Raw genomic sequence first — 71290 nt, forward strand, 5'->3', positions numbered from 1 at the left:
ACACAATCATGTCTGCACAATGACAAAATCACTAACAATGCATTCCTCAGAAATGCATTACTGCCACTGAGCCATGCAAGATTATAAACCCAGAAGTGGAATAGCTAGATCCTAAGGTAGTTGTATGTTTAATTTTTGCGTGTTTTTGCAGTACGGGGGGTTGAATCCAGGGTCTCATGCTTGCAAGGCAAATGCTGTGCCACTGGGCTATATCCCCGGCCCCTTATTTTGAGACAGGGTCACATTAAGTTGACCTGTGATCCTCTTTCCTCAGCCTTCCAAGTAGCCGAGATTGCAGGTGTGCACTACTGTGCCTGGATTTATTTTTAGCTTTCTAAGTAGCTGCAGGACTGTTTTCCACAGCAGCCGCGCAATAGCATATTGTCATGATGGTGCATGAAGGTAGCCATGTCCCACGCCCTGGTCAACGCGTGTGATTTCTTCTTGGCAGTAGCCATCCGCATAAGTGTGAGGTAGCCCCTCACGCGGCTTTGCTTTGCATTTGCTGAACATCTTCACGTGTGCCCATGGGCCACTTGTCTACCTTCTTTGGAAAAGTCACCTTTTCTGGTCTTTTGACCACTTTAAAATCAAGTTGTTTGCTTGATTTTGTTGTTTTGTTGGCTTTTTGCATTTTTAAGTGGTTAAAAAACAGTATCTCATGACTTATGAGAATTCTATGCTATTCAAATTCTAATGCCCACACGGCTGCACTCATTCGCTTGTTACCTTTGTGCCACACCAGCGCTGAGCAGATGATCTGCAGAGCCGAAAGGTTTCGCTACCCCTGGGTCTGGAGAAAACCTGTAAGGCGCCAGGAAGAGTGTGGCTGCCTCCAGAGGCGGCGGGGGGCAGCAGAGAGCTAATTTGCTGGAGATTCCATGCTGGTCCTTCAGTCCAGAATCCCGGGGCCCCAGGGCTCATTGGCCCAGAAGTGGAAACCTCCCCTTCGCAGTGTGTGAGGTGGAGCAGGAGGGAGCAGCGTCCCCCCAGGCCTCCACACCCTCCTGGGCCGTCCATTCTCTCCCTCATGTGGGTGCCACTCTGATCTTGCTGAAGCAGGTCTGTCCTCACCCGTTCCTGCTTGCCACTCTTCCCAGGCTCTCTGCTCTCTCAGAGATCAAGTGCAAGCTACTCCAGTCTGGTTCCCAAGGCCTGTCTCTCTCCACCATCCTTTGCTGGTCTTCTCTTGGTTGGCTCCATCAGAGCCACGCCCACCCCCCACCAGTTCCCAGGGATCTTTGGGCCACAGGTCTTTGTTCAGGGCCTCTGATGGCATGCTGTCACTCATACCCCTCTCCCGACCTCTTTTCACAGGGCTCCACCTCCTGCAGTAGCCATCCGCATAAGTGACCTCAGACTTCCACCCCAGACACAGCCAGGTCCCTTTCCTGGTGCCTTAATGCTCAGTGTTTACCCACTCCTAGGACCTCAAATGGTGCCCTGGGGACAGGCCTAGGGTCCAGTTATCCCTGTGTCACCAATACTCATGAGAGGCCCCAGCGCATGGCAGGAACTCAGCACACCTTGGGTGTGAATGAGGGAATGAATGAACTCACAGTCCCAGCAAAGGAATTAGGTTCAACTGCTGCCAGTAACATCCACATGACATTTTCCAGGTGTGTTTGTGAGGCACGATTGAGGACACAGGATAGGTAGAGAGGGGACATGTGGACGAGACGAGAGCCACCCTAATTAGAGTACAAACCTAAAGTCTACTTCCATGGGGCTTAAAGTCCAGATTGAGGGGGCAGTCAGCACAGCAACTTGGGGGCGCTGAGGCAGGAGAATCACAAGTCGGAGGCCAGTCTCAGCAGCTTAGAGAGACCCTCCCTCAACATAAAAAATAAAAAGGACTGGGGTTTAGCTCAGTCGTAGAGTGCCCCTGGGTTCAATCCTCAGTACCTTAAAAAACAAAAAAGTCAATTACACAAATGGTACGCCTCTACTTCATGTACAGAGAAACAAGATGTATCCCATTTGTTTACAATAAAAATAAATTAAGAAAAAAAGTCCAGATTGAAAACACTTTAACCACCAACAGCACTATTAAATCAACTTAGACTTCATCTGCAGGTCCATAAACAGCTTCTTTCCTGACCTGGGCCTAAAAGAAAAGTAGGTCTGAGAATGCTTTGGCATAGCAAGTAGGTATTCGTGTGTGTGTGCGTGTGTGTGTGTGTTTGTGTGTGTGTGTGTGTGGCTGGGGGTTGATCTGGGAGCCCGTGCATGCCAGTGCGATTTATATTTTTAGGACCCTATTATTTCATTTATATGTCATTGTATTAGGGTTCTCTAGAGGAAGATAACCAGCAGGATATATATATATATATATATACCCATATATATGTATGATTTATTAGTCTGGCTTACATGACCAAAAACTGTCCTCAGGCTGCAGAGCTGGAGGAACTGGTAGCTGCTCAGTCCAAGAATTAGAGCCTCAGAACAAGAGGGACCAGTGATTCAGCCCCAGTCTGGGACCAATAACCTGGAAACTCCCAGGAGGGTCACCGGTCAGAGTCCACCATGGAAGAGTGAAGGAGCTGGGGTCTGGTGACCTCAGAAGATGGCAGCAGCAATCCAAGACCCGCTCAGGAACCGAGGCCGGCTGCTTCCTCATTCTTCCACCTGGGCCCTTGGCCTCCTGGACTGTGCTGCCCGAATTTAGGTGGGTCTCAGTTTGCTGTCCCACATGCCAATCATTCCTGGACACACCCTCCCTGACACGCCCGGGAGCTCTTCATCTTAGGCATCTCTCCATCCAGTCAAGTGGACGATTCAGATGAGCCACCAGTCCTGCTCGGGATCCAACCCATGTTACACCACGGCTGACTGTTGAAATTCACAGAGCAAACCAGGAAGCCCTCTGATGGGAAATCAGTGAGGATCTCTCAGAAAAACAAAGAAGAAAAGAAAATGGAGCCCTAGCAGCTAATGATTAACACATCCGGTCTCTAACACAAAGGAGCCTGGGCCCCCTCGACCCCTCTGCACTGGAGAGCCGACTGTGCCCGCACGCCCGCCTGGCTGAGGGCAGCCCCCACCGTGGCCCTCTGAGTGTGGACTTCTTTCTCTTGATAAATCCGTTCCGTGCCTCACTTCACATTTCTTTTGGCGATGATGTCAAGGACCTCATGGCCTGAGTTGAGGTCCACCTTCCTTTCTGAAGCCCTCCTCAGCACCTGGTGACATCTTAACCTGGGGAAGAACAGATGCTGGACAGTTTCGTCTGCCTTGCTGTGTGGCTTCTGCAGATTCCGGGAGCTGAACTGCTAAAAAGATGTGGTTACCAAAAGCTCTGTCCTTGTCCCCAATGCCAATCCAATAACGAGGACTTGGTTTTAAGAAAAAGGAAAAAGAAGGTTTATTGCTTTGCTAGCAAAGGAGAAACGCAGGGGACTCCTATCCCAGAGGCTGCGATTCTGCCCATCGTGGGGAACAAGGTTTTTTAAAGAGGTGATTCAGAGGCTGCATCCCCGGTGTGCCCTGAGGCGGGTCACAATTCACTCATTAGTTAGGGGGTCTCTTCCATCTTCCCAGCAGCCCCCAAGTCTGAGTCACTGCAAGCCGCAGTGGGTGTGTGCTCAAGGACGTAACTCCGCCTAGGCTGGGTAAGGGTCACTCTGTTTCCCCTGAGATTAGGGAGGGGACGTTAGGGAGAAGGAGGGGCAGCGGCAGAGAAAGGAACGTTACTGTTTTACAAGTAAGTCACGCGGGCAGGGCAGCAAGGCTACGTTCAAAGCATGAAGCGGACCTCTTTACGGAGCCTGCCGCAGTGGGGAAAGCCACCCGGTGAGGCAGGCAGCTCACAACCCTCCCTGCCTCTGTCTGCGCATTTGGCACCTGAGATGGACTGCCCCAGGGGGACTCTGGTGGACACACTGCCTCTGCCTCTGAACAAGATGCTGATGCTCTGTAACAGTCTGGGAAAGCCCACTCCCCTTCCTCAGAGACATATGGAACCAGCGGGTCCTCCTTTCCAACTTGTCCCCTCCTTGGGTTGGAGTCCATCAACCTGGGGGTGGGTCAAGACTGGAGTGGTGTCAGATCACCTGAGCCTGAGGCCAAGTCCAGATGGGCAGTAGCTGTGTGACTTTGGGGGACTCACTTGCCCTCTCTGAGCCTCGGATGCTTCATCTATGGAGTGAGGCTGAGACAACACTCTGACATCCAGGCTTGCTGCACTGGACAACCACAGGAAGAGTGGCCTGCAAGTCTTCCCACAGTGTCAGTGTAACAGGGCTTCACGTGATGCTTTGACTGTATCCCTTGTCACTTTGAAACTTTCGTGGTTTTTCTTTTCCCCAACGTTTCCCCTGATCTTCTTTCCCCTAAACTCCTCCTCCCTGGCCTTCTTTTCCCTGATCTCTCCTCTCTGATCTCATTCTCTCTGAATCACCTTTATAAAAGCCCCTGTTCCCCACGATGGGCGGAATCACAGCCCCAGGACAGAGCCCCCTGCGTTTCCCCTTTGCTAGCACAGCAATAAACCTTTTTCCCTTTCCTCAAAACCGTGTCCTCGTTATTGGATTGGCACCGGGGAAAAGGCCCCAGCTTTCGGCAACGTCGACAGTTCCACAGTCACTCAGGTGGCCACCGGGAGACCTCACGGGACACAGCCCCCCATGGACAAAGCCTCTGTCTGCCGCGGCCAGTCCGCGAAAGGAGAGGAGCACTCACGCCCGGCCGGCCTCTCAGGCCGCGCCCCGGGCTCGGGTCCTCCAGATGCCACCCCGCAGCGCGCCCAGACCCTGCACACTCATTTCAGAATTAGCTGAAGGAATTAATCGCTGTACAAACAGATTTCTCTTGTCAGATGCAATTTATAAATATCAGTTACACAAGGAAGTCGATTAACTGAAACCTCCCGGTTGACTCGCTCGCTCCCTCCTCCACCCCACGACCGCTGGATGTCACTCTTCATAAGAGGCCTGTGGCTGAGGACCTGCGAGAGTTCCCCTTGCCTTTATTAAGGAGATATGATCTGGGTTTGGCAAAACCTTATCAGCGTCAGGCTCCGGCCGTGGACTCATTTTCCTTGAGAAAGAAATGAAACGTTTTTCGGGTTTGTTCATCCACAGCTGCAGCCCCGCTTCTCTCCTGGGTTCCTGCTTAACTCCCGCCTTCTCCTGAGGTCCCCCCCCCCCCCCCGCCGCCCTCTTTGCTGCCACAGCTTGGTCTCCCCAAACGTTCTCATCCTGTTTTCTCATTTCTCCCTCGTGGCTCCTCTTGGGTAGGAATTTAGAGGTGCAGAGAGACTGAAATGCCCACAAACCATTGGAATGCAGAACAAACAACTTCTGCGTGACTCAGCCTGAGTCCCTGCGTCCACGTCCTGCCCGAAGCTTGCCAAATGAGAACGAAACCTCAGGACAACGAGAGGTCAGGAGGAACCTCTCCTTAAGGGGTACACACATGAAGGATTTGAGTGACAGAGAAAGGACCCTAGCCTCATGACAACAGTAAGCGCACACCCCTGGGTGGACATTCAAGATGCCAATGAGACATGCCACCGGGGAGCCAGCAGGATCAGAACATAGAGGGAGGGCATCGCCCACAAGAACAAGGAAGACTGGTGTGAAATTGTGTGGCCCTGCCCTGACTCCATTCTGGGTCGGCTGCTGGCTGCTGTCCCTCTGGGAAAGTTAAGATCCCAGATCAAGATGGCGCAGCTCACTCGCTCGTCCTGAGATTACCTTTCATAGTAAAGCTTCTTCTCTGCTACTCAGACCTGATGCATCCTTAAATTCTTCTCTGTGCTGTGATCAAGAATCTGGAAGGTCTGAGTAGAGGCCTCTGCTCTTGGAGACCTCCTCTGACCCCCGCGTGGTGACATTATTGGTAGGTAACAGACAGGCGTGCGTGGTGGGAACATGCGGGTAAGGGGACAGTTCTATAAACGGGGCCCACTGTGCTGACGCCCACGTGCTTTCTCTACAAAGCAAGTAACGCGGGTCCTGCCTGGCCTAAGCCGCACTATGTGTACACTCCTCAGCACATCACCTGTTACCTGCAGGAGAAATGCAGGCACCCCAGGCTGTTCCCTGCTGAAAAGAACACAAGTAACGTGAAGCAGGAGACTTTCATGAACTTTACAGATTCCAGAACTCAGGGAAACAAGAAATTTAGAAGCAACCCCCAACCATAAAATCCGTAAGGACAAGTTCCAGTCAGAACTGGTCAGCGTGGGTCTAGGTGACCCAGAGTCGCCTTGGATGTTTAGCACGTCACTATAATAGCAAATCTTCCCTCCACGGGGTAAGGTCATGCTAGGGGGGGCTTGGAAGTCTGATGCAATCCTGCTGTCACTCAAGAGCACAGAGATGAACCTGGGCAGGACTCTCTGGAAACTTCCCTGGAACCCCTGGTAACACAGGAGGGCAGGAGGGGCACACCACCCTTCTCCTCTCTGAGAGGGCCCACTCTGTTCCTTGAGAGTGTCCTCTTTTTCCTTTTCTCATCCCTTTTAATAAACTTTTAGTACCTACTCCTTTGAGTGACTTTTGTGAATTCTTTCCAGTGTTATCACAAGAACCAATGATCATGGACATCTGTGGTTGCTCCAGCTCTGCCCTGCTCTGTGGCAATATCCCCTTCTGGGGTACAGGATCATGTACTCATTTGTCATGCCTGGGCTTATTTTCTGTCATACAGTCAGCCCAGGAGAACAGGGGTCCTTGACAGCTTTATTCAGATGAGTCCCTAAGTGCCTTGGACGATGACTGGCCCTCTAGGTGATCAATGAACATTCTTTCATATAAAGACAAGCTACAGGCGTGTTAGAAAAGCCCTGAGCGCTCCGTCTACGACAGCGGGCATTGAACTACTGCTGGAATGGAAGGTTTTGTTGCTTTCCCTGCAACCAAAACTCGGGAGGCAGAAGCCAGAGTGGGAAAACAGGTCGGCCTGAGGAAGACAGGAGATGTTCTGTCTCAGATGTCCGTCTTCAGGGGCAGGAACGGCTTTTATGAAAGGAAGACGGGTACGTGGGAAAAAAGGCAGGAATATTCACGTGTCACTTTAGCTTGGCTGCAATAGCCAGAGAATTATGTGGAGATTGTTGTGATGCTGCTGCTGATATTTGGTATTGGAGGGGTGCTCTACCACTGAGCTACATCCAAGACCTTTTGTTTTGTTTTATTTTTTCCAGACAGAGTCTCCCTAAGTTGTCTACGCTGACCATGAACTTGAGACTCTCCAGCCTCAACCTCCCGAGTCTCTGGGATGACAGGTGGGCCCAGTGAAAATGTTACGATTCTGGTTTTTCAACCCTTGCTGGTGTGAGCCCAGGTTTTGGGGGAGTTTTTCTCAGTTTCCATGCTAAGAATGGAAAAACAGTCTTCCAGGAAATTGGGAAGCAAAAATAATTCTCTAAAAAAAAAGTCTCCTTTATCCTCCTAAGGGATGGATTTTGGTGTTTTCTCCTACCAACTTCTGAGTTCTGGTTGAGCAGAGGGAAGCAGAACCTTGGGTTCAGGTTCTAATACCAGCCAGTGGGAGGCAAAGAGAGGAAGTCTTGTTTATTGAGAGTTCTCTGTGGGCAGCTCTCTGCACAAGGGATCTTTGTCATTTAATTTTCACAATGGTCCCTACAAATTAAGTGACCATTCTATTTTCACAGAAGGAAATGGCTGCCCAGAGAGGTCAAGCCCTTTGCCTAAGGTCACAGAACTGATGAAAAGTGAGTCCAGGTTCCAAAACCAGGGCTGACTCTAAAGCTCCAGGTGTTGCCACATATGTGAAAAAGTGTGCAGGGACTTCAAAGAAAGCTTCCTGGAGGAGGCGACATTCACTCCAACTTGAAAACAGGGCACTCACCTGCCCAAACACAGAGAATGGGCTCAGAGACAAGAGGTACGGGAAAAAAAAAAGTGAGGCTTTAGTGACAGTCGGGTCCTGCAAGGCTGAGCGTCTGGGCAGCAGGCACACCCAGGGCAGTTACAATCAACACGCGGTCCTCCAGAGCACGGGTCCGTCCCTGGCTCCTCGCTGGCTGGCACTGGGGGTGCACCGTCTTCCCCAGCGTCACCTAGGTTTTACTGACTCCTTTCGGGTTATTTAAAGAAATACACCTTTAGTTGTTCCCACCTCCCCCTGTTCTCTGGTGGCAGGAAAGCCTTGGCCTGGGTGCCTCTCAGCACCTAGGCGGGGTCAGGTGGGCCTCCTGCTGGTCAAGGGGCGGCACAGTCTCCACGCTCTGGTGCTGCTTGTGACCTTCCATTCTGCTCCCCCTGCAGGGGGAGCCCCGGTCGGCTCAAGGCTAAACACTGTGTTCTGAGAAGCAACCCCTGGGCTTCCTGTTCTCCCGCGGGATCAAGCACAGGAATGCTGATGATGTCCCTGCCAGGAGGAAGGGGGCGCTCCACTCCAGGGAGGGGGCTGTTCCGGGAGGGGCGGCAGCCAGGACGAGAAGGTTGGAAGGCTGGGACTCAGGTTCAAGGCTGGCCCCGTCTGGAACAGTGCGGGTTTGCAAAGCTATCACATGCGCTGGTGGAAGAGGTGTCGCGCTCCGGAAAGTCCTGAAAATAGCCAGAACTCAGCATTTCCCTGCTTCACATCCCCTCCAATGAGGCAGATCCAAGATGTCCTGAAACAAAATGGAATTACCTTTGAGGCTTAAGGGCCGAAGAGGATTAAAAATCCCATTCAGGCAGAAGTCAGTCTGCTGCCAAAACATTAGAAAAAGAAGAGGACCCTGGATTCTACTTGGGACTAGACGGCCCCGATGATCACGTATGCCTAGTTTTAAGAACTCCAAGGCAGGTGGCATGAAGATTTTAGAGGAAACCGAGGCTCCAAATGTTTAAGTTTTCTTCCCAAAGTCACAGGCTTTGGGAGGTGGACAGGGCATTGCTACCAAGAGCTCATTTTAGATCACGGTAGCCTGCCCTTTCAGGAAGGCACTGAAATGGTCCCCAGGAGCTCAATTTGTCAGCTGGAAGCCTCCTGTGGTGCTGAGCAGGCGCTGGGGCTGGGGCTCTGTGCTTTCCTGGTTCTTGGTCTGTCAGGGAAAGCAGAGGCCGGGAAGCAGCATTTGCAAAGCTGGAAATGTACACTCAAGTCACCCTGCGGGAGTCAGTCAGCCTCGGTGACCCTCTGACCCTGCTCCCAGCAAGGGGCTAGGCTGGCTCTAGGAACAGGAAGGAGAGTAAGACAGCCCTGCCCTCAGCAGTTCCGGCGTAGAAGGAATATCAGACCCTCAGAAAGGTGACGGAGCAGAGCCAGCTTCAAACCCACCTGCCGACAGGCAGGCAGCGCTTAGTGGTGTTTATGGGATAGAAAAGCCAGGAAGGTGGAGGCTGGAGGCTGGGGCGAGGGCGCTGGAGGCCAACAGCGGTAAGCGCAGGGCTGCGCGCATGCCTAGTCAGCCACACTCGTAGGAGGCCGTGTCAGGGTGCCCTGGGGGCTGGGTGTAGACCCTAGGACTGCACCCATCAGACCCCTGCACAGCCCAAAGTGAAAGACCGGTGGTTTCAACTGGCTTAAATAAAAGTGGCCTCCAAGTTCCTAGACACTGACCTCGGCAGCCACTGCCTTCCCGAGCCGTGTTGTCTACAGCAAACCTCATGGGAGCATCGTGCTGGGCCACCGCGAGCATCGCTAGGCCACTGGACCTCTAACGCTGGCGGTGAAAGCAAGTGAAGCCAGAGGGTTTACTCAGGGTTCCCCTCAAGGTCACGTCCAGGCAGGGGCGTGGCGTCCACATCCTCTGAGGTGAGGGGTAAGGCTTCTAGGACATCAGAGGCTTTGAAGGTGCTCTCCAGCACCCTGGTTTTTGCTGATATTTCAAAGGACCCATCAAGGCAGCAGGTTGGTTTCTTTCTGTCTGGTGCACGGGGCTGTCCAGTACAGATGACTGTCCCCGGGATGTGTGCAGAAGGCTGGAGGATGAGCTCATGCAGAGACTCCCCAGCTCGCAACTGCCCTCCCCCACTTCTCAGGGACCATGACAGGTAGAAAGCGTTTTCCTTACTCCTTGGTGAGCATCTACCAGGGAAGCTCTCCTTCAAGCGGCAGATGGCGCTCGGCTCTGTCCATGTCTCCCCCTGGACAGTGGGAGGAGAGGTGGCACTGGTGGAAGAAGTGCATGGGGCAGGCAGAACAGTGGGTGCCTATTAGGGTCTCAGTCTGCAGCTGGGACTTTCACCCCCATTCCATTGATCCACATGAATCACATCACCAAAGTCACGGGCATCAGAGTGGGGGGGTCACCCAGGATGAGCCATTCCAAGGACAGGGAGGGAGGAAAAGTCAGGAAGTGCACTCTACCGTGGAATATGGAAAGAAAGCAGCGTGGAACCCTTTGTCAGGAAGTCCCACCCACCATTCATGAGCACAGCTGGACCGCTGCTGGCTTCCCCTCAAGGGAGCCTGCCCCTGTCAAGAGCCAAGGAAGGGCAGCTCCAAGTGCAAGCTTATATAGGAACCTGGGTCTCTAAGGAGAGAAGAAGGAGGGCTGAACTGGGCACACCCACCTCCCCCTCCCCACAGGAGAGTTCAGAGTGAACCAAGGATTGGCAGAAGGTGGTGAGTGCAACCCTCATTGTGGTCCCTTCAAATGGAAACATGGAGAGCAGAAAGAAGGTTCTCCCCAGACACCACACGTGCCATTTACCTAGGCACCCAGTTCCCCACAGCCTACCGGGGTGGATGTGCTCTGTCCTTGGAAGGACGGTACCCTGGAGGCTGCTCTCTGTGTTGAAGGAAATGAGGATCGTGTTCATTTATCCACCCAACATTCGTCTATTGAACATTTGTTACTTTCCAGACTATCAAAACTGTTGGAGATCTTGGTGGGCGACAGGTCACTTGCCTGGGAACACCCCACCTTGCCCATGTCAGTACCCTGAAGTGTACCACCATCCCTCAGCTGAAATTTCTCTTGTCTTAGGCATTTTGAAAGCCTCTAAGATGGTTTCACTTTTAGGTATTTATTTATATTTTTATTTTCAATTGACAAATAAAGATTGAATATATTCATGGTATACAACCTGATGTTTTGAAATATGTATGCATTGTGGAATGGCTGAATCCAGCTAATTAACATCATCATTGCTTTACATACTTAGCTTTATTTTTTAATGATGAGAACATTTAAAATCTACTCTCAGTAATTTTTCAAGTACCTGTTATCTTGTCATTAGCTGTAGTTAATGTCTGACACTTGAAGAGATAACTTGAACTTTATTCTTGCTGTCTAAATGAAATTTTGAATCCATTGACCAATGTCTCCTTTGTCACTTCTTAAATTATTTGTGTATAAGTACTTTACTATGATTATCTATGCTTTTTAATCACTATGCATATGAAGGATTCTTGCAAAGAGATAAAACCATAAAAACTTTTCAGTTGTAATGACATTTTTCTGAACCCTAAATTGAATGATTAATAAAATCGATTTACTGTTGTGGTTAATTAATAACTATTAATTCACTTTAATTTTGGATTCTTCCAAAATTGGAGCTATCTTTTTTGTTTCTTTAAGGTCTCGAACATTTAATTTTGGACCCTTGAAGATTTAGCTGGCCTCGGACACTAGTCTTATTTAGCCCTACATGGTGAGATAGCACTGAGCCCATTCAAGATGCTGCAGATAGGAGGACAGAAAAGGGCAGGCTTTTGGCTTCTGGAAACTCTCAGTTTATAGGGCAAAACAGGGATGTAAAAATAGAAATCACAGCAGTGTGAGAGATGCACTCATTGGAATGCGTCCAGGGCTTACTGGCACAAGAAAAGGAAGGGGCAGCCATGGCCAGGGCTCTGTGGAGGCCAGGGTGGTTGATGAGGACCTGGATGGGACGCGTCTGCTCTGAGGATGGCCAGGGGCGAGCAGGGGTGAGGGGAGGACAGAAGGGAGACCAGCAAGAGAATTCCAAGTTTAGGAAAGAATTTGAGGGTAGGTGAAAAGCTTGAAGGGACCCATTTGGAAATCGTGGAGTCATTCCTTGTGGCTGGGGCATAGAACGGGAGGTGCGAGACGCGGGCATGAGGCAGAGCGGCCGTGAGGGGTGCCATCTTTGTACCTGGGTGCCCAGGCGCCCTCCTCGGGCACCTTGGTAGAAACTCTAGAATGCTTTCTCTATTGAAACGGGGATTATTGCTCCTGTACCACTGATTCTGGCTTCTTTGTAAAAGTTTTACTAATAGGTTAACATCTTGCTCCTTCATTTCTTTTAAACTTTATATGTTGTAAACATCCCTCAGTGTGTAAGACACAAAAGGTCAGATGGAGGACTTGTTTTTAGCTCCTTCCCGTGTCTCTGGGTAAATGCAGTGGGGACCTGTCTACTTTCACAGACAGAGCAATGGCTGCGATCTTGCCTCTTTCTCCTTCATAGCCAGGGATTTCTTAACATTTTCTTCCCTTTGTCTTTTCAACTGGAAGTGACCTAGGAATTACAACAGAAATTAACTCTTTCACAACTCCAGTGGCCAGAAGTCTGAGATCAGTGTGTGGTAGGGCCACGTCTGCTCTGAAGTTTCTAGGTGAGGATTTTCCTTGCCCCTTCCAGCTTTGGTGGCTCTTGGCAATCCTTGATGTCCCTGGGGTGGTAGCTGCCTGACTCTAATCTCTGCCTCCATGGTCACATGGCTTTCTTCTCTGTATCCCCTCTAATCTCTGCCTCCATGGTCACATGGCTTTCTTCTCTGTATCCCCTCTTCCTATAACCCATCGGCCCTAGGAATAGGGCCCAACTCGATGCATTATGACCTCATCTTAACTAATTATATCTAGAAGATCCTATTTCCAAATACGGTCATATCCCAAGGTTCCAAGAGACATAAATTTTGGAGGCCACTGTTCAACCCATGGCAATCTCCTTTCTTTGATTTTCTGCTCGGCCAGTTCTGTCTTTAGTGCCCTGGGTATGGATTTCATTTTGGGGATCACATTCAAGTTTTCTCACCAGCTTTCATTACCTCGGCCACCCTTTCCTCTCAGCCTGCTCTCCTGGAGGCTAGGATTGTCACCTGAAGCACCTTGATCCTATTGCACCAAGCTCACATCTTCTGAGACACCTTACAAGGGATTCCTAGCAGAGTCCTTCTATCTAATGGAGAGAACAATTTTTAGTGTAGCTCCTTTCTCCTGAAGATTCCCTGCATGGTCACATGTCTCTGTGGTGGATTTTCCATGGGTCCTAGGGTGTTCTTCTGCCTCTGTTGACTCATTCCTTAAGAGACAGGTTCCTCTTGTCCTGGCCCTACATTTGCCTAAAGGGCCCCATATGGATCACTGTAGGTTGAATGCTAGGGCAGCTGAAGTTGAAAGGCTGGCAACACACCTGACCTCACTCAGTTCCCAACATCCCACCAGCATCCACTGCTGTGACTCTGCTGTGCTGAGCAAGAGCCTCTCCTGTCCTCTCACTTCTTCAGGTAGACTGATTGCATGGGTAGTGGCCTCCATCCAGACCAGCCTAATCAGTACTCCCCAGGGAGATTTGCATGAGAATAAATGCCTATAGATGCCTGGGTCTCATCTCTGTAGGTCTGAATTAGGAAGTCTGGGAGGGACCCAAAGATCTGCTTGTAACAACTCTGCCAAGGATTCCAGTGCATGGCCGGGTTTGGAATCACTGTACCTTAATGTCTGTTTTCCCCATAGGACTGTGAGCTCCTGAAGGGAATCAAGTGCTTAGAACTTTCCTCTCTACCAGGCTGGCATAAGTACTTCATGTGTATTTACTGCTCACACCAAGCCTGCGAAAGTACTATAGTTAGTAGAATTATCCCCATTTTACAGTGGGGGAAATGAATGCACGTAGCTGGTAAGATTCAGAGCCAGGATCTGAATAGGTAGCCTTAAATAATATGCGTCCTCTCTGTGACAGCAGAGGCTGCGTTGGAATTGCTAATTATGGAAGTGTCTGTCTCTAGCAACTCACTGAATTATGAAGAAATGATCCCGGCTTCCGGATGCCTGGCTAACCTACATCAGCCCTGTGGACATAGGGTTGATGGTCAGAACGTCTGCACTTCAAAATGCTGCTGACTTGGGCCGCGGAGCGGGGCTCAAAGGAAATCTTGACTGGAAGATGGGCCAGTGTGCCATATCCCAGGAGGACATGACGAGGCTCCTGACAGCACACATTTATGGAACTGGGGGACACAAGAGCAAAAGGCCATGAATGGGTCAGCAGAGATGGCATGTGAGCTGGCTGGCCAGTCTGGAGACCAGAACAGCCTATGATTGAGTTGTGCATGCTTCCCTGGGCAGTGTGTGTGGCCAGGGCTAGACAGAACAGGCCTTGTGACTGGGCAAGTATCAGAGATTTTCCAAGTTCTAGTCTCCTCACCTGAAAAGTCAAAGAATATCTGTTGGTTCTTCTCTTATCCCATTTGTCAAACACTTTGATTGATTCCTTTATTTATTTATTTTTTTAGCAATATTGAGAAATTTTATTTTCACATAGGTTCATATGAGGGTTCATTGTAGGAGAGACCTACAATGCTTAGATAAGGCACTGTGGCATGCACAGATTTGGGAAGGCAGGGTTGTGGGTGGGCAGGGGAGGAGGGGAAGTGTTTCTTTGTAGCACAGGAAGTGAGTGGGAGGAAGAGAGGAAAGGGGAGGAGCCTGTGAGAAGAAGACAGCCAATACTCTTGTGACCCTCTGTGGTCCTGCTTCCCATCAACAGCATCACACTTCAATAACATCTGGAAATGTTTGAGATGGTGGGAACTTTATGGAAACTGAACCTGAGGCTGGGCTGCAAGGAAGGAAGCAGGAAGTAAAGTAGGCAGGGAGAGGATGAGGAGGAAGTCAGAGTCACCAGTCAACTGAACCCTCTGAAATCATGGGGCAGGCTGGACCTTCACAGTATTGGGGAAGTGGGTGTTGGGTCAGATTCACTGGAATTTTGAGGGACAGGAGGTCCCATTGATGACAGTTAAGCTCAAGTGTTATATAAAGTCTTCCTTATGTGCAAACTAAATTTCTGTAATTACTACAAGGGGATTCAAACCCCTCACAGTTTAAGGCAGTAACTCTTGAGCTTTTAGGAATTCCAATGCTCAGGCTGCAACTTATATCAGTTTCATCAGAGTCATGGGGTCGGGTGGGGCACACATAGGTGACTTTTAAAATTGCTTAGGTAAGTCCAATGTGCAGTTACTCCTGTGAACCAGTAACACAATTTAGGCTTTGCAGGACAGCCAGACCCTGTCACAGCTACTTAAGCCCATTGTTGCAGCATGAAAGCAGACATGGACAACATGTAAAAGCATGTGTGTGACTCTGTTCTGATAAAACTTTATTGACAGAATCAGACAAAGGGTCAACTTTGGCCTACAGTTGTGGTTTGCCAGCCCTTGGTCTAAAATATGGTGTAAAAATGAAGCATTTAAAATAAGGGGAATAGAGCTCCTTCCAAAGGGCAAATGGCATAATGGTGCTAGTAGATGCTGCCCACTGGGAGTCCCCGCTTAGCCACAAAGAGCCTGTGTGACTTGGGCAAGTTTTTTGTATCTCCATTTCTTATCAGGACAATGGAGATAACAGAGGTAACTCTACAGGGTTTTTGAGGATTGAGAGCAATGGATTTAAGAAGCTAGGTGGTATAAAATGGGCACATAGTAAAATCCTCAAAAGGTTTGGTAATTTCCAATATTTTGGGGGGGTTGTTATTTTTGCAAAGGAAGAGGACCAGCTCACTGTTAACAGGCCTCTCCAGTATATGCTCTTCGACGAGATGCTGATTTGGTTTTAAGTGTCCCATCTATAGCAACAAGGAAAATGGCTTCTGTGGAGATAACTTTTACTTCTGACCAAGTTATTTAATTATCAAGGAGTAATTAGCAAGTTAATTAAGGTCTCACACTCTCCTCATTTTGAGCATCCCCACAAAGAATGAACCTTAACAAGAAAAACTCAGAAACAATACAAATCTCCAGCCAATAAAATTTTTTTATTTTTTTGCCGACATTATGATATGAACAATGATCATTCATTTCCTGAAAGGTCCTTCCTGCGGCCAGTGAACCCCTCAGGTATGTAAGAATGGACCTAAGACTTGATAGGTTCTGTGACTTGGAGATTTATCTTGGTATCTCTCTACCCTCAAGAGTGTAGATTAAGCCAAGCAACCTCTCCAGTGGACCATCAGCAACATCGTACCTTCCAGATGGTTCCAAGAAAATCAACATCATTCCTGGTGCTGTTTTTAATCACTGATCAATATTTATGATTCCTCTCTGGTCTTCAGGGGTGGGTATCAGTTCCTAGTGATGGGCTGGCCTCTCAGAGTTAGGGAAAGAGGCACGTTCTTGTAGCTCACCCATCCCGCCTTGTCTCTCCTGCACTTGGACTTTCTCCCCTGCGGCCCAAGTCCTATCTAGTCCATTCCCTTCTTATTTTGCAATGCTGTGAACCCAAGACTTCACAGATGCTAGGTGAGACTCCTCCACTGAGCCACTCCCAGCTTCTCTGTTCTTGGAGAGAGAAGCCAAGCAGGAAGCAAATGTTCCCCACGTCTTGTCTGAGCTGCTTGGCAGGCAGGAGCAGTGTCCCTCATGTCATGCTGACGGTTCTTCAAGGGCAAGAGAATCAGGCCATCTTCCAAGAAGTTGTCAGAGGAGAAGAAGAAGGTGCATGGGAAAATGCGTGCCCTCTGGAATCAGGCTTCAGCTCTGACCAGGTGATTTCCTGGTGGACTAATGATGGGTCTGGGTTGAGCAGTTTCCTCTTGCAAGCTGAGCATCGTAACTCCAAGGCCAGGGACTGTGGGCTGGAGACAGTGTGCTTCTCCACATTAGATGCCAGCACGGTGGCCCGAAGAGTGGTGTGTTAGTCTGTCTTGTGTTGCTGTAAGAAGTATCTGACATAGTTTATTTAGCTCAGTTTCAGAGGCTGAAGGACTTAAACAACAGGGCAGGACTCTGGTGAGGGCCACTCCCAGGCTGTGTCACACCATGGCAGATGGCAATGGTGGGAACGCTTATGGGAACAAGAGATCACATGAACAAATGAGCCAGGGCACCAGCAGGACAGCCAGACCCTGTCACGGCTATGTAAGTCCATGGTTGTAGCAAGTAAGGAGTAAGTAGGAGTAAGTCCTCTGGAGGACTCCTGCTGGGTTGCTTGAGAACCAACCCATCCTTGCCTGCGCAGCGCCCTCAATTGACCTCAGGACTTCCCACTGGGCCCCCTGTTACCAGTTCTACATCAGCACCCCGATACTACCGCCCTGGGGATAGAGACTACAACCTGTGGACCCTGGGGGACAGCTCACATCCTAACCCTGAACAGATTTATTGATCCCTCAATTTCCCCCTTCACCACAGGCCCAGGGCACTCACGGGCATGTGTGCGGCTGGAGAACAGGGGGAGTCTTAGTCTGCTTGGGTTGCTGTAACACAACAGCACAGACTGGGTGGCTTATGAGCAACAGAAATTTATCACTCAAGGTTCTGGGAGATGCCCAAATCAAGGCCCTGTCAGGATCCATGTCCAGTGAGGATCTGCTTTTTGTTTATGCACTGCTATCTTTTTCTCTGTCCTCACGTGGCAGAAAGGATGAGAAAGTACTATCCATGTTCCTGAAAATGACAGGCTTGTGTTATTCTTTGTGGCTGAGTAAAACTCCATTGTGTATATATACACACGTATCTTACATTTTCTGTACCCATTCTTCAGTTGGCGGACGCCTGGGCAGGTTCTGTGATTTGGCTGTTGTGAATTGTGCTGCTATCAGCATGGGCACACGTCACTGTAGTATGCAGACTTTAATCCTGTGTGTGCGTACGTGTGTGTGTGCGTACATTTGTATGTGTATATATAATACATCACGTTTTTGTTTATCCATTCCTCCTTGGATGCTCCCATGTTTTGGCCATTGTGACTAATGCGGCTGTGAATATGGGTGTGCAAATAGCCGCTCTGGTCCCTGCCTGCAGGTCTTCTGAGTGCACACCTTCAAGGGCCACTGCTGGGTGACAAGGTCATTCTAGTTTTGATTTTTCGAGGCCCGCCATTCTGTTTCCCACGATGGCTGCGCCATGTTGAAGAGGTGCTGTTCTTCCTGTGTTCTGATTGGCAGGTGCAGGGGTGGGTCCTGGGAATTATCTTGGGTCTTAAATCATGCTTTTTCGTGAGTCCACCCCTTTCTGGCACAGGGTAGAGAAGAAACTCAGCACACAATTGCGTCTTCCCTCTGGACTGTCCTTGCGCATCCATGCAGTAGTGTGGTAGAGATTCCACTCCCAAGATGGAGCCCCACTTCCCCGCCGACAGGTCACATGGAAACACCTGAGCGGCCTCTGCTCCTCAGCACTGCACCTAAAAATGGCCAACGCCTGCCATTGCTTAGGCAATTCTCTGGTTCCTTCCTGCTCCTTCTTTTTTGAAGAAAGAACATCTCCTTGGAGGCCCTGAGCACTGCTTTGGGAATGAGCACGTCCTGGTTGGTTTAACTCCCAGGGTGACGTGGACACTCCGAGACTCAGTTTCCCCATTCAGAAAACCAGAGGACTGCCACAGAGCAGGGATGGCCCCTTCTTCCTCGCCATCGCTCTTTGTTTTCTGCCCTTAGAGGCCATGGTTTTGAAAGATGTTCTCTGTCTGAGCTGATTTAATAACATCAGCTTTTCCATGTTTTATTAAAGACATCCATAACTTCCAACCAGAGCCTCTGATCATAGTATAAGCAAATTGAGCCGATGTCATTTCATGCAAGAAATACCAACAGCCTCTTCTCCGTTGGAGTGCAGTGTTCCCTCTGCAATTTAAACACACGGAAAATCATTCTCAGATTTTCATTACCACTCCCGGGGAACCAGGCTCAGGACCCCTGGAGATCTGATGCTTAGAACCAGTTCCGAAATTCTGAGAAACACAAAGATTGTAGACTTGGGGTCAGAACCTGAGTTTTTAAAATTTTATTTCAATTCTACTGATGAATCTGGTGTGACCTTGGACAGTGTGAAAAAGAAGTACTCAGATTCTATGCAGGTCCTCCCTTCAGAAGGCAGAGTTCAGCTCCTCCCCGCCTGAGGGCGGAGCCCACATGGGGACCCTACAGACAGAACGGTGGGAGTGCTTCCCACAGGAGGACTTAACAGAACGGCACTTTCTTCTCCTCTGGAGTCCCTGGCTCTGCGGGAGGACAGCTGCCCCATGATGTGAGGACACTCTAGCAGCCCCTGGAGGGGGCTCTGGGGTGAGGGACTGAATCTGTGAGCAGTTGTCTTGGAAGCGTATGTATTAGTTTTCTATTGCTGCTGCAACAAATTACCTCACAACATCACAAAGTCACCTCGGGTCCCGCAGGTGAGAGGCCCAGCGGGGCCTCACGGGGTGGTGTTCATTCCTGGAAGCTGAGTCTGTTTCCTTGCCCTCTGCCCCTGAGGAGTTGCCCACGTTCCTTGGTTTGAGGTCCCTTCGTCTGCAGAACCAACATCACACCTTATGACTGCCTCTGTGGCCACGCCTTTCTCTGACCGTTCTGCTTTCCTCTTGTTATTTAGGAACTCCATGATCTCATTGACTTCACCTGCATAATCCAGGATACTGTCCCTACCTGCATATTGGCAACCTTAAATCCACCTGCACCATGAATCCCCTTTACCATGCAACCCAACATACTCCAGGCCCAGGGTGCAGGGTGTGGCCTGCGTGCCACCGTGAGCCATTACTCTGCTGCCACTGAAGTGGATCCTCCAGCCCCAGCCAAGCTCTCAGGTGGCTGTGGCTCCTATCAACACACTGCCGAAAACCTCTGAACCAGAACTCCCAGCTAAGCCTTTTCCTTATTTCTGACCCACAGAAACTGTGAGACAACACACGTTTGTTATTCTAAGGGCTACATGTTAGCGTAATTTGTTATGCAACAATAGATACTCAGTACATGCGGGTTAATTAACCTTTCGTAGCCTCTCACATTTATAAAACAGGGATAGTCATTGCAGGACCGTGGAACGATTAAGTCAACACATGGAAAATATCTGTCCGTCAGCACATGCTTGGTGAATACGTGCAAGCTATTTTTTTTCTTAATTTCCCACAAGGTGACCCCAGTAGTGGCAGAAACGAAGGGGTGGGTTGAATCCACAGTCGCCAATCTCCAACAGCCTGTCTGTCATTCAGTGTCAGGACAGGTGCCCAAACCGGATTTCTGACCAATCTCCTCTCCTAAACCCTTTTACAGGGTCATTCTGATGGCTGATGCCCTGGAGGCACTTCTGGGAATACTTCAAACTCCAGGGCACAGGGATTGAAGACCACCGACAGGCTCCACTTACAAGTCACCTTCCATGAGAGTAGAGTGAAACAGACATTATGACCTCAGGTACACGTACAACTGCATGACTGATGTGATCCTGTAATATGTATAATCAGAAAAGCGAGAGATGACACTCCATTTATGTATGATCCATCAAAATGTATAAATTCATTTACTGTCATGGACAACTAAATTAGAAATAAAATTAAAAAATTAAAAAAAGAATTCACCTTCCTAACTACAGAATGAGCATGTCGCCCCACTCCTGTGGAATGCTCAGAGGTGTTTAGGGGGTGTGGTGTGGTCTAGTAGGTGAGAGAAGGGTAGAGAAGAAATATCTGCTTTGGAACTTAGGTAGGTAGGAGGTCTGATCCACAGCTCACTAGACCTATCTTCTTGAGGGGATTAAAATGATTTTTTGGTTTCCTCTGAGTCTTGACAACTTAAGATATTAACACATTACCAGGACTGGAAATATTTGAAAATTGAATACCATTATAAAAAAATGGTTCCTTTGTCCCAAAAAAGTGGTTGTAAATTTAGGAGAGACATTTCAGAAGATTAGCGAGGGCGTGGGTGTGGATTTATCTGCATGAAAAAATGAATGTGCCATCTTAAGTGCTTTCTAAAGTTTGGCACTGCCAGGAGAAGTGATTTGCTTATAGAAAATACACAAGGTATAGCCAGGTGCTGGGCCATGGCAGACAGAGGCGGAACCCAGGAACGCCGGGCTGAGATGGGAGGGGAGCTGTGGATGGGTGGAGGAGGAAGCCAGAGTGATCCAAGATGGCAGACTCAGCAACTGGAGGGAGCGCTCCGCCGTCAGCTGATGGAGGGGAAGGCCAGAGCGGGCAGCCCCCGAGGTGCCCAGCGAGAGCAGGGAAGAGTAATGCCAGGGCTCAGGCTGAGCAGAGGATTCAGGGACCTCATGTACATGTACGACTGCATGACTGATGTGATCTAAGTGTTTGCCCCCAGAATCCACGTGTTAGAAACTTGTTCCTTAAGGTCATATGTTAACATTTTGGGGGGTCTTTTGCAGGTAATCAGGTCTCGAGGGATCTACCTTCATGAATGAATTAATCCAGTCACAGATTAACGGGTTACTAAGGGAATGCCTCTATTGTCAAAGCAAGCTGTCTCTGACACATCTGCCCACTCGATGCCCTCCGTCAGGCAACGATCCAGCAGAAGGGCCCTCACCAGAGGCTGAGCAGATGCCGGGACCCTACTCTGGGACTGCCCCTCTCCAGAACTGTGACCCAAATAAACCTATATTCCTGATAAATTTCTCAGCCTGTGGCATTTAGTTATAACAACCAAAAATGAACTAAGTCACCATAAGAAAGGCCAAGGTGAGCTTGTGGGACCTTGAGGCTGGGACCAGGCCCAGGAAAGAGGATGGGAGGGATAGGAGGGGAGATGTGCCTGAGGTGGACTCTTCAGGGCTTTTCTTAATTTGTCCTTTCAGTTTGACATTTTCTGAGCATCGCTGTGTCTGAGGCCCGGGATGGGCCAGCAGAGTGGTCAGCATTGTAGCATACCCCTGCTGATGTCCATGTCCACATCCCTGCCATCTGAGCATGTTACGTCACAGGGCCCAGGGGATTAAGGTTGCAAATGCAACTAAGGCTACTAATCAGCTGATCTGCTTCTTCAACTAAAGCTTTTCCTGGATCATCTGGGTGGCCCGATCATCTCAAGGATCCTTCAGTGCAGTTAGAGAAAGAGCAAGGTGAAGGAAGGGGTGCCGTGTGAGGACTCAGCTCACAGCAGCTGACTCTGAGGGTGGAGGTAGGGCCCGGAGCCAAGGAACGTGGGCGGCCTCTAAAAGCTGGAAAAGGCAAGGAGTGGACTCCCTTTCAGGGCCTCCAGAAAGTTCCAGCCTGCAGAGACCTTGATTTTAGCTCGGTGAGACCCGCGTTGGACTTTGAGCCTACATTATTGTAAGATAATGAATTTATGTTGCTCTAAGTCACACACTGTGTGGTGATTCGTTCCAGCAGCTACAGGAGACTCGTAAGGAGGGGACGATGTGTTTTAAGTTTCACACCTATGTCGTTCCTGATTCTTATCATGGGGTGCAGCTCACTAGAGATTTGTGGAGTGAATGAGTGAGACATTGGGACAGTGAGGCAGACGAGTCGGGCTCTTCGATATCTGTGGGGTGAATGAACGAAATGTCAAGAAGATGGTGGTGTGGGGCAGGAGGCTTAGACCCACGGAGCAAGCAGCAGCAGGCAGTGCACCACGGGGCCCTGCTTCTGCCTTGCTCTGTGAGTCACAGGCCTGCTGTCAGTGGGACCACTCTGAAGGGGAGGGGCCTGCAGGAGGCCTGTCATGATCCTCTCGGAACCTGTGGGAGGCTGGGGAGGGAGGCCAGGCTGCAGAGGGAGAGCTTCCGGTGGTGTGGTTGCAGCAGAGGGGGCTCTGAATGGCTCCTCAGAGTCCTACGAGTCGAGGCAAAGGTCTGGGCACCCCTTGCCTCCGTGCCCTTGGCCCTGCTGCCCACCTTGATTGTTCCCACGCTGGGCAAAGGGCAGGGCCGTAGAAGAGGCCGGCCCCTTGTGGAGGATGCTTCCTGGTGGGGGCAGCGAGGGTGCTCATGGTGAGCTGTCAGTCTCCAGCACTCCTGGCAGCCAGGGTGAGGGTCCTGAGGAGGGTCTGGGCACTGTCCCATGGCATCCATGGGGAGGTGGGGGAAGGGAGCAGGGAGGAGCTCAAGACCAGGCGCCCGGATGCTGGGACTGAAGGAGCAGCGGGAGGAGGGTGCTCCAGGCAGGCGAAACAGGCCATCCAGGTGTGGAGGTGGTGAAGGATTAGGTCCCGCAAATCCTGCAGAGTGTCAGGAGGGGTTGGGCCCTGGGGATCAGGGGGCTGGGCGGGCGAGCAGTGCCCACGTGGTGGAGGGGCTTGCAGGGGCGTGGCCTTCATCCCTGGGTGTGGACACGGTGGGTAGGATTGGGGTCTTGAGAGATTCCCTCCGGTGGCTCCAGTGGGGCACTGATCAAGGTGGAAGAGGATGTGGGGCCAGGTGAGGGTGAGGGACTGCAGCTGCCTGACTCAGCAACTGCAGCAGAGGGTCAGGGGACCGTGGCCAAGGCCCCAGGCAAAGCTCATCCCAGAAGTCCCCTCACAGCAGGTGTGCTGGGGGCAGGTGGGACAGGGGCCTCTGCATCTTGTGAGCTGGGTGGTCCCATGCAAACAGGGGAGGGGTGGGGAGAGCTCCAGGGAACAGCCAGGACGGGTGGACCATTACAGGGACAGGTTTCCCTCCCTTCGTCCTGGGGCGGCAATGATGAAGAACCCTGAGGTTGAGGGCAGCGTCCAGGAGGTCAGCAGAGGGCTGCACTAGGGGCTGAGCCTCCGCTCCAGGCGGGGGACCCAGGGCAGTCAAAGGGATTAGAGCCACATGGGGCTGGGGAGTTTGGGGCATGGGAGGCAAAGCCAGGGTCTGGGGCAAAACTCTGCTATTTTGACCCCCAAAACGTCATGACTCTGCTACTTTGACCTCACCGTGAGCAAGAACCCATTTGAACTGGAGAGACAGAAGGACGGCTAAAGAAAGCCACCTGGCAGAGGCCAGGTAGATGAACAAGTGATCAGCGAGCCCGAGATTTCTTCTACAGCCACACAGTAAGCCACGCTCTGCCCTGGCCACACTCGAGGCTGCACGGTCCCCTGCGCCCCAGACGGAGTGATGCTGCCTGTCTGGACGCAAGTCGCTGCCTGTGAAAGGTCTACATCCACCGATGGGAGCGGGGAGGTGGGCACAGCTCCCACGGACGGCGTGCGAAGGCCTGGCAACTGGACGGAGCTCGAGCCCCAGGTAGATCTTGACCCAAAGTCATGATTCCCATGATTTTGATTCCAAAGCTCCTAGGTATAAACTGAGATAGGCCATCCCTGAGGTCACCATTGGAAGGCCACCCTGGCCATTGGGTCCAAGCAGAAGGGTCAGCGCGTCCTGACAACAGGAACAACCTGAGCTTTAATTTGGAGCAGAGCATGGTGCTATACCGGGCCCTTCTGGGGTTCAGCAGAGAAAAGGCCACTGCGATCTCTGTCCTGTGCTCTTGGAGGATGCAGAGCAGTATTGTGTCTGGGACCAGGCTGGGGATGGTGGGCGTCGGATGAACAGAGAAAAATGAACAGGAACAAGAAAGAGTCCAATGGTGCTGTTGTGTGGGTGTCTACCTTAAATAAGGGTGGACAGGGAAATAGAGGGGTGTGCCTGAGGGAGGGAGGTGACTATGCATGCAATAATGTATGGAAAGAGGTTTTGACCCGGCAGCAAGTGCAAAGGCCCTGAGGTGGAGACACTCTCTGGGTATGAGGTCACACCAGGAGACCAGAGTGGTGCGAGCAGAGGAGCAGAAGAAGAAATGGGTGCAGAGGGGAGAAGGGTGAGCCCAGGTGGAGCTTGTGATGACCTTGGCTTTTAGTCTAGGACGGGAACCCACTGGGTAGTTCTGAGCAGAAAAACAGTAGGGAGGATGTGACTCTGGTTCTCAAAGGATCACTTGGCTTCTGTCAGAGATGAAACGGAGGAAGCCACTGCGGAGACAAGAGCACAGCCAGGTGCAGAGGATGGAGGCCTGTCCCAGCTGGGGAGAGGGGCAAGCGTGGGAGGTCAGGTTCTGCATCTGTTTGGAGGCAGAGACCGTGAGATTTGGTAATGGGCGTGGATACAGATGTGGAAGGAGGCGTCAAGGCCGATGAGCCTTGGGTCCTGAGCGCCTGGAGTGTCACGGTATCGCAGAGCAGGGCTGGTGAGTGGACCTCAGAAGCTCGGCTCTGCAGGCTCGCTCTGTGAGGCTCAGTGGACGTCCGGATGGAGAGGGAGCGGGGTGGACCCAGAGCCTGGCCCGCGGGGGAGGGCCCAGGCCGGCGGCAGGAGCTCGATGAGGCTACCGGAAGCCAGGGCAGCGGGCGGAGCTGAGCCTCACGTCCAGGCTGCTCTCCAGTGTCCTGGGCGGCAAGAGGTCAGAATTAGCAAAGGAGACCAAGAAGGAGCAGCGGGCGAGCAGAAGAATCAGGAAGGCTGGGTCCCCGATGGTGACCGTGTCTCAAGGGCAGAGTGGCCCACTGAGTCCAATGCCGTGGAATCGTCAAGCGGGGGATGGTGCGGTTGCTGGTGGTCATGGGACGTTGATGAAAGCAGTTTGGGAGGGTAGCAGAGGGACTCAGAGGAGCGCATTGCTCCAGTGCAGAGCGTTGCTTTGTCACACGAAGCTTGGTGGCACTGAGCGATGACAATCGCTTTGTTGTCTGTCCTGGTTTCCGCGAGGCGAGGGTTCAGCTGTGCAGTGTCACCTGGACCCGTGTGGCAGGAGCTGGAGTGGCGTGGGGCGGGCCGGCTGTGTCTCTTGCTCTCCGTGGAGTCCCGGGCTCTTTTGTTTTGACGTGGGCTCATTGGCTTCCTTGTGGTGTGGTGGCCTCAGGGTGGTCAGCCAGCTAAGGGGGCGTACTCCAGTGACCAAGGTAGACGCCCAGTGCCCGTTTCCTCCTCTCAGCCAAAGAGGGACATAGACCCACCTCTCTGTGGGAGGAGGTCAGTGACCCGGCAGACATATTTCTAAACTTCTCCAAGAACTCCATCCAAGAGATTTGATTTGAAATCTAAAGGAACAAAGGGGCCACAGCTGGAGAGAAACAGGGCGAAGCATGGGTTCTTTTTCAAGTGAAGTCACGCCACGGTGATCGTGACCCTCTGGTGTAAGTCTCAGGAAGGTACCTGTGACATAGTGCAGGTTAGGGATGGATAGATAACCTCATGTCCATCACGGAGGGAAGAGCCCATGTCACCATCAGGACCCTGAGTCCTCACACCTGCAGGCTGGAGAACACAGGAGAACATTAGTCCCACATCTGCCTTAGCAGTGAGGAAAGAGCCCCTGCAGGTCAAGACTTGCCCAGGATGCTGCAGGGAGAGAGAGGCAGGGCCAGGACAGCTCTCTGTCCTCAGACTTCTGGCCGGAGTCCCTGCACAGGCTCCGGCCTTCCTCTGCAGGTTTCTGTGAGGCCCCCTGCAGACCTGGGCAGTGAACCAGGCTTGTTGCAAACCTAAGGCCTGTGTGAGAGGGGCTCTCTCTGGGGAGCAGGTGGTCTCCAGCATTGCTGGATAAGAAGAGTGGGCCCGGGAGCAGCAGAGACAGGTACTGTGACATTTTAATCTCCTAATGGCACTGGACGTCCCCAGTGAGCGCTTCAGCTTTTGAATTTAAATAGGAAAGAGAGAGGAGCCAAAGAATTCTAGGTCATTTGAGAGGCAGCCCAGCGCCAAGCAAACTTCAGAGCTCATCATAGAGAAGGGAGGGAGGGAGGGCCCGAGGCCTGGGGGAGCCTCCCCAGGGTGAGTGCGAGAGGAGCCAGGTGCCGCGGCTCAGCACAAACCTGGCTGCAACTGCTGTTGGCTCTCATTAGCACCCACGCAGCCCACGTGCTGGGTTCTGTTGAAGCCATTTGACAGATGAGGAAACTGAGGCTCGGAGATGTTAAAGCTTCACTGCTCAAAGTGGAACCGAGGCTCAGGGAAGGGCAGGGGTCATGGGTGACCCGGACACCCAGGGAGGGCGTCTTGCTACATGTATCACCCAGGAGCGTGTGGGAAACGCAGAACCCCTGGCCCTGCTGAATCAGATCTGCATCTTAACAAGACCCCCAAGGCGGGGGGTCTCCTGAAAACCAGAGGGAGATCAGCAGAGGAAAGGGACCGGGAGGGAGGGGGAAAGAAGAAATACTGGGGTAAGATACTGGCCAAATTTTATTGTTATTTTGTGTGGATGTATGAACATGTAACAATAAATCCCACCATTATGAACCACTATAATGCACCGATAAAAAATATGGAAAAAGAAAAAAAATACACCGCACCCAAGAATCCCCCGGGGGCGAGTCCCCGTATGTTAGAGCAGAGGAGCACCAGGCTGCAGACTCAGGAAGTTCCCCAGCCGGGGAGGGGCGGTCCCACAAAGCACCAAGGTCTGTGGAACTCGGGGCAAAAGTTCTTCCCCACAAACCCACTAACTAACTTGGAAAAACACAAATTGGATCATATCCTTCTGGGGATCCCCATGGCCTTCAGACCAACAGCACCCCAACATGGCATTCAAGGTCACAGAGAGGGCAGGTGACTTGTCCATGGTCACACAGCTGGCATCTCCTCCCAGAAGCAAGAGGCTCCTGGGGCATGGGCACTTCAGACTCACTGTCCTGAAACTGGATGGGGAGAGGAGGGGGCAGGAGGGCTGTGTGCAACCAAAACCAGACTTCTGGAACAGTCTACGACTACTGAGGAGCCAGAATGAGGGTCAAAAGTCAGCGGGGGAGATAGTCAGCTGCAGGAAGCGGAGAAGCGGGTGCAGAAAGGGAGAGAAGTGTCTGAAGCTTTTAATCCCATTGTCTGGGCTTGCACAGAGTTAGTCTCCCAGGAACACCACTGAAACTTTTCAAAAGTCAAATGTTGCTAAGTGCCGTCAGCGGGAGATGCGGCGGGCAGGCAGGAGGCTGCGGACAGCTGCCAGTCACGGCACACAGTTATCTCTGTGACCCGCAGTGACAGCCTTGCCCGCCCCATCTGACAGATGAGGCCATAGAACACACCTCCCCTGAGTCACCTGGTCAGCAACGGTGGCGGCGGCAGCTTCTGAGACCTTTTTCATTTCTTGGGCTTTTTTGAAGTGTTTTTATAAACCACATTGTCTGGGAAAATCTTTAATTTTTCTGTACACTGGGAGGCTTCTTAAAGGGAAAAAAAATGCTGATTTAAGAAATACTGTATTTTTTTTGAAATACAAAATTCGTCTTGTGGATGTAAGAGATGCTTTTGTGGGCAGGTGAAGATCCTGGCACTCACTAGCAGATAGACCCCACGCCCCCACAGAACCGTGTCCATGGCTTCTACCTGGAGTCCTGGTGTGGCTCACTGAACTTAGGGTCTGTGTTAGAGTATCTGAGAACAATTTAGAGGAAGAAAAATTTATCCTGGCTTACGGTTTCATAAATCCCAGTTCAGCCTGTCCAGTGCAGAAACATCATGGCGGCAGGGAGTGGTGGAGGAAAGCGGTCAGCTCATGCCAGCCAGGAAGCAGAGAGAGGGGAAGGGGCCAGGGACAGATATAGTCCCCAAGGCCATGCCCCACCTACCTACAATGACCACCCAATAATCCATTCAAATGATTGATTCATTAAATGGATCCACCCACTGATTGGTCAGCCGTCTTAATGGTCCAACCATTTCCTACAGCCACACCTCCGGACCTGGCCTTGCACTTTCCGCACTTGAGCCTCCTGAGGTGGCGTTCCAGATCTAAACAATCACAGGGTCCTTCTCCCCAAAGACCCCCTCTGCACGCCCCTGTGCAGGCTCTGTGGCTTCGTTGGCTCTGTTCTCTCATCTTTAGGATGCAACGCGGCTCTGCATTCCCGGCTCTGGGTCAGGGCCCACTCACGCTCAGAAGTCCGCCTGATGGAAAAGCAGATGAACCTCCTGACTCTAGTTGAAATCCACTTGGGGGCCTGGACCCTCATGGTCTTCTGCTCTCCAGTGAGGTTGGAGGAGGCTGGTGGCACGGAATGTGGAGAGGAGTTGCACCTTTAGGTCTCGGTGGTATCAGGAACAGGATCTAGTAGCCTCTGAAGTGACAGAGCTTACTCTGCACTGGGGAAGCGACATTCAGGGGACCTCTTGAGGCGAGGCAGTGCCACAGACGGGCAGTCCACAGCTGGCTCCCTGGGTTCTAGAAAGCTCTGGAACACACCTGCTTTCAGTGTTGGCTTGTTTTTCTCCCTCTGCTATCTCACCAGCATGTAGAATACAGCCCTGTACACAGTAGGTGCTAAGTATATATTTTTGGGTCATTGAATGTGATGCTCAATGGACAGACATGGTTCCTCCCCTAACCAGACAGGATCTGCTTCCCTGGGCACGCGCAGGCCTCCAGGGGCACTTGCTTCCTCTATGTGGTCCCTGCTTAGGTGGGGACGCCTGTGACCAGTTTCTACCTCTCGAGTCCAGGCTGGATGAGGGGAGCATGGGCACTGGCTTGTGTTTCCCTCGTGGCTTGTGAGTCTGTACTGAGATGACCACTCTTATTCAGATTATTCTGAGCTTTTGCATTTGAAATTTAAAAAGAAATAGACTTCAATGAACACGGCGAGCTGGTCTAAGCAACCAAGGTCAGCCCCAATTCCTGCCTGCTCCCCCTGTCCTGATGGAGCTGATGGAAGCACAGTCAGGAGGGGATGTGACAAGGACACATGAAGGTACAAAGAGTCACACAAGCCACACGAAGATGGAAATGGGAATTCATTTTCTGTGTTATTGGGTGGCTTCTCAGAGAGGAAGAAATTATAACCTAAGAGAAATATGTTATCTGTGAAAGTCAAATTCATATGGCAAGTGTAATAGGTATTTGTGTGCTGACAAAACTCATTGAATAGGGACCTTTATTTTTTGGTGTCCCCTGTACTGTCGTGTGGACGCGTCAACCCAACACAATGGCCCTGTGGAGTCAGGCATGGAGTGCATTGTGCAGATGAGGAAACTGAGACTCAGAGAGGCAAAGACCTGTCCTAGGTATTCAGTTAGTGAACTGCAGAGCAGGTTTATTTTGTGTGTCAATCTGACTGAGCTAAGGGGTGCCCAGATAGCTGGTCAAATATGACTTCTGGGTATGTCTGTGAGGGTGTCTCTGGAAGACACTGGCACTGGGATTGGTGGACTGAGTAGAGGTCCCCTCCCCAGTGTGGGCTGGTGCCATCCAATCGGTTCAGGAACCAGATAGAACAGAAAGACAGAGCAACAGCACATGTCCTCTCTTGAGTTGGAATGTTGTCTTCTTGGACACTGGAGCTCCGAGTTCTCATACCTTCAGCCTCCCAGACTTACCCCACCCATCCCCTGAGGCCTTGAGACTCAGGCGAGCTACGCCTCCATCCCTCCTCAGTGCATCTCGTCGTCCTCTGGAGAACTCTGGCTAATGCACAGTCAAGTGCTAAAGCTTGTGCTCTTTCTTCCGTCTTGCCACACGGCTTCTCAGAGGAGGACAAGGCCCCCCGTGCCATTATGAGTCTGAAGACTCATGGAGGTGACGTGAGAGTCGGTGTTCATGAAGGGAGGAGAAGGATAAACCTCTGTCCCCTTGGCAGGAAGCAGGTGGGCCAGGGAGTGTGGCTAGATTGCAGGGCCCTCCAAGAATGAGATCACATGGACACGCCCGAAGCATGAAGCATTTTTAATAATGGCTGATAACAAATAGCATTGCTAATACTCCATTCCTGAGAGTAAAGTGTGTCTCGGGACATCACACGCTTGTCTTCCAGCCTCACACTGTCCTGGGGAGTCGATTTTATTCCCCCCACACAGGTGTGTGGCTGAGACTCCGTGTGGCAGCCCACCTATTTCAGAATCCCACAGTTAGTAAGTGGCAGAGCCCAATGCCATCGCAAAGCCCAGGAGGTGTGAGAGGAAGGATGTCTGCTCAATGGAGCAGGGAAGTCCCAAGAGGGCGGCCAGCTACAGGCACCAGCAGAAAAGGAGATCCCAGGCCCCACGCCGTGTCTTTCCACTGCTCTGCACACCAGCTTCCAATTCGAAGACACAATTGGTTCTCTTTTTTGGGCACTGGGGATTGAACCCGGGTGCTTAGCCCCTGAGCCACATCCCCAGCCCTTTGAATTTTTTATTTAGAGACAGGGTCTCACTAAGTTGCTGAGCTGGCTTGGAACTCCAGGTGCTCCTGCCTTGGCCTCCTGAGTCACGAGAATTACAGGTGTGCCTCACCACACCTGGCCACAAAGTCTCGTTAACACAAACAGGAAGCAGTGCTCCCCCTAAAGACATTTAGGGTTTCTTCCCCAGTGATTTCTCTAGCGCACAGCCCTGTGGACAGAACAGGGGGCTCCCAATATGCCCAGCAGGGAACCACAGCCGCCCAGAGAGTCAGCAGAAATGACCTCCCAGGGAAGAGCGTGGTGGCGCATGCAAGGGCGCTTGCGGAGCTGATCCCGCGAGACTGGTGGAGCTGAAGAAGTCCTGCCACCTGGGGACATCACAGCCCCCGACGTCACAGCCCCCAACGTCACTTACAGTGTGCTCCTCAGGTGTTTGTGGTGAGGCTGATGTAACAAGCGTACCTGGCTCCAGTCACATAAAAGGACAGCACAATTTTGCACCATACATGACGCTTGTCAATGACAGTAAATGGCTCTGTTACTGGTTAAGGATTGATATGCTCTGTCTTAAAACTCATTTTTAGCGTGTACTCCTTCAGCCTACATAGAAAGGTGCCTGGGGAACAGCGTGGCGTGTTGAGCTGACAGCAGCCTGGCATCCCTGCTTGACTGCATCCAGAGGCCACGAGCGGTGACCAACCTGGCCCACGGAGGCCTGTGTAAGGACACTGTGCTCTTTGCATGATGGTGAAATCACCTAACACGCGTCCCTCAGACTGTCCCTGCTGCAAAGCCATGCACATTGTCCCTCCACACTCACGCAAGCACATGGACAGACGTGCAGACTCATGCCAAGGATTTGGGTGTTCAGAAAAGAGGTGTCTCTGGCAACTGCTGTGGACATTCCCAACTTCTTCTGGAAGAGCCTAGGCAGGGATATCCCCAGCGCACTCTGCTTTTTATTCTTGGTGTGGGCTGGGGACACATAAGCTCTCCTCTTTGGGTATAGTTCCTCTTCATAGGTTTTTTTCCTCTTAAAAAGAAGGAAACTAAAATTATAGAATCACAGTGTTGACCAATCATCTCTGCTAACTACTGGTCACTGCGTACTTAGGATTGTGCCACCCTGCATGGGGAATGCAAAAGTAAATGGGGGGGTCTGCATTGAAAGGCCCTGGAGCAGGCATGGATGAACAATGGCCCTTGGGCTAAACCTTTGTAAATAAAGATTTATTGGAACACAGCCAGACGCAGTCATTACATGTTGTCTGTGGTTGCCTTTGGCTCGGGGCAGAGTTGAGCAGTTGTTCCTGAAGGGGTGGCCCACAGAGCCTAAAATACTTACCGTCTTACATCTGAAGAACAGGTGCACATATTGCAGCCCTACAGGACACTCTGGGAGTCAATGACCTTGACTGGCAGCCTGTGCTTGGTGCCAAGTGAGCTTTGTGTGCAGTGGATGACTTCAAGGTGCCAGGAGGGGCGTGTGGGTGTGGGAACCAGGGCAGGAAGGTCTGGGTATGGAGCGTGAGCAGGAGTGTGGGGGAGGGGAGTGTGGAAGAGGGGGTGTAGGGGAGGGGGCGTGGAGGAAGGGGTGGGTGGGTGGCTCCAGGGGGCGCTGGGGTGGGCACTGGCAGGCCACTTGGCATCTGCTCCTTCGCCTGCCAGTAACAGATTCACTTTCCTTTGAAAGACCCCACAACTTGCTTCTGGTGGGGTGATGCCTTCTTTGCTTCCTGGTGCATGGGATTGGGGTCTGACCAGAGCCTGGGTTTCCCTCTCTGATGACAGGGATTGCCTCAGGGATGAGCACGTGACCCAGTTCTGGTGCAGAGCCAAAGGGTCCAATCCCAGGTGTGTTTTGGTCATTGGGGAACCTGATTGTCCCCTCCCTCACCTGCTGGTTATGAACAAAGGACCATGTGACTAAGTCAGCCATAAAAGCAGGGACTCTGAGAAGGAAGCTGGAGGTGGAGACTTAACATGTGTAGGCCCAGTTGAGCAAGGATGGACTCAGTCCTAGCTGCATGAGCTGAGCCTGGATCCAGCTGGGCCTGAAGCTGCACCTCCCCTGCACGTTCAGCTGTGAACAAAAGTATTTTCCATTGTGCTCATGGCTTTTTGTTGTTGTTGTTGTTGTCGTTGTTGCTTGCAAACAGAACCAGATCCTGTATGGCAGGCTAGGATAGCCGTCTGGGACCAAGTCTCTGAAATGACAGCTCGAAGTGCTGGGGAGATGGAGTCGTGCCTCCTAGGAGCGATGTCGGTGAAGATTCCAATTGGGGTGGAGACTCACCCAAGACTGACTGGGAGACAGGCCTCCCTGGAAAATCAAGAAACAGACACTGGGTGGCATTGGGTGCATAGGCCCCAAGCTAATTTCTGATCAACCTTGCTTGAGGCAGCATGGTGCAGTGGTTAGAGCATGGTCTAGTGTCAGAGGCCTGGGTCCAAACCCGGGTCCTTGGGCTGTGCATCCTGCCCCTGAGCTATGTCCAGCTCTGTGCAGGGAGAAGGCAGTGATGGTGTAGACTTGGGCTGCTCTGGTTCCCACCAGTATGACCTTCGGCGTTGTGTTAGTGAATTAATTAACCGGGCTTGTTTTCTTACTTCCCTTCTGTGGGCTAAGTTAAAGGGCATTGACTGAAGACTAGAAAAATCCAGTTTCTAAGCATGAGTGGAGGATGATTCAGCTCTGGATGGTTAAAAATGGCCCAGGAGGCCTTCAGGGAGACGGCCGTCAGGTTTCTCCCAGGAGTGTGGCCCGCCTTCACTGCGGGTGTCGGCAGGCTGTCCCTGCCCAGCGTTCATTGATCACCTATTAGGGCTTTTACATTCGTGGCCTTAGCTTATTGCCCCGCCCTCACCGCTGCAGGGCTGCCAAGGTTCCCGGATGGTGGGCGCAGTGCCTGGTCCGCGGTTGGATGTTCAGAGCGCGGGCCTCTGCAGTGCAGCTCACGGAGCCCCATCTGGAAGCAGCCAGTTCTCTACTTTTAGTAGAAAATAGCTCAGGCAGTGTGTTTAACGGGAAGTGGGAGGATGAAGCGTGGCAGTGACCTTGGAGCTGGATTTCAGATTCCACTGGTCAAACCCAGCCCTGGGGCTGAGACTCACCAATTGCTCTGCATGGACTGCTGCGGTGGCCCTGAGCCCGGCACCGTCCAAAGCACAGTGGGGGAGGTGGGCGGTGGGATGGCAGTGAACCCTGATGGCGGGTGGTGTCAGGATGGCGCCCGCACCTGGCCTCAGCACTGGATGCTGATGGGTGAGGACGCGCTCGCTGTCCAGCAGGCCGGGCGCGGCTCCTCGGAGGCCGGCAGCCAGGTGCCTAAGGCACCGTAAGCCAGCCCCCACTTTCCGCGCTGAGGAAACTCCTTTCTCATTCCAGAGCCCTGTCCTGGTGGAATCTAGAATATGCAAAGGATGCGCAAAACCAGCAGTATAAAACCAAACCATCTGGTTAGAAAATCGTCAAAAGATAGGAAGTGACATTTCAGTAACGAGGACACACAGATGGCGAATGAGCATCGGAGAAGGTGCTCAGCATCGTCCGCCGATGAGAAATACAAATTAAAGTCCCGGTGAGGAACCACTCCGCACCTATCAGAAAGCACGAAATAGCCCACCGATGCGCCCGGATGTGGAGGGACCGCCTCACTCCTGCCCTGCTGAGAATGCCAAGTAGCCCAGGGCTTTATAAAACAAATATGCCATTACCCCACAACCCAGAAATGCAAGCTTAAGGTTTGCACAAAAGCTGTCCACAAGCGTCCACGGTTCATTCGTGTTCACAAGTGTTCGTAAGATCAGAAGCTTTACTCAGTTTCCCTGTAGCAGGTGAGGGCTAAACTGTAGGGATCCATAGAGTGGAATACTATTTATCAAAAAAGAGTGAGCCATTCATAGATACCGCAACTTGGGTAAATCTGCAGAGCATTATGCTGAGTGGAAAAAGCCAACCCACAAAGATGATATACGGTGCGATTCCACTTTGGCAATCTCTGAAGAATTGGAATTTTAGAAATGGCGACTAGATCAGGGCTCAACAGGGTTCTGTGGAGGTTGGGAGCGGGCTCTGGCTATCCCAGGGTCCTACGGGGCTCTCTGATGAAGGTGCTCCGCACCCTGACTGTGGCAGCGACCACACAAATCTATGCACGTGATAAACGTGCACAGAACCGGGTGCACACGGAGACACGGGTGCGACTACTGCGTGTCATCATGACATCTACTGGGTCCTCTACCAGGACCTCCCTGGCCGTGATGCTGGAAAACAGAGCCCTGCGGATGTGGGCCTTCCCTGCATTATTTCTTCCAACTGTATCAAACCTACCGTTATCTCGAAATAAAAGTTTAAAAATAGGAATAGAATGTTGGAGTTAGTTTAACAAATGTGTTGTTTTGACTCTTGCACCTTTTGGGGTAAATCCAGACTGCCACGACTGAACCGCGGAGGACGTGTAAAAGATCCACAGGCTGTCCTGGGCGAGGGGCCTCCGAGGTGGCCCAGGACCACTGCATCTACCTTCCAGGGGCCTACCCTGCTTCTGGAGAGCCACAGGCCTCACGAAGGGGCCACTGCACCCCCAGGCAATTCCACTGGGCCTTGTGGGTGGTTCTGGAAGACCCACCTGCCTCTTTCTCCCTTCCGGTAGGAGGAGTCTCCCTGCGTTTGGAAGGAGCCCGGCAGTAAAGCTCTACCCTTTCCCTCAAATGGATTCCAGGACTGGGACTCCGTGTCAGGTGAAGGGAAACCGTGCATTTTTTTGTCCTTTCTTTGAGTTTCCGGTCTTGACTCCCGTCTGAGTGAGCTGGGGGAACCCTCATGGGATTTCTCAGGAGAGGGTGCGGCTTCTCAGCCCTGTGGATCTGGAGATGATGAAAACAATTAAGCCGTCCAGCGGGTCCGGTGGCACTCGCTTCCCAGCCTTGACCCCCCACACCTTTTGGAAGCTGCCATCCTTCCTTTCGTCTTCATCCGCTCTCATTTTAGCAGCTCTTCTCCTGGGTTTCTACTGAGAATGCCCGTTTCTGCAAATCTCCTTCTGGCTCCTCCCCAGGAGGAGGACGGTCAGAGGAATCTTCCTTCTCCAAGGCTTCAGGAGATGGTTCCCTTCCCCACTTTCTGCAGCACCTTTTATTAAGACCATCACAAAAATCCTCCTCTTCATTTATTCTCAGAGGAGCAAGATCTGTGTACGCCATTCCTGGATTGCCTCTGGAATGGTCCGTCTGGGTGACGGCCCAGGGTTAGAAGTCCTCAATCCGGGTGACTGGTCTACTCGGGGCATCTTCCCCTCCCTCTGTCCCTGCCTCTCTGATGTTCTGCTCAGGGGGAGGAGTACTTGGACAGCACCTGGCACCAGTGCTTCTTGTTTCTGTCTCCACTTCTGGGATGTTGGCTCAATGGCCACTGTTTTGGGGAGTTGCCGAGCCTGAACAGCTGCAGAATCACGTCAGAAAGGAGAGGAGGAGGACAGGAGGAGAACACCCCTGATTTCCCTGGAGGGTGCATGTTATGGCTGGATGTGAGGTGACCCCAAAAGCTCACATGTAAGACAATGCAGGAAGTGACTGGTGGTAAGAGTCTTAACCCAATCAGCAAATTCATCCCTGATGGGATTAATTGAAGTGGTGGGTGTGGCTGGAGGAGATTGGAATTGGGGGTGGCTTTGGGGTATATATTTTGTATCTGGAGAGTGGAGTCTCTCTCTCTCTGCTTCCTGATCACGTGATGTGAGCTGCTTCCCTCACCACCTCCCCGCCATGATGTTCAGCCTCACCTTGAGCCCCGAGGAATGGAGTCCTTAGTTCTATGGACTAAGACCTCTGAAACCATGAGCCAGCAAGTAAGCCTTTTCTCTCCTACATTTGTGCTGGTCAGATCATTTAGTCACAGCAGGGAAGAAAAACTGACTAAAACAGTGCTCCTTGGTCAGGAGAGAAGCAGTGGCTGGTTTTCCTGTTGGGAAGACAGATCCAAGACCTGTCCTCCAGGGGAGTTGTAAGGGATAAGGCACTCTGCTCCTTGCTCCCGTCATGGAGCAGAACCTGGGCAGGTAGTGCTCAAAGTGGCCCCTTTTGTCTTAAAATTGGTGGTGATACCAGCTTCCGGCAGGGCTTGGGTTGGTATTTTGAGTTCTAACTTTCTGTGTCCCCAGAGACATTTTAGAATGAATTTAGGAGGGAATCCATTGTACCTGTCACCGGTTTCCATTTATACCCAGACTGTAATTCTGAAAATAATTTAAAATATTAAACGTTGTTAAATAAAGTGGAAAATATTAGAAAGTAGAAGGAATGAAAAGTAATAGTTCAATGGCTGGGTGAGAGTTGCTACTGGAATTTGGCTGTATTTCTTTCACAGCATTTTTCCCATTCCATTGACATGTCGTTATGTGTAGACGTGGTTACACATAGTATGATCGTGTCACTTCAAGTCCATCTTTTAAGCGTGTGTCATATGCTTTCTACATACTGCTAAAATCTTTTTATAAGAGGTACCTAATATGTAATATGTAATGCTCCTTTGAGTAGGTAATTTCCTTAGGACACCTGGTTCCCAGAAGTGGAACCACAGGATCAAAAAATAAGGCACCTGAAGGCTAAGCCACGGTTGGCAGCGCTCTCTCCACTTCACAGCGGAAGCGCTAGCGCCCCCTGGTGGTTTTCTTGGTAGGTGCTTCCCAGAGACTTCTGAACACAGAGACATCACATCTGACCCATCAAACAAGACCCAAGGGACTCCTACTTGGTGTTAACCTCTAGAAACAATCCAGCTAAAGAGAAGGGTGGTGATGGTGATCTTTTTGTTAAAAAAGATAAACGGCCTCTTTGGCCTTAGGTTTCCACTACAAGGCCCCGGGAAGGAAATGTCTAGTATGTAGCATGGCCGAAGGTATTATGGTTGGTACAAAGCATCATGGTGGAACTTTCCAGAAAAGGAATGAAAGGAAGATATCAGCTGCAAGGAAGATAAATAGATCAATGTCAGTTGGGACTGTGCATCCAGAGCAGCATCAGGCTTTAGAAGTGAACTGTAGAACATACAGAGTTTTATATAAACAGCATGTAATGACCCCAGGGTTGCTGCTGCACTGGCCTGACTCTGGATGATGCTCAACAGCAGGTCCTGGGTTAGGACAGCCATGAGGGGCTCCAGAGCTGAGAACCCAGGTGGGCTGGTCCAAAATGCAGGTCTAGCAGGGCTTGGCTGTGGGTGAGGGTGCTCTTCCTCTCTGGCAGACAGTGCTGTCTCGCCATGTCTTCACACGGCCTCTCCTCTGCCTCTGCAAGGTGTGAGAGAGGAGCAAACGTCCTCGTGATTCTCCCCTTCTTGCAAGAACACTAACCCTTACTTACCTCCACAATAGTGCCACCTCCGAGTCCGGTCCCCTTGGAGTTGGCTATGGAAACACTGTCTTCCTGCGCTTATCCTGGTTGGGAGTCATGAACTGGGCGTAAAAAGGAAAGATTAAGTCAGCATAGCAAGTGCAGGTTGGTCACAGATGACGTCTGGAAACCTTCAATCATTCCATTTGTTCCTTAGTAAGTATTCTCCAGATCCCTGTGTGGAACTCCAGGCCAATTTCTGATGATTCAGAAATAAAAGGCATCATCTCTGTTCCCAAGGCCCCCACAGTCCAGGGTCGGGGGGACAAGCAGAATATTTAAATGCCGTAATGCAGCGGCCAATCTGCAGTGGGAAACCGGAGGAGGGCATGGGCTGGTTTACAGGGGTGGGAGGGAGTGTGGTAAGGGAGGTCCTGAGAGGCCCAAGTGGCCATGGGGGTCTGCAGAGGCCGGTCCTTGTGTTCCTGCAGGGATTTCAAGCAGAAGTGCATAGCACAAGCACAGTGTGGCTGCTACAGATCTGCGTATTGTGGGGTCTGAATTTCTTTCCTGTCTTGGTTTCCCTGACCCCTTTAGATGGACAAGTTATTTATCACCTTCGTTTGTCATTTAGTGTGTGTGGTCTTCAGCAGATTTCCTTTGTGAGGGTCGCGATGGCCAGTTCCAGAAGAGGGTTTGACATGGTTCTGAAATAGCGTTTCCCTGAAGGGCTGTACCTAGCTATGCTCGGGGCCGTTCCCCAGCCAGTTCCCTTTTTTTTTTTATTTATTTTTTTTTATGGGTTATAAGTGACCAAATGCGTGACTCTTCTATTGAGGCTTCCTGTCTTTGCCAGTCCTGTGACCTATGGGCTTTCCTCTCATGTGCACGTTTGACATCGTGTCGTCTGTGTCCATTTTCTCCCTTATTGCCCCTCTTCCCGCCTGTTCGGAGCTGACTACCCAACGGAGATGACTTCCTGGAAGACGTGAGACAGGCGGAAGCTCCTCTGATGAAGGCAGCGTGCTGGAGGAGGTGGGAGATGAAGCACCTGTACAGACGTGAGGTGCGACAGCACAGCCCCCGGGGACTGCCAGGCGCCACCTCTGGATCGACACGTCTGGTAAGGAGCTTGCGTGAAGGTCCTCCGTCCCTCGAGCACCAAGACAAGTTTCATTTTATTCCCAAACAATGGGCATCCATGCAGGAAGTTTGGGGGATGAGGTGAAGTTCAGTTAGGACTGGGCAGCGGCTCCCTGGAGGCGGCAGGAGGGTGGATTCGAGGGGAAACCTAGAGACGGTGGACACTGGGCAGGCCAGTGTATGGTCCCAGCTGCGAGGGTGGGAGCCCAAGACAGAGGGTGGGTGAGGACTGACAGGTGCAGGGCTCTGTCCAGAGACCCCCAAGCTGCTTCTCACGCTGCAGACTGTGGCAGGGCAGGGCCGCATCTGTTTGGTCCCCGGTGTCTGACCAGTGTCGAAGTTTGGTGGGTGCTTATGAATGGATTCTTGCTGCACAGCCAGGGCCCATGGTCCTGGAGTGGGGTGGGTAGAGGGGTCAGGTGCAGAATCCTGTGGTGCAGCAGCCAGCAGCACAGAGGATGAGTGAGGAGTGTCCCCTGGGAGGTGACCTTGAGCTGGGCACAAATCCCATGATGGCAGCCATCCTCTCTCTGCTTACGCCTGGTATAGACGAATCACAACCCCGTGAAGGCTGAGGCTTGGCTGTGAGCCTCACTGGGAACAAAGATGGTGGCGGGCAGGTGTTCTCCCCTGTCCCATCCCAGGTCCCTGGCAGAAAGTCTGTCTTTGCTGGCTTGGCCATGAGAATGGTTGTGTTCTGTGCAGACACAACCCCCCCCAAATTTGGTTGACTTCCATTTTGCACATCCATTTTTATATTCCTGATCAAGAAATATGTGTGTTCATCAGATTCCCCCTTGAACTGGCCGGGACGCTTCTGCAGTTTTCTCATTCATGAGTCAAATACAATGTTTAAACCATGTTCATTTCTATAGCTACAGAGTCATGACTTCACCTGTCTTTGAAAATTATCTTTTATGACACATTTCCTCTTTCTTATTCTCTTATTTTGAGGAAGTACGTTTTCCAGTAACTTCCTAAGAAAGGGTGAACAGAGAGCACATTTTTTTCTGAGTCTTTGCTTATCTGAAAATGTCTTTATTTTGCACTTATCTTTGGTTCACAGTGTAACTGGATATTGGATCCTCTGACAGAAAAATTTTCCCCTCAGAACTTTGAAGGAATTGTCCTTAACCTTCCAGCACACAGTATTGCTGATAATTTTGTTGTCATTTTAAATTTCATTGTATTTCTTAAAATGACCAGTATTTGCTTACTAGAAATTACATGTAAATTTCTCTAACAGTCCCTGGAATTTAATAAAGGTGACTAAATCCTTGCTATTATTCCTATTGTTTAATTCTCTTTTTCAGACGTTCTTTAATTTCACAGTGCAGGGCTCTCACACGAGTCTCTTTAACCACTGGGCTGGACATTCAGTGGCTCGTTCACCTTTCACACACGGGTCTTTTGGCTCTGGGAAAATGTCTTTGGTATTGATCTGCCTGATTTCTTTCTCCTGATCAGGCAACAGGCCTCTGTGGCATCTGACACCAGGGCACCCATGTTCAAGACATATTCCCTGTGAATGGCGCCCTCTGGAGGTAAGCCATGCCCACTGCATCTGTTTTCTTCAGAGAACACATTTGAATCAGATTCCAGACTGGTTGAATCCTCTAATTATCTCTTTCTTCCTACTTTCTACCTTTTCATCTTTTTATTTTACTTTCCTTAACTCTGGGTTGTGCAATTGTTCATTGTGATGATTGTTTTCAATCTAAGAGCTCTTTCTTGTTCCCTTTTTATAGCATCCTATTCTTGTTTCATGTGTGGTCTCTCGTGTTTTCTTTCTCAGAATATTTTTATCTAAGTTATAAAATTTGTTTTTTCCTCCTTGTTTTAATTTTTTCCAGGCTGTTTTTCTAGGCTTGCTCGGGGTTTTCTTTTTCCTGTAGTTTTCTCTCAGTTTTTCTTGAGCCCCCTGTTTCTTTTCAAAAAGTAGACTGTGCATGGGTGGGAATTGTCACCTGGCCAGTTTTGTTGGCACATGACTGGATGGTGTGATTGTTAATTTTGGGTGTTGATTTTACTGCATGAGATATCAGTTGCTTGATTAAACATGATCCCTGGGTGTTTCTATGAGGATGTTTCTGGATGAGATTAGCATTTGATAGTGGACTGAGTAAGGCAGACTGCCCTCCCAGTGTGAGCAGACCTGGTGCAGTCCCTCACAGATCTGACTAGAACACGAGATGGAGCAAGGCAGAATTGAGCAGGATCAAGCTCCCAGGTGAGTGGGAACACAGGTCTCCTCCTGTCCTTGAATGTGCACCACTGATTCTCTTGGATGCCAGGTGCACACAGAAGACCATGGGACTTGTTGGCCTCCAACTGTAGGAGCCAGTTCCTGCAATAAATCTTTTCTCTTTAACTGTCAACTATCTGTCCTATTGGTTCTGTTTCCCTGGAGAACCTTGATTAATACGGGGGACCCCAGATATCAGTGGGCAGCCATCTTTTCTCTGCACATAGTTTCACCTGATTAATGTTTTCATTTTCACTGTGAGTATGTGGGAGTTGGGGGGTGGGGCCTGCCTGCTGGGAAGAGGGCAAGGGTGCCCATAGTGCAAGACGTAGAGCACCCCTCCCCCATTTTCAGCTGGGACCCTCCCTTCCCGCACCTGGTGTCCTCAGGCCTGGGCATGCTCAGTGAGAGAGGTGTCCTCTGCTCAGCAGGTAGGGAAAGCGCCTGAGGCTCCCAGACCTGGAATATCCTGAGGAAGCTCTGCTCCAGGTGCCCTGTCATCTCGGCACCCCCCCTTTCCCTTACCATGCATCTTCCTGGGCTCTGCCAAGGCTGTTCCCAACGTGCTGGGGCCTTCAATCTCCTGCCTGCCATTTCTTGGGTGCCTCTTCTCCCAGTCCTGCCATGCTTTGTTTCTCCCCTTACTCTCCTTTCTTTGGTTTATGGGCAGAGGGGGGATAGATGTGGGGAGATCTCCTACTGCTGTCTCCAGAGTCCTCTTCCTTTCAGGGGGCAGAGCTGAGAGACAGGCAGCTCACATGGGGGTGTGGGGGGAGGAGGAGGGAGGGAGGGTGCCCAGGTTTCCCCAGTGAGCCTCTGAGAAGGGGGTCAGGGGACGAGGCAGGGTGGTGGTGGTGGTGCATGCCACTTGTTTTGATGGCAGGTGAAAAGAGAGGAGAGGAGAGGAGAGGGGCGAGAGGATTTGACCCCAGGTTGGACGCAGGGCATGAGAGAGCTGGTGTCATGGATGAGCCTTAGCTCGGAGGGACGGAGTGGTGCCCGGAGCTAGAGGGGCAGGCTCAGGACGGGAGGAAAGTGAGTTCCACTGGGGTGCTTCTGAGTCCGGAGTGGAGACGGAGAGGCCTGGGGGCGAGGCCCGGTGTGCGCCTCCCACCCAGCCAGGCTGCAGCGTTAGAAGGCTTGGCGGTGGCGTTTTCTGGATGGTCCCCTGGGCGCTCACACAGGGCACACGTGCACGCACACACGTACACGCACACACGTACACGCACACACGTACCCTGTGACTTGGCCCTTTCCTTTCCAGCCGAGACGCCCTCGCTGTGTTCGGATGAGCATCTCCTCTGGAGTGGCGTAATGGGACGTGGCACTTCCTGACAAAAATAGAACAGAGCGCCGTCTGCCCAGGCTGCCTGGTGGGCAGGCTCGCGGCCTTGTTCTTTCTCAGCTTTCCACGTTAGTAATTTTTAGTGCCAAAAGACAGTTGCCCTGCCCCGGGCTGCAGCCTCAGCTCGGCTAGATTGGAAGGCCTCTCAGTGCAGCCCCTGTGCCCCAGAGTCGGGGACGGGCCCTTCCCCAGGCCCCAGCTCTCCACATTCCGATCCTGCTGCCTCTGGCCAGCAGATCTGCTCCTCACTGTCGGATGAGGCCTGGGCCCCTGGTCTCAAAGGGTCTATTCTGACCGCCACTCAGCCAGTTGGTCAGGGGCTCCTCTGGGCACCAGGACCTGCCTGTTGTACGTGGTGGCACCAGGTGGACACAGCTTACCCACGGGTGCTGCCCTCTCCTCCTCTGGTCCCGGTTTTCTTATCTAAGTTATATGGAAGCCGGGCAAGGTGGTACATGTCTGTCATCTCAGCAGCTCAGGAGGCTGAGGCAGGAGGATCGCAAGTTCAAAGCCAGCCTCAGCAACAGTGAGGCACTAAGCAACTCAGTGAGACCCTGTCTCTAAATAAAATATAAAATAGGGCTGGGGATGTGGCTCAGTGGTCGAGTGCCCCTGAGTTCAATCCCCAGTACCAAAAAAAGACACATTAAGTTACATAGAGGACAAGGAGCAGCTCTTTCGGAAGGCAAGAGTGACCTTCTGCCCTGTGGGGCAGTGGCATGGAGAGTCTCAGCCCCAACCTGGGGACCTTGAGAAGCCGCCACCCCCAGCGGCAGTGCGGCGTCACAGAGCTGGGTAAGGAACTTGACTGGCACTGGCCGAAACAAGCCTGTGGCTTGCCTGGACATGTGACTGGGAGACCCCAGGGAGCAGGAAGGGAGCCTTGTCCCCCTCTCTCTGCAAAAAGGGAAGCTGTGGCAGACCCAGGAAGGTGGGTTAGAAAGCCAGGGGCCAGTCATTGTCTGCTCTCGGCCTCTGCCAGTCTCCGGCCACTCTGCTCCGTGGTCCGACCCTGTGGGTCCCTTGGGCATGCAGGACCTTATCTGCTGCCAGTTCAGAATGGTCTGTCTGCCTGCGACTTGCTCACTGGGTAGCTGCCGTTGCATGACTTAGAATCCTCCGGAGACCTTCCATGGAAAGCCCTAAATAACAGCCAAGGAGCCCCCAGCCAGGGAGAGCCGCCAGCGCGTTTTCCAATGTCCCTGTTCCTTCCAGCAGCTCTCTCCCTCCTTTTCAAATTTGGTGGAGCTCCTGCTCCGTGTGTCATTTAAAATCCCTGTTCTTTCTAGCTGATGTCACATCCTAGCCGTATCCCCGCGTACTTAAAACTCTGTGACATCCTTCTTGGTGTGCACACATTATCCTCCGGCGCTGAGGTATGACAAGTCAGTTTCACACCTATGGCCCACCTGGGTCACACGTGGGTCCCAGCACTTCCCTTGAGCTTCCTGACATGAGGGATGGGCTTCCTGGTTGGACCTGCCCCTGCCCCTGCCCCTGCCCCGGTCAGGAAAGATCCCGAACCCCAGAGCTCTGTTCGTTTCCCTGGCTGCTGGTCCTCGGGTGTCCTCAAACAACACACATTCATTTTCTACAGTTCTGGAGGTCTGAAGTACACCCAGGCAGGGCCGTCCGCCTCCGGAGGCATCGGGAGAGTGTCGCCTGGCCTTTCCAGCTTCCAGAGCTGTGCTCTCTCCCCCGTGGCTCCTCCCTGCACCTCCAAGGCCAGCAGGGCGGCCTCCGGATCGATCTCTCTGCTGCCTCTGGAGTTAGTTCCCTCCACCTCCCTCCGTGACACTTCAGTTCCTTGTAGGGCCTGCCTGGATAATCCAGGATCAGGTCCCCGGGTCAGGATCCATAACTCCATCATATCTGCAAGGTGCATTTTCCCCCAAAAGGCACATGCATAAGTCCAGGGACAAGGACCCAGCCCTTCTGCAGGGCACTGTCCAGCAGGCCACACCAACCCGGGTTCCGATGTGTAACCTTTAGGTGGATGGTGTGACCTCAGCCCTCTGACTTTACCCCTAGTGGTCGCTTGCTGGGGTGGTTGTGCCCATGCACAGCCTCCCAAGGGCACGGCCACTAAACTCACCTTCCCTCCGTCCCCTGCAGGCCTTTCCTCCAGGTCTGTACCTCATGAGCAGATGCCACAATTTTTGTTAAATAGGTAAATGGACATATGATCCAGGAGGTCCACCCACGCAGGAAGTGAGCGCGGCAGTGCCTCTGGTTCCAGAACTGGAAGGCTGGAGGTTAGAGACCACAGGGCTTGTGCCGAAGCCATTGGTACGTGTGAGAACTGACCTGTTTGGTCAGACTGCGGGGACCCACCGCCCCACACCCATGAGGGGGCAGCAGGTCAGCAGCGGTCAGTGTGAGCTGCGGGAACTTGGTCAGCGCCCAGTGCAAGCTCTGGAGCTCAGGAGGAGCAGGCCTGGGCCTCCACTCCCGCAGCTAGCCCAGAACCACGCGGGGAGGAGCTCTGGAAGCCTCTTCCCAGCTGCGCTAAGCACACAGCCCCACGCCCTCACAAGGGCACAGCCCCACCGGCTTCAGGTTGGGGAGGGTGTGGCTTCTGGGCTGATGTTTTTGAATCCTTCTCAGCATGTCCCTGAGGCCTGCTTCCAGATACCCGGGTGGACACAGCAGCTAGACTTAAAAGTGATCCCTCCCACTTGTTTTCGGGCAATTCGTGTTAAAACAAGTTGTTATTCTGTTTGTTTAAAACCATTTTATTCTTATTTGCAACACAATTGCTTATCTGGAGAAAAGTGCCTTTAGCCGTGTTCCTAATTTTACTGGTAAGTAGAAACCTCTGTTTTGCAGGTTGAGTTGAATAGATCTGAACACGGAGGTCAAGTGAGTTAACTGTCCTCAGGTGCGGTGGGTGGCACCAACCACCTACGCAAACACAAATATGGTTTTATCCTTAAAATGAGCAAGCATGTTTTTTCTATGACAAACTTGCTAACAAACGTGATTTCCAATTACAGACGCTCTGATGTCAAGGTCCTTGGGACTCTGACAACAAACCCTTCGCCGAAGGTTCTTGTCTTTAGCAAATAGACTGAGAAACTCAACTCTGTGGTGACGAGATGCAGGCTGAGGGCTGTCCCAGCACAGCCGTTGGTTGAGCAGGTGGCGGACAGGCCACAGGAAGTGCCCAGAGACAGCATGGGGATTATTGGAATTTATTGGACAGCGTATGATTTATTGGAAAAAAGCTTACAAGAGATCAGGGCCGCTCCAAGCAGAGTTCAGTGGTAACGGGCTCATAGGCGGCACCTCTGCCCCTCACGGTGACTTGCCAAGGAGCCCTCCTCCGCCCCAGGGAGTTTCATCCAGCAGTGGACGGCTGGACCCGTGACACTGTCCCCTCCACAGTGCCCTGGGCTCTGTGCCCGTCCCCACTCTGAGACGTGTTTCGGGCTGCAGAAGCAGCGTTACGTGAGCATTAGCTTGCTTATGTGACCAGCATTCCAGGAGCAGCTGTCCCAGTGTACGTGAGAGCAAGTCGCTGTCTACAGATGACACTGACCTGCCCTGGCTCCCAGAGGGCATGAGAGGAAGCAGTGACCCTCAGGTGTATCTGGACTTTCCCGCCCAGCTTGCTCTCCTTCTCTGACTTGGCCGGGCCTTTGGGGAAGAGAAATGGGGCATCCACAGACACCCCTTTTCTTAGGGATGAGCCCAGTGTGACTTAGCTCTGATTTCCAGCTCACAGCCATGCTGGCTTTGCTTCCTTTCATAAGATGGACCAGCCAGTTCACAGGGCTCATCTCCAACCTCCTGTCATTTGTCCTTGATCCTTTTCAAGTTCCTAATGACACTCCCAGCTGCAGTCTGATCATTTTCAGCCAAGAATGGGTTACAGCATTTGGGAGATCTGATATTTTTCCATTTAGCTACTTTATTCTCTTGTGCTGGTGGCTCGGTCCACCCAGGCTTGATACAGACACTCCCCTGACTTTGCTTATAGTCCCATAACAAGAATCACGACAATAGAAGTAGTAAGAAGACAGACAGTCACCACCCACAGAGCACCTACTGTGTGCTTGTATCTCTGATGCACTGTCTTTAGTGAGCCTTTGTTCTTAAAGGAGGAGGATTCCTCCTTTGCAGATGACAAACTGAAGATCAGATTGGCTAAGAGTTTGCCCAGTAGGAATTCAACGTTCAAGCATCGGGGCTGGAATGGAAGCTCGGGTCTGCTCTGCCAGCTCCCCAGACGCAGCGTGGCTACAGAGGAGGTGGAACTTAAAGAAAAAGACCCTCACTAGACTCGGAGGAGCAGAGCGGAAGGGGGCTTAGTGAGCGCTTCCTTTACAGAGAGGGAAACTGGGGCCCAGAGAAGGGAGTGCCAACCCCCAGGTGGCACAGCCCTAGTGTCTGAGCAGCAGGTGGTCTGGGTTTCCTGACCCCGCGGTCTCTCTGCACCCCATGCTGCTCGTTCCCAGACTCCATTTCCATTTGCCCCAAGTGAGAGGGTCTGCGCGTGTGTGGGAGCCGAGGAGGGGCGGTGGCAGTGACCGGCTGCAATCTCGTGGTCACCCCCTTGCTGCCTTTTGGACTTCATATGAGTCTTAAGTAGACAGCATTTGGATCTGAAGCAGCGCCTAGGTAGGTAGGGCCATTCTGGGGAGGCACCAGGGTGTATTCAGAGACCCAGCATGCCAAGAACTTTTCATAAAGAATAACTTGAGCAAAAATAAAATTGGACCAGAATATGGTTCTGCATTTAGTCTGAGCACCAAACAAGTTTTTCCCAAGTCAGGAATCTGCCAACGAGGCCTGGACCTCTGGCCTGGAGGAGGAATGGTGGCTTCAGGGTGTCAGGTCTGGTCTTGCAGAAATCAGGGAGGCGCATGGGCCAAGCAGCTGCAGGGCGTGAGGCCGGAGTGATTGGCAGCAGGGAACAGAAAGCCTGGCCCCCATGTCTGACCAGGAAGGGCTTCTTTTTATCCCTAAGCAGAAGCTTCTAGTGTTGGTGCATCGGTTGTGCTGAGCTGGCAGCCCTCTTAAGCATTCGCCTTCATTTCTGTAAGATGGCTGTCCCAGCTCTGAGCATCAGCATCTCTGCCAGGCGCAAGGACAGAGGAGGGTTCGGGGGATAAGTGGGGTCCTCCCCATCCTCTGGGTCTTCCTCCTCGGAGAGTCAGCTCCCTTGGGTTTTGGTGGATGTAAAAGGTTGACTCAGGGCCTGGTCAAGAGGCACTTGACAAGCAGAAGCTCCGTGGAGTCTGCGTCATGGTCAGTCACGCTGGGCGACCACCTCGCAGCGGGAAGGCGGGCTGGCTCCCAGCTGACACCCAGTGGGCTCTGGGCGAGTGCAGTGCTGAACAGGTCAGGAGTTCTTTACGGAGGATGCTGAGGTCCAGGCTGGAATGCAGGCCCCAGCTCAGTCAGCTAGTAAGTGCAGAGCCGGGATCTGCCCAGCTCAGGATCTAGTGCTCTGACTTGCTCTGACTTCGAGCCCAAGGCCACGTCACATAGACAGGCAGGCAGGCAGGCACATGTCTTCTTGCTCTGGCTCCATCTTGGGTGGCCCAATGGTTTCCCTCTGTAGGAAGCTGGGAGAGGAGGATGGGAGAGGGATTAGTTGCAGAATGTGCTGTAAGCACAGTGGGGACCTGATGGGTGCTTTGCCCACAGTCCCTTTGGGCCCACTGGAGACACGTGGCCATGGAGGCTCTGAGCAGGTGAGTACCCTGCAGGTACTGTGCCACCGTCTCTGTGATCAGGCCTCCAGGTGAAGCCTATCCTGACCTGAACTCCAGCCAGAAGCCCAGCCTCCAACTCTCAGCCTCTCTGGGTTCACCAGGAACTTCCTGCTTTGGTCTGTGGTCAGAGACCCCTTGGGGAGCCCAGGCCACCCCTGCCATCCACCCAACTTGCTTGGGAAGTCTTACAATCTACCCTTGTTGGTAACAATTCTCTCCCACCTATAATGCTTTTCCATGAGTTGGAATTTTTCCCTGATAGGCTATAATCGCCATGAAGATAGATAATTACATCATTGATGTATCTTTCCGTGTGTATTTTTAAAAAGAATGTTACTAGAACATCAAACTCATGATGTCCCCACAGCTTTGACCGGGATGAAGCTGTGAATTGCTGGGGTGTGGAAGTCCCCCACTTGTGTATCCGTGGGAATTACCACGGAGCTCTGAAGCATGGCCCTGACATTGGGATTGGGCTCTCCTGCCAAATTCCAGGGTGAACGGTTGGATCAGGTGGCTTCCAGGGCTGACCCTGGTCTGGTGAGTTTCGTGCCGATTGCTGGTTCTTTACAGCAGCCCATTGACCACTGGGGTCTACTGTCACTGAGATCCTTCTGCAGGCTAGTGCTGCTCTGGAGACCTCCACACATGATCCTTGGGTCTGCATGGCAGCCTGTAAGATGGGCCTTCTTATCCCTCCTTTACACTTGTGCGGGCAAGACTCACTGAGAAAATGTGACCAAAACCCACCCAGACGTGTGGCTTCAGAACCAAAGCCAACCCCGCTTCGTGGTCTGGCAGCAGTTGAAAGGCCTTGCTCCTCGGGCTCCTAGCCCAGGGCTGGCCCTTAGCACAGGCTCTGTAAGCGATTTTCGAGTGAATGATGGGTGATGGGTTTCTGACTTTCTGCTAGACCTGGGGAGAAGTGGCTCATCAGAAGTCTGCCCAGGCATGAGTGGCACAGTCATTAAAGCCCAGGTCTGCACCTGACTCAGGCCCTCTTACTCCCTGCCACAGTCTCATCATCTTTAAAAGCAAGGTTCAAGAGACATGATCTCCAGGCCTCGGTTCCCTGTCCGTGACATGGGCCTAATGGAGGGAGGTGTCGCTGCTTCACTCACTGGACTCCTCTCCGTGGACAAGGTTCCAGGGGCCTCTTTTTTCCAGAAACTGCCCTCAGCTGGAGTGGAATGAGACAGTGCTGCCCATAGCCTCCTCCGGGTGGGGATGAAGACCCCACTGGGGCTGGGACTGCAGAGGCAGACGGATGGATGGCGTCACCTATGAACCGATTCAGGGAAATGGAGAGAAAAATTGAAAATTCCGCAGAGGGACAGGGCTGGGAAGAGGCTGCCCGTCAAGAGGCTCTGAACCCACTTCCCTAGCCAGCTTCGTTCCTGTGTCCAGGGCCGTCTGGCTCTTGTCCTTGAGTCAGCATTCACCCTTGCTGCAGGTGAGTTAGAATTTTGGTGTTAATAAGCTGGTTGCTAGCTAAGCACAGCTTGATAACTGTGGAGTTAGCTAAGACCCACGGGCTCTACTACGAAACTTTAAGTTGAAAAATAAGTCAACGACTGATTTGGTGTTTCCTGACTCTTTGCCTTGAGTTCCTACGGAGGCAGCAGGTTCTCAGATGTCTACCTGCATCTGAATCACCTGGTGCTTTAAAAGCCGCACACTAAGTGCCCGCCTGAATCCAGGGCACTTAGAACCTGTGCAGGTGCTGCCCGCAGGGGCCTGCAGAGTTTGAGTTCCTGGTCACTGTGGGCATGTGAAGTTTGAGAAGTCCTAAAGGTGCTGGCTGCTGACCGTGGTGTCAGGTTAGCCACGAGCGTGGTTCTCAGGCTCAGCTACCCACGGGAGCCACTTAAAGGGTCTGGATGCCCTGGCCCTACTGCTAGGGATTCTGATTGGCTCCACCCGAAGTACTGCGTGGGCACTGGGATTCTGAAAAGCTTCCCCGTGTTTTAAGGAATGGGTGGCCAAACTGAGAACTGTCATCCTTGCTACTCAAAAGACCATCCCCAGCTGGGTCATGTGGTCTGTATCATGGGGGGTTGTTAGAAATGCAGTCTTAAGCCTCATGGCAAACTGACTGAATGCAATACTGCAGTTTGAGAAGATTCCCAGGTGATGGATTCCCATGTACATTTCCACCTGGGAGACACTTGTTCTAGAAGATCACACATGTTCAAGACCCTAAACAGTGAACTTACGATGGAGAGATAATAAGCGGAAGAGAATACTTGGGGACAGGGTTCTTTCCCTGGTGATTTCTCCAGTTACACCATTGTGGTGATTTTAGACTCAGCAGACACAAGCCAGCTTTGTTTGCATGAAATAACCATAAAGAGTTAAATAATTGTGGATTTGTGGTTATTATTGTTTAGCAGGGGAAAATGTAAGGTCTAGGATCTGCATTGTTTATAGCTTTATTTCAGACCTAAAAACTTTAGAAGCTTTTGGTGTTGTATCTTGTCATTTCTTACCCTGGTACGAGCCAGGGTCTTCCCTGGCATGACTGGATCTATTCTCTGTTCTTAAAGAAGGAAATGAAGTTAACCAGTTGAGCTGATGTCCTCAGGGACCCCCAGGAGGCTCTGAGGGCCACCACTGTCTTTACAGAATGGGTATAAAGTAATCCTTCTAGTCTGTTCTGTGATCTTGCCCCATTGATAGCAGGCCCACTGAGTTCTAGTTGGTGAAGTTTGTACTTTACCTCTGCAATTATCTAGTCTAATTCACTGAGATCCTAGGAGGATAATTGGATTATCTGAAACCAGTGAGCTTGTCAGTCCCAATCTCTTTCTGTGAATTGCAAGACTATCCGCCATCTGCCCCTCCTCTCTGACCATTCCCCTTCCCTATCTGTTATTGATCGCCATGGAATTGATTACTGCAATCTTAGTAGCTTAAAACAACACCCATCTGTTGTCTCATGGTCTCAGGGGGTCAGGGGTCTGGGCATGGCTTTGCTACACCCTCTGCTGAAGTCTCGCAAGGTTGGAGACAAGGTGCGTGACAGGGCTTGTGTTCCTCCAAAGGCTGGACTGGAGGCGCATCTGTTTCCAAGCTTCCCTGGTTGCTGGTGGGGTTCAGGTCCTTGTGCTTGCAGGTCCAAGGGCTTCATTCTCTCTGGCTGTCAGCTGGAGGCCACCCTCGCCTCTGGGAGGCTGCCCGCACTTCTTGGAATGTGGTGTTTCTCAGCAGGTTCCTTGCTCCTCAAAACCAGCAAAGGAAAGAGAGAGAACATCCACTCCCGCACCCCACCAGCCAGGCACCATAATCTTATGTAATATAATCCCATAAATATCTAAATCCCATGCATCATGTCACTTTGTCCTGTAATCCATGGGTCAGAAGCAAGTCACAGGTTACACCCACACCCAAGGGAGGGGACTATACATTGGCATGAACTCCAGGAGGCCAGGGTGGTTGGGAGCCACTTTAGAAGCAGCCTACCAGATTTCCAATCCACACCTCAGTCACAAGGAGCTCGGAGCAACTCCCAGGCCCTCCAAGTACCTCTGGCCTCTCTGCCCGCAGATGTGAGTCTCTGCCTGGAATTCTACCCTGGCCTTCGCCCACCTCATCCGAAGGCCTCCATTGAGGGGTTATTTCTTTTGGGCACTTGTCAGCAGCACCCAAATTTGTAGTGGTTTCTTCTCACACTCATTGGTCCACATTGCAATTTCTCTGTTTACTTGATGGTGTCCCCTCTGTTCAACCTGCCAGGACCTGAAATGGGTCTATACAGGGCCTGGCACACGGAGTGTGTTCCATACACAAGTGTTGAATGAATGAATGGAAGAAATAATGAACCTGACCTGGAACCAGGGCCCTTCCTGCCCATTCTGGGCCCCGTCCCCTGCCCCGGGGCTGTGTGGCAGTTCATCTCTCTCAGGAGCCCCTACGTCATCTCAGTAACTGGACCAGCACTGTGTCTGACTTCTCCTGACTTTGAAATAACTTCTCCCTGCCATTTTCAGGTGTGCTTTCCTGGAAGGCCCTGCCGTTCACCTCCTCTTCTGTTGCCTTGTAACTCTGGGCCCTGCCAAAATTTGGAAGCTCATAATTAAACCAGGAGCTGCCTCACATTCTCCCAGAGTCTACAGATGGAAAGCAGTAGCTTCTATCTCAACGGAGGACAGACACAGAAAAGGCTCCTTGAGCTGCTGGCTGTCAAGGAGAGGAAGAAAAGCGTTTCATCTGCATGACTAATTGTTTCCCGAGTTATCCGAGAGACAATGGACTCAGTCCCAGGCACAGTCACACTGGGCCACGCACAGCTGCTGCTTCTCCCTCCCTCCTCCTCATAGAGTTGGTTGGAAGAGAAGCTGGGTGGTGAGAGAGGAGCTGAGGGGCTGAGAGCCTCTGAGCACCCAGACTGAGGAGGGCGTGTGGGCAGGAAGGCCTCGGAGCCTGTACTGGGAGACCAAGGTCGGCTGGCTTCCTCTTTCCTTCACAACGCACCCAACCTGCCATTCATCCTCTAAAACACATCAGTTCGGCCCCTTCTCAACACCTGCCTCCACCACTCAGGCAGGTGACCTGTTGCCTCTCCAGGACTTTGGCTGCAGCCTCCTGCATGGGCTGGTCTTCCACCGTCAGGCCTGCAGCCATGTGTCCACATGCCGCCATACTGTCTCATCTGCAACTCACCTGTGTTCAGAGTGCTTGAGGAGTGTATTCACCATCCCAAAGCCAGAGGTTTCCATTTCCAAATCTAAACTTTGGTGTCTCCTTCTGACTTCATGCTCATTAGCTGTTCTGTGTGACCTCACTTGTAGCAGACCCGAGGCCATCAATGGGAAGACTCTGGTTCCCACCACGCTGACTAGGCACCAGCACACACCAGGCCCACTGCAAGCACCAAGAGGTGGGTGTGTGTCTCTCCATCCCTTATCAGAGAGATGGTTATCAGGGAGAAGGGCCTAAGGCAAAGTTGGGTCAGACGTGGACCTCCAGTTCTGTGAAGGATCAATGTGTGTGTTGGGAAGTGGGCTTGGAATAGAAGGTGCTCCCTAATATCAGTATTAAGGTTAATCTTATTTATGGAGGGATTAGGGTATAGGGTAGGGAGCTGGATCCCGGTGTCTGACACCAGTGTGGTCAGCAGACAGGCAAAACCCACTGAATCTTCACAGTGTACGGAGTCCAAGATCCCTTCCCCTTCTCTACATCATGACAGAGTTGGAGTCAGGGCTTGTTCCTGACTGAGCTCATAAGGAGAAATAGTTCAAGCTGCTGAGAAGCAGTGACTTAAGAGCACCCAGGGAGGTGTGGTCACACGTTACACGTCTGTGGACATTTGGGGGCTGATCATGGTTTCTGCTTGGCTCTGTGCCCGTCCATCCCCTGTAGTAGGTCCCTGTAGCACGTGGAGCATGGAGCCCTGCAGGAATCCCCTCCGATCTTTCCCTGGATGCTTAGGAAGTCATCTCGAGTGATCACATCTCCTACTCTGTGTGTTCAGAGAAATGGCCAGATTCCCAAAATCACAGACACACTCAGATCTCCAATGAGAACGATAAAGTGTGTGTGTGTGTGTGTGTGTGTGTGTCGGGGGGTGTGATACACACTGTGTGGGGGTGATAGACACTGATATTAGTCCAGTGGGGAGACTTTGAGGAGGCGGATGACCACCTCAACCCAGCCTAACATTTTAAACCTTCTCTTGTAAAAAGGTGAGAATTGCCAGCATCAAGATGTGGAAACCAATACAAAATCAAAGACTGTGAGGAGACGGGAAGGGTGGGCGTGTGATGTGCCACCAAGATGCCAGGACATGTCTGCAGGAAGAAGTCATGGCCATGACAATCAGGAGGGCCTCCGGGGACCTTCGGAGAGCAGTTTCAGTGGGGCGTGGGGCCCGGCAGGTGTCAGGGCAGCAGAAACAAGAGGAAGAATTGCTCCGTGCTGGGTGGCAGGCTGGAGGGAGGGCATCAGAGGACCCCTGGCGAGCTTGCCCCTACCCAATGGTGATGACAGTCAGGTACTCAACCCCCGCCACAGTCCACGTATGTGGATTGGCATCCCTGGGCCCCAGGATCTCTAAGCAACCATGACCATGACCTTGTCCATTGGGAATTCTACACAGTGCCTCTGTGCAGTGAGGGCCTCTCCATTTCATCCCCAGAACACCTCCTAGACAGACTGGACCTGACAGAGCCTGAGTTTAAATAAGAGGATGCCCTCTGCCTGCTGGAGTCGCTTGGAGCAGGGCCCCTGACGCCCCGCATGGACTGCCCCGTGGCAGTGCAAGGTTTGCTGAGTTACTGGGCACAGGTGTCCAACTGCACCAGTTGCTAAGGGGTGTTCACCACGCACCCGTGGTGTAGCAGGGGGAGTTGGTATTGGCATCAGATCTGCCATTTTGCTGCTGCCATTATTCTGTCCCCTCCCTTTTACAACCTAGATCATTATCCCACAAACTTCCTTGTCAGCCATTGGTCTGATCATTATTAGCCTGTGAACTTCCACTGCTTACGAATAGCTCCCCTGCCATTGTCTCCCTCACCCGCCCCCTCACCCTTGGGGGCAGAAGACCCTCTGCTCGTCCACTTAATAAATCCCTTGTGTGAGATTCTGGTGTGTGGCGTGGTGCTTGACTCTTGTCTCGACTTCCCACGTGTTCTTTCGTTGGTGCTGTGACCCGGATGGACTCTCCCATGGCTCTTGCTCTCCTTGTGGGGATCTGAGCTGCTTTGCGATCCTACACTTGGTCCTAAGCCCCACCTCATGGCGAACTCACCTTCCATTTCACCGAGTGCTCCACTTCTCATCCATCACCGCTGATTCCAGTGAGTTCCTTTGCCTTCAGTCGACTCAAACGGCCAGCGGGTCCTGGGAAGTGAGCATTGAATGTCCGGCACTGCCAGGGTTCCTTGCTTGGCCAGGGGCACCCCCAACCATGGCTTTCAGAGCCACGGTTGATCCCACTGCCAACCGAGTCCGTGTGTTCAGAGGGCCTCACCCCAATACAAGATCCTTCTCTACGGGTCTTGGTCACTCTTCCAGTTCCAAGGCCTGGTGCCAGGCGCTGAGAACCCCTAGGGCCTTAGCCCCAGCTACCACCGTCCTGAGGTAGTGACAATTCCCAGAATGGTCAGCTCCTTCTCGTTCAGTACAGAGAACACAGAGAACGCCTCTGCTGCTCCCTACCCACTCTCTTTTGCCATGGGTGCAGCCCCCTCCACCATCCCGTCAGACACCCCTTTGGGTTGAAGGCACAAAATGAGTTTGCGTCTGCAATCACATTGGGCCCCCCATACCTTTGACAATGAGTCCAAATGGCTGCTTAATGGCACCCTAGATCCCAACATTGTGAGGGACCTTTTCAACTTTTATGAGCCCTCAGGGAAATGGACAGGGATCCCCTGTGCCCAGGCTTCTCCCTCCTCTGTTCCAATCTCTCCCTCTGCTCCTCTTGTTCTCTGGTCCAGGTTCTACTAGCCCTTAAGACCCCTCAACCCCAGGACCCTCCTGAAGACCCAGATTTTGACCATGCTGACAAGCCCCCTCCCTACGACCTCAACCTTCTGCTACAAAGACCTGAGAGGATTAGTAAGAAAATGCCCAGGTTCCCTTTGTTCACATAGTTAGCCTTCACTAGTCTATCTAGAGTCTCCCCAGTACTGTTCCTGTGCTTAAATGTGCTCCTTAAGCTGCAAGAGGAGGTATTTAAAATCAACCCCTCCAATGAGACCCTCCAAGAAAAGGGTGTTACGTGCCTAACAACCAACAGATGTCCCCTCACCCTCTGGAGAGTCCTTTAGTCTACAGGGCAAAAAAAAAAAAAAAAAAAAAAAAAGACAAAAATGTGAAATTTTTTACTTTTTTCATAATTAGGAGTTTACAGTGGCAGGGAGAAAAGAAATAATGTCCTTAACTCTGAATCCTCCAAGTGTCTGTAGCATAGGACAAACTAGGACCCTAGAACTTTGCCAAAGAAGGTCAAAATTAACTTTGACAAAGTCAGGTGGTGAGAGACAGGTTTTTCTGGACACGTGGAAGCTCAAACTTAGGGAAACATGCCCAATACTTCTTCTAACTCAGATGGGAGCTTCTCTCTCAACAGTATTGCCAGGTTCACCACTAGCCTGCATACTGCAAAATTACAAATGATAGAGGAAAGTGCCTTTTATATGTTACCAGGCTTGATCCCAGTAATCTCTACCATGAGAGAAGAAAGCCTTGAGGAATCACCTACTGAAGGAGGAAGATCAAGGGGGACCCCCCACAACTTAAGACAGATAAAAATAAATTTAGGAAGGTTTTTGGAGGATCCAAATAAATATATTGAGATGTTTAAGAACTGATGCCAGGTATTTGACTTCACCTGGAAAAATCATGCTATTACTTAGCCGTCTAAGCACAGGCAGTTCCCAGAAACCATCCTAACTGAGATTCAAATAATGAGTAGGATGCCCGGAAAACTATTATATGAGGCCTTCAGGAAAGTCCTGCTGCTTCCATAGAGAGGCTCAAAAAGGCAATAAGAAAACATGCCACCCTGAATCCTGAATCCATGGAGGTCCACCTACTTTTAAAGGATAAATTTATCATTCAGTCAGCCCCAAACATTTAGAGGAAATTACAAAAAATTGGCATATGTCCCTGATCAATGCTTAGATATCTCCTCCAGCTTGCATCTTCCATTTTTTGTAATAAAGATCAAGAGGAAAAGAAAGGGGGCATAAAGACAAGAAAAAGTGCTTATTAAAGATCATTCAAAGTCTCAAATGACGGAAACTTTTAATGCCTTGCAACAACTCATGCAATTCACCCATTTTAGGAGTTCAAAAGCCAACTAGCCCAACACCTTAGAATAATTAATCCTGTAGTTCTTAATCCATGTACTCTGTTATCTGAGATTCCAGCCGCTGCTTCATTTACTATGTTAGATTTAAAAGACGCCTTTTTCTCTATACCCTAGACTCTTAATTATAATTTATGCTTACCTTTAAGGAACCAGATAGTGGGTCTCAATTAACCTAGAAAGTGTTGCCTCAAGGATTTCACAATAGTCCTCACCTGTTTGGACAAACCCTAGCTAAGAACTTAGCAAAAATCATAAAACATCTATAATATTTCTCCAATATGTAGATGACCTCCTTTGATGTGCCTCTACCCAGGAAGACTGTCAAAAGGCCACTACAGAGCTCCTAAACTTCTTAGCTGACAGAGGTTATAAGATCTGAAAGAAGAAAGCTTAATTATGCCATCAACAGGTTCAATACTTAGGATGAAGCAAAATTTAACCTGCTTGTCACTGAGAGAGAAATAACCCTAACCAGCCCAACAGCCAGTGGCATGTCTCAGTAAGGAGTATGATACAATAGCCCTATTTCTCAAAAACAGTGGGAGATAATGTTTCATAATTTTCTGCATCCAAACCTGACCTGATTACCAACCAGGAAAAAAGGGTTAAAAGGCCATACGCAGAAATTTCCCTTGCATTGGAATATAAGCCAGCAGGTTCAGCATGGGACCAAACTGAGACTGAAGAAAAAAAGTGTCCATTTTAAACTTCTCCTGGGCTGCAACACAGAAAAATGGTTTTAAGATTCTCTCTCTCTCCCCCAAATCTATCTTTCTCTCTCTCCCTCCCTCCCTCTCTCTGCCTTCCCCTTTTCTGCTCTCTCAAGCTATTTTACTAAAATAATTAATGGTCATTATCATTTTTTCTTCTAGGACTCTTGTTTTTCTTAAATGCTATATTTTTTGAGCTCACACGTTTGATCCTACATACCTAGGTTAATGTTTTTCTGATCAGTTCTAGTTTTACTCAGTTTTAGAGTTTGTTTTTGTTTTTTTAACATCTATAAAGTTGCAATGGAGATTCACCCACAAAAAGCTACAAGGCCTTTGCTTTTGTGTTATATGTATATCCTGTTGTCTGTCTATATATGTGCATGCATTTATATATCATGTACATGATATCAAAATTGATATATAATGAGTGCTCATGAATTAAAATTAAACAATGAATCCAAATACCTTTAATTCACATGATTTTAAAAGGTTCAATTTAAATTGTGTAAACAAATGAAGGTAAATATCTTTAAAATTACTTAACTCACAAATCTCTCTAGGTAGTCAAACTAATAAAATGTCAATGTTTATAAAATGTCTAATATCAATTGTTTCTAGGACTTTTCTTGAACAGGGAAGAGAAGGCAGAAACTGTTCAACACACTTGTCTGGTATCTTGGTTTTTACAGTAAAATAAATAAATTGAATTTGACATGCATAAGATTACTCAAATTTGTTTGTTAGAGACATCTGATTAATTTACAAAGTTAAAATGCTAACTTAAATAACATTGAGTACTCTTAACTCCTTAAATTCCATGGGATAACATAATTAAACATTATTGGTGTTTTCTTTTTTCTTTTTTTTAATTTATTTTTATTGTAAACAAATGGGATACATGTTGTTTCTGTTTGTACATGGAGTAACAGCAAACCATTTGCATAATCGTACATTTACATAGAGTAATGATGTTTGATTCATTCCATTATTTTTTCCTTCCTCCCCACCCCTCCCACCTCTCTTTTCCCTCTATACAGTCCCTCCTTCCTCCATTCTTGCCCCCCTCCCACCCCCCATTACGTGTCATCATTCACTTATCAGTGAGATCATTTGTCTTTTGGATTTTTGAGATTGGCTTATCTCACTTAACATGATATTCTCCAATTCATCCATTTGCCTGCAAATGCCAAATTTTATTATTCTTTATACCTGAGTAATATTCCATTGTATATATATACCACAGTTTCTTTATCCATTCATCAATTGAAGGGCATCTAGGTTGGTTCCACAGTCTAGCTATTGTGAATTGAGCAGCTATGAACATTGATGTGGCTGTATCTCTGTAGTATGCTGATTTTAAGTCCTTTGGGTATAGGCCGAGGAGTGGGATAGCTGGGTCAAATGGTAGGTCCATTCCAAGTTTTCTAAGGAATCTCCACACTGCTTTCCAGAGTGGCTGCACTAATTTGCTATTGGTGTTTTCTTAAATTGGTAAATAAAAATGGTTTAAAATTGCCTTATGTCAGCACTCGAAACCAGGTTGCTAAGAGTTACACCCTAACAGGTACAATTCTATACACAAAGGAATCCAAAAGTTTCAATTGCGTTTCAATAAGAGTACTGTAAATAACATAAAGTATTTCATTTTATCAAAATGGAGTAATTTATCTAAATTTAGAAATTTCACAAGAGTTGTTTCAGAATATAAACAAAAAAGGGTTTGATAGGAAAGAGAAAATAAAAGGTTATAGGAATGGAAATATATTTAGTAAAAGGAAAAAAATATTTCTGGGTAAGAAAGTCTTTGTGTGGTGAAATGCATGAGGGTTTAAGTAAGTGCTAAGAAAGTCTGTGGGTAAGGAAAGGGCAAATTTCAACAAGTTTGTATGTAACTAAGTTGGTTATATATGTATGTGAGACAATAAATTAAAGCTATTTAAAAGTTTCCTCTAAGGTCAAATACTAATGTACTGATATAAACCAAAGTTTAAACCATGTATTAAATTGACAAGGATTTCTTAAAAACACTAATGTACTCTTAACATTGTGTCTGTTAAGTTTTATTCTTTAGAACAATTAGTCTTAAAAATTAGATTTATACAATTATGGTTAAAGAACAACTGTTAAGAGTATTGCACTATGTTACAAAGCCTAAATTTTTCTTTAAAAGCTAAACTTGGTTAACATAAAAACATCAAGATAATTGTGCTATTATTCTTCTTTGTATATTAAATGTGTTCATATCTTCCAGGTATACAAGTCTTAAAAGCAGAAAATCTATCAAGCTGCCATTCTCCAAACTACACTTGTCTGTAATGGTAATTTTCAACTTATAAGAATAGTAAATTTTATTGGGGATTTATATCATTTTATGTTCTATAACAGGACATGTTATCAATAGGATATATTCAAAATTTTATGTTACCTTTTACACTGAGATAAAAATATAAATGTATTTCTAAAAGTTAATGAGAGCCTGATTTGTTTAAAGGTTAATATTGTAAAACATAGAAGCATTTTGCCACACAAAAGGAAAAGTTAAAAGCTCTCTCAGCTCTTCCTTGATTTGTATTTTGGATGTAATGTCATATTATGTTATCTAACATTTATATAGACTCAGGAAACAATTATGTAAACTTTATAAAGTAATATTTAAAAAGGAGGCAAAGATAAGCTTCAGAACTAGAACATTTTATTTAAGATTTGTGAAGAGCCCTGCCTTGCCTGAGATAAGGTTCTGCCTCCCATCTTACTGTATGTTAGAATGGCTCCAAAATAAGCCAGACTTCAGCTCATTAAAGTTATATTCAAAAGATTGGTTTTTGTTGTAAAATTATTGTGAGTTCAAACAGGGAATATAATGTACAACTCAGCCAAAATTCAAGATAGCTATTACACAAACTAAACATGTTTTTACTGTTGTTAATTCCATTTTGTATTTTCCTTGTAAACTCCATAATTGTTGCCTGACTAATGTTTTGCAGAAGTACTGCTTCAAGGACAAACAACTTAAATTTGAGATAATAAGCCAACACCTATAGGACAGATAAGATACTATAGACCCAAGTTAAATAAAAGGGGGTAAATGACTGTTAAGTCATAAACATTGAAGTTAAAGCCCAGTACTTTTACTTTATGAATGGTGAGACTGGCTTTCTGAATATTTAAGTAAAAACTTAGAGATTGATATTAAAATACAGGGGCCAAAAAAAAAAAAAAAAAAAACAATATTTAGCTCTTGCCCTAAGAGTCAGCATGAACCTAGGGAACAAGAGAACTTCTCTAAGGAGCTTTGCAACTCTGGGTCAAATGACCTCCCAATTAGGGAGATTAATGAGACTACTAGAGGATGAAAAGTCAATCAGTGCACCTGCTGCAAAGAGGAGGGTCATTGAAAAATGGAGACATCCCTGATGCTTCCAAAGGAAGCCACCTCATCAAGGAGACCCTACCTAGCAAATGGCACTAAAGGAGCTAAGAAGCTGCTCTCAAGTTCTCCACCAGTGACTCCTGTGGGAACTCAGCTGACCTTTACCAGCAGATAAGAACAAGGTCAATTTGACCAGCTTGATCTTGAACACCTAGCAAAACAGTGAAAACCCAAACATAGCCATTCCTGGGTATTTAAAAGAAGAAACAATAGTTAAAAGTAACTTAAGATGTACACTTGTGTTAGCCCCAAGAATAAATAAGACTGTAGGCTACAAAAGAGATTCTTAGACAGGAGTGCTTGATAACTATCAAGAGAAACAGCCAGAGTCAGAAAACAGTACCATGCCTGCTAAATTGCCTACAGAAGTTCCTACAAGATCAGATACACAAGTTCACCAACCAATTGGTCAACCAACCACTTCTCCTTCAAGACTACCAGCCCTGACACCCAAAGCTGAGACCTGGGATTCTCTATTGACACCTCCAACTCCAAAAACCCTGCTCTCACCTAAAGCCCTCCCTAATCCTCTTTTTACAGGAATGAGACTCCTTGCCCCTAACCAGCAGGAAGAAGCTACAGAAGGAAGACCATCGTCCCACCCCCGGTGTCTATAAAAACAAAAACAGAGGAATCTTGGCATCAGATCTGCCATTTTGCTGCTGCCAGTATTCTGCACACCCCACCATTTTATAACCTAAATCATTAGCCTGCAAACTTCCTCATCAGCCATTGGTCCAATTGTTATTAGCTCACGAACTTTCTTGTCAGCCATCGGTCTGATTGTTATTAGCCTGTGAACTTCCACTGCTTAAGATTAGCTCCCCTGCCATTCTCTCTCTCTCTCTCTCTCTCTCTCTCTCTCTCTCTCTCTCACCCTTGAGGGCAGACACTCTGCTTGTCCACTTAATAAATCTCTTGCATGAGATTCCAGTGTGTGGTGTGCTGCTTGGACTCTGTTCAGATTTCCCATGTGTCCTTTCAGTTGGAACCTCAGAATCAGACACACTAACTAGCTCTGTGATCGTGGCCCAGTGACAGCCCCTCTCTGTGCCTTGGTTCTTTACCCAAACTGAGGATAAGATTGAAGCGGTGATCCCACCAGGGGCCCCAATGCATGCCGGCCTCCCTACCCTCACCCCAGTCTTTGGTTGGATGCTTGCTCTTTGAAAAACCCACTTTCTTCTGCATAAGGAGGCTGCCACCATCCTTCAGGGAATGACCCACTTAAAGACAATTGCTTCCTTCTGGGTCATTCTGACGGATGAAACAAAAAATCATTTAAAAGCCACAGCCCAAGGAGCCAGAGGGAGAGGCTGTGGAGGGAAGATGCAGGTGGAGCCCTGAACGAGCCCAGGGAGGCTCTGCTCCAAGACAGGAATGCACTTCAGGTACGGGATGCAGCTCCCATGACCAATCAGAGACGGCGAGTTACCCTGGCTGGTGACTCTGCTGACTTAAAGCAGCTAATCATATGGCACGAGTCACCTCAGCAGTTCTGCTAACCTAAATAGGCCCATCACAAAGCAGACCTTCTAAAGAAGACGTGATAATTACAGGGGCCCTGGAGGACCACCTGTCCTGGAGGACACTCTGTCTCCCCAGTGCCCTTGGGTCTCTTGGTTTCACCGCAGACTCTGTTCAGCTGTGAACGCTTTTGCTTCTGAGGACATTTTTATGAGGAGCTGGCAAGAAGATGTCTCTGAATGAGTTATACTTCCAGCACACCTCTGGCGCATGTTGGACTTGACCGGAATGATTTTGAACCAGGAAACAATTTGGCTAAAGTACATTGCGTCCCAACGAGTACGCACTGGGTTCTACCAACGTTTGTGGCACTAATTTGATGCTGGGTACACTAAGATGAATAAGAGAGAGTCTCTGTCCCCCAGTCGATCTTCTGCCATTGATTGAGGACCTACCCAGTACAAAAGTTATTGCCATTTCTTATAACAACCTAATAAAGCAGCATACCTTCATGCCACAGGTGAGGAAGAGGAAACTCAAGGTCATACAGTGAGCAAGTGCCAGAACTAAGCTGTGGGTTCAGGGCTGTCTGACAGCAAACCCCATAGGCGTTCAAGGGCTCGGGCTGCCTCCTGGTTCAGGAGCCAGAACCTAGTGGAGATGGAAAACCTGAACTGGTATCCAGGCAGGATCCACCAAGGCCACGGGAGTCTGACGCTTCACAGAGGTCTGAGGAAGAGGTGGGGAGAGTTATTCTGACTGAAGGGGAGGCAAGGAGCCCTGCCACAGGCTAACCCTGGGTCTTCCTCCAACAGAGCCCAGCTGTGAACGAATCCAACTCTCCCTGTCTGTCCCCTCTCCATCAGAACAGGAAAACAACCAGGAGCAACTGTCCACACCAGTGAGACCACAGTTTGCAGGGGCAGAGCCATCTTCAGCGAATGGGGAGGTGCTGCTCCCTGGCTTGGTTTTTATACTGTCTCACACCATGGTGAGGGGGACATCTGTCCCTGGAGAAATCCCACCTTGTGGATCCATCAGTGACAGAACTGGCAGGCTCGCGGCCCTTGCCACAGGAAGCGTGAGTGGGAGAGGCCAGCCTCAGCCTTGGCCAATAGCCTGGGCACCACCCACCACCCAGCCAGGCCTGTTCTCCACCAAGGTCAGCTGGGGACTCTGCATGGTGGAGAGAGAGGGACTTGGGAAGGGACAGCTTGGTAGTGTCTCTCCAGGTGGGAGACTTGGGAAGGGACAGCTTGGTGGCATCTCTCCAGGTGGGAGACTTGGGAAGGGACAGATTGGTGGTATCTCTCCAGGTGGGAGACTTGGGAAGGGACAGCTTGGTGGCATCTCTCCAGGTGGGAAACTTGGGAAGGGACAGCTTGGTGGCATCTCTCCAGGTGGGAGACTTGGACAACAGGTGCTTGTGAGAAGGGGCTGCCCAGGAGGCAGCCGGCAGCTGGTGGACAGAGTGACGGTCCACTCGCTTGTGGATACTGAAGTCAGGGAGGGGATCTGCCTCGGAAACTCGAGGGAAGCCTCTCAAACCCTTACGTTCGTCTCTTCTATGTCAACAGTTTCCTCCTGAAATGGATCCGATGTTCAGGAAAGGACCCTGTCTTTGCTCGTCCCATCCCCATTTGCTCCTTTGGGAGCCAGGGGACAATGGGAGCCGGAGCCAGGTCCCACCCCACCACTCCTGCTGGAGCAGGGGTCTGGCTGATACCACAAAGCCCAGGCCACTTCCAATGCTCCGTATTATCAAGAGGGTTTTTCTTTCCCACTGTTGTGGATTTTTGAAGCGCATCTCGTTATGGAAGTTGGCATCTTCCTGACTCCCGGACGGAGCTCTTTGCGCTCCACCACCGGTCACTTGCATTCCCTGTCCTGTGGCTTCATTCCGGCCTTCCCTATGTTCCTAAAGGCTGGTGCCTTTTACTAACTGACTCGTGAGAGTGCTACTACATATGAGTCCCTCCAGTGTGACATTCTTAGTGCCCCTCACTCGTCACCGGCTTTCACCTAATGCACGGCTGTGAGAAGGCCCTGCCCGGCGTCGCAGAACTCACTGCCCTTCTCATTTACTTCGAGTGTCATCTTGAGAAGGGCCCACGTGCCAGGTCATGTTTCCTGTGGTTGTGAACATTTTCATCTATTTGTTTCGCAAGGTCAGGTCACTCTAACCTCGTGAGAGGTGGGGGAACCCAGCCAGGCCATCTGGGCGGGCGCAGGCAGCCAGGGCAGGATGGCCAGCGAGGAGGTGGGGCAGGGCCAGAACAAGGAGCGTGGAGAGGTCTTCCCGTGAGGTCAGCTTCCTGCCTGAGGAGAGCCCTCCTGGACACAGCTGGGGACCCGATCAGACAGACACTTCTGTACTCAGTCCCTAAGTGGGGAATCCAATAGCAAAACTTAAACAGATGTGTGGACAGAGGGCAGCAGTCAGTAATAGTGAGGAGCGCGTGGACGGGAGGAGATCAGGACAGGAGGAATGCCAGAGACCACAACAAGAACAGGCCAAAATCCCTCCCCGGATTCCCGGCTCTGGGGCGCCTTCTCTTCAGAGAAGTCTGTCTCTGTATCTCTGTCACCTTTGCAATCAACCTGCTGCCTGCTGGCTATCTCTGTGTTCTTAATTCTTGGCTGAACGGAGGCAATGAACCAGCACCCCTAGATGGTAACAAAGGGAATCTCCTCTTCTCAGCACCACTAACCCGAGCCCTCCGTACACCTCGCTCTCAGCCTCTCTCAGTTAAGGAGCCCCCTCCCTCCAGGTCACGCCGGCCCTGGGCTCCTACCATGGAGCTGCTCTCCTCAAGAACTTCCTTCATTTTATTCCTGGCCTGTCATTGTTCTCCCCAAAACACCCACGTCAGCACAAAAATGTAGTTTAATTCTTCTATCTCAAAAAGAAAGAAAGAAAACCCTCAGTCCCTCAGGGCAACAGGCCAGGACTATTGCCAAGCTGTAGAAAAAATTTGGGAAAAGATGAAAGTCACATTTTCCTGAGCATCAGGGATCTGTGGAAGCAAGGACAGAGGAAGTGAAGTCGTGGAGAGAGAGGATGCTCAGAGGTGCGGACTGCATTGCCCTGACTTTCTCTGGGGCCATCTGATGGTCTGCACAGGCCAGAGGCTGAGATCTGGGCTGAGGCCAAGGAGGCTGCTGCCGAGCAACAGAACCTTGGATCTGAGGGGCCTCGAGCCCCCAGTTAGATCCCACCTTGAAGTTCTTGTAGAACTAAGAAGCTTGTGACGTGAGGCTGAACAGCTCCTGAGGGCTGCAGCCCCTGAGAACAATGTGGCAAGAGCTGAAGGTTCTGGAGGGAGGCCTGAACCCTGTGGTCAGCCACTGGCTCGGCTCCTTCCTGAGCACCCTTGCTGAAGTGGCTCTGCTGGACAGATGTGGGGACAAGCGCTGGCTCCTCTCTCCAGAGGCTTCTTCCCACTTGAAATGGCTCAGGGAAGGATGACGATACCCACAGCCAAAACTCCAGACAGACAAAGTGGAATTTCCTGCAGACTCTGCTGAGTCAAAAGCTCACCAGAATCTTGAATGAGGGTGTGTTCTAGAGCAGGGCAGGCCAGAGGCGGTGACTGGTCCCAATGGAACCGCGACCCAGCCTTGACTCAGCTGAGCCCTTGCCGAGACGACCTCACTCTGGCTGGAAAGAAGACGACATTATCTAGAGTCTTAGTGTTTTCATATACAATATTTAAAAATTATACCAGGAGAAAGGACCAATGAACTGAAAATCAAGAGAAAAACAGATGATAAAAGTAGATCCATTAGGAAACCAGAGTTCTCAAACAAAAGCTTTAAAGTAACTGTGATTAGTTACAGTTATGAATTGGTTGGGATCCAGAATGTTCCCTGAAAGCTCATGTTCAGGTAAGCAGCCATGTTCCAGAGGTGACATGACCGAACCACGAGGTCTCTGCCTCATCAGTGGATTAGTCCCTGTGAGGGCAAATGGTTTGAATGGACTACTGGGAGGGGCACAGTTGGAAGAAGCAGGCCCTGGGGTGTGGCCTTGGCGACTGCATCTGTCCCTGCCTCCTTCCAGAAGCGCTCTCTTGCTTCCTGGCTGCTATCAGCTGAGAAGCTCTCCTCTTTCACACTCGACTACCATGAATTTCTGCCTTGCAGCCAGCCCACCATGGACTGAAACCATGAGCCAAAATAAATCTTCCTTCCTCAAAGATGTCCTTGTCAGGTATCCTGGTTGCAGAGATGGCCAGCTGACTAATACGATTAGTTTGTCCAAGGAAACAGAATGAAGGACAAATGGTTAAAAAGGTAGAGATTATCAGAGAAATCTATGAAAGATGCATCAGATTGACTTTCTGGAACCAATAAATATAATATCAGCAGTTAAGAAATCAATTGTCCAGTTTAAGAGCAGATTGGACACAGCAGCTGTCAGGATTAATAACCTGCAAGGTAAGTCAGTACAAAGCAGAAAAGTTGAAGCTCAGGGAGGAAAAAAGAATTGGATGAACAAAATCAACCAAACCAAAACAAAGCACAGGAGGCACAACACACAACTGAAAAGTTCCAAAAAGGTAGATTTCCCCAAGGAGGGGAGGAAGGGTGAAGTAGGAATAACTGGAGGCAGAGTGGCTAAGAATTTTCCAAAAGAGCAAACTATTAAAGTGAATTTACTCAGGTCTTTGGAAATAGGGCTAATGTGCAAAAATCAGTTGTATTTTTCTATACTAGCATATTTGTATGTATGCATGTGTGTATACACACATACATATGATCATATATGTGTATATATGTGTATGTACATCAGAATTTAAAACCCCACCACTTAAAATAGTATCAAACACCTAAGAATAAATTTAATGAAAACATAGAGAAAAATTAAGGATAACCTAAGATGTAGAGGAATATACTATACAATATTTGTGGGTTATAAGGTTCAGTATGGTGAGATGTTAAGTCTCTTCAAAATGTTCCTATAGATTTAGCACAATTGAAACCACACTCCCAGCAGGCTTTGCGGAGGGCAAGCAGGGACGTTGGCAGAATGATTTTAAAGTTCATATGGAAATAAAGGGCAGAGGACAGCTGGGTTAGTTAGGGTTCTCCAGAGAATCAGAACACACGAATAGAGGTGTGTTTGTTTGTGATGTGATTTATTATAAGGAGCTGGCTTGCTGGGCATGGTGGCACAGGCCTGTAATCCCAGCTGCTTGGGAGGCTGAGGCAAGAGGACTGCAAGTTCAAAACCAGTCTCAGCAACTTGGTGAGGCACTAAGCACTCAGTGAGACCCTGTCTCTAAGCAAAATATAAAAAAGGGCTGGGGATGTGACTCAGTGGTTGAGCTACTCAGGGTTCAATCCCTGGTACCAAAAAAAAAAAAAAAAAAAAAAGGAGTTGGCTTACATGATTATGGATCAAGCAAGTCCCAAATCTGCAGCATGGACTGGTGGACTCAAGAGAGCTAATGGTGCAGTTCCAGTCTGAAGGCCATCGACTGAGGATTCTCTCTTGCTTGGGGAGACTGGTCTTTTTGCTATATTTGGACTCTTCAACTGATTGGACAAGGCCCTCCACATTATGGAGGGGAATGTGTTATGCCCAGAGCTCACTAATTTAAGTGTTAATCTCACCCAAAAATCCTCTCCAAGTTGACACAGGAAACTAACCATGCCAAGGCAATCCAGAAGAGCAACAGAGATGGGGAATTCACATTCTAAGATCTCAAAACCTATTTTAAAGCTATGGTCAACAGCACTGAGGTAGCAACATAAAGATGGACAAGCAGACTCCTGGAACAGGGGTGGGACCGGAAACACCTGTGCATACTTGGTCCACATTCATGAGAGAAGTGATAACAGTACAGTTGAGAAAGGACAGTCTTTTTAACGGTGGTATTAACAGAATAACAGGGAAGAATGAGGTAGAATAATACCTTTAGAAGGAAACGGGCGTCTTCAAGGCACTGGCAGAAGGAAGATGATCGTGTTCACTGTGCAGGACGTGAAGCCCACGTGCTGACCTAACCGCTCTGCTTCTTGCTTTATGGCTGGGCTTCTGCTACCTCTTGGCAAAGCTGAGCTGATCAGATGTCCAGGCCAGGTGGCAAGAAGAGTGCTAGCGGGTAGGCCCCACACCCTCCCATGGCCTGTTTAGGTCACACATACATGATCCCGATTTCAGACTTGAAATCAGGTTGCTGGCCTGCTTTGCTGAGGAGAGGGAGTTTGATTTGGCCTGGATGGGTCCTGACCAGACACTGGTAGGGACCAAACCTCTGAGCTCGCAGCCCGCGCGCCATACTTCCGAAAACAGACGGGTTCCTGACTTGAAGTCCTATTGAACGAGTGGACACCGGGGTCCAGGAGACCAAGCGGGTGAGTGCTAGCTCAGAGTCTGGGCAGGGAGGTAGGTAGCGGAAAAAATCACCCATGGGAAAATGGGGGGTGGGAGGTGCCCAGAGAGGTGGCCGCAGCGGACCAAGGACCGGAAGCACTGGCTTGGGAAATGGCTCCTGCCCTGGTGACCAGCCGCCCGAGGAGCTCTGTCCCCTGGAGCCGCCCTTCTGCCCGGCTGCTGCAGAGCTGAGCCTGTTTCTCAACCACTGCTCTTAGGCCCCGCCCCTAAGTGCACCGTCGATTGGGCTGCCCCGCCTCCTCGCTGGCCCCGCCCCCCTCCACTTAAGGAGGCTGCGCACTTGCGTGACTCCACACCTGGCCTGCAGGTTGCCTGGAGCGCAAGCTGCTGTGGCCTCCCCTGCTTCTCCTTCTCTGCACCTCAGGGCGCCCCCTGGCCGCCTGTGGGTCCAAAGGCCTGGCATCTACTGGGACCAGGAGGGGAGGAGCTGGGTGACTGTGGTCCTGCGGCTCAGCCCCTCCTGGCGGGCCAGGGGCTTCCCAATCAACAGCACAGTGAGTCCTGGGCGCGAGCGGAGGCCACGCAGGGGGCGGGGGGGGGCGGGGACCGGAGGATGCACACTGGCCCCCACCCCTGTGGGTCCAGCGTGGGGTGGGAGTCGGGGAGGGGTTGTTACCCCCTCCCTGGAAGGCAGCCTGAATTGACCTGCGAGCAGAGCTCTGCTGTCCTGCACAGTGAGGCCCTGGGCTGAGCGAGTGCAGTGCCTCGTCCTCCCCCGGGCATGCCGAGAAGGCTTTCACTTGGGGCGGTTGTTAAACTGGGCTTTGTGGGATGAGTAGGAGTTCTCCAGGTCGAAAGCGGGAGGGGACTGACATAACGGCTTGGCCATCTGGAGGCAGCAGGTGGACCCACAGTGTGATAGTGAGGTTGGGTCCAGATTCTCGGCCGGACAAAGGAGAATGAGGGACCGCTAGCGAGTGAGTCACAGACGAGGCCCAGGGCAGGAGCGGCCTCTGGGAGCACTGTACAGGTAGCAGACCCCACCTCTGGAAGTTGACTCAGGAGGCTCGGCTGGAGGCCTCCACGCTACTTTTCAAAAGCTCCCAGGGGATAACAATAATCGGGTTGGAAACCTAGTAAGGGCTTTAGATCAGAGTCCAGATTGAAGGATAAAATAAATACCTCCATATGTTATGGTAAATGCTTATCCGGGTATGTAAAATAATAAACAATCAATTGGCATTATAAACAACAAAGCACGTTTCCTAGCAATCTTGAAATAGGTTATTCTGAAAATTTTTGGAAGAGAACATTGAAAGTCTTTTCATACCTATGGCAAATAAAAAACTCAAAAAGTTCTGGATCGGACATTTTCCGTTTTTAAAAAGCCCAGGAAAGCGTTGAGTGAATGGGAATGTGCGATGGTGCATGTGCTGACGGGCGTGGAGGCTTCGCAACAAAGTGAAAGGAGAGCCAGGCCCAGGGACGCACACCTGCAATTCCAGAGGCTGGGGAGGCTGGGGTGGGAGAATTGCAAGTTCAAAGCCAGCCTCAGCAACTTAGTGAGGCCCTGTCTCACAAAGAGCTAGGGATGTGGCTCAGTGGTAAAGTGCGCTGGGTTTAATCCCCAGGACCAAAGGAAAAAGTCAAAGTAGTTTCAGGTTATCCAGCAGTTCCCCTTTGGGGCTCATATCCATAAGTACGAAGCAAGGACTCGAACAGACTCTGCTGTGAACAGGTTGTGCAAGTGTTATTCACAGTAGCCACAAGGTGGAGGCCACCTGAGTGTCCAGTAATGGATGAGGGCAGACAATAAGAAGCGT

General features: G+C 50.4%; 1 long non-coding RNA gene across 1 annotated transcript; it reads left to right on the forward strand.

Annotated features, from left to right (window-relative positions):
- Window positions 1-7153: 7153 nt before the first annotated feature.
- LOC124971613 (uncharacterized) lies at window positions 7154-21492 on the forward strand. The gene is made up of 3 exons (XR_007106331.1): window positions 7154-7234; window positions 20151-20291; window positions 21268-21492. It is a non-coding gene; the product is annotated as an uncharacterized LOC124971613 (long non-coding RNA).
- Window positions 21493-71290: the final 49798 nt, after the last annotated feature.

Source organism: Sciurus carolinensis, chromosome 2, assembly GCF_902686445.1.
Source record: "Sciurus carolinensis chromosome 2, mSciCar1.2, whole genome shotgun sequence".
Taxonomy (NCBI): Eukaryota; Metazoa; Chordata; class Mammalia; order Rodentia; family Sciuridae; genus Sciurus; species Sciurus carolinensis.